The sequence below is a fragment of the Garra rufa genome, chromosome 7 (assembly GCF_049309525.1).
Source record: "Garra rufa chromosome 7, GarRuf1.0, whole genome shotgun sequence".
Lineage (NCBI taxonomy): Eukaryota > Metazoa > Chordata > Actinopteri > Cypriniformes > Cyprinidae > Garra > Garra rufa.
Genome location: NC_133367.1, coordinates 40,964,896 through 41,036,984, shown reverse-complemented (window position 1 = coordinate 41,036,984; position 72,089 = coordinate 40,964,896). Strand labels below are relative to the sequence as shown.

The window sequence follows — 72,089 nt, the reverse complement described above, 5'->3', positions numbered from 1 at the left end:
TTTTAATAATTTTACCCAGAGGATTATTTTTTTGGGATGGACACACACAAAACCAACCTTGAAAATGGAGTCTAAGTTCTTCTTTGCTGTTTGTGATTCTGGTCCTTTATGTTTTTGACTGAAGTTAAACAAATATTGAACATTTTTGTAAATATACTAATGTATTTCATGCACATCAGTAAATGAATGAATATCATATATTTCTTATACTGTAAACTAAACAACACCTCAGATCAGCAGATGATTCTCCCAAACTGAAATCAATTGGCTGAACCATTGACGCGTCACTCTTCATGGACACACAGCTGGGTTCAGGAGATTGATTCTGCCACAGACTGAAATATAACAGCAATACAAACTGTTTCTGAAAATCTCACACTGCTCTGACAGAAACACATTTACTGTTTCAAACTCCCATTAATGTTGATATTTCACTTGAGTAGTCTGTTGTGACTTGAGAGTTAAAAGATTAAAGTATTATTTTCATATAAATAAAATGAATCTGCCCCATGTGCTTTTTTCATTCATGCATTATAGACATTTTTGAAAGATCCATCAGTTGTTTTTTCCTCACAGACACATCGATGTGTTCAAGTTAATCTGATTCACCTCCTGAATCTGACTGTACAAGTATACATTTATTGTTTCTAAGCATTAAAAATGCAAAACATTTCAAACATTTTCTCACCTCTTGACTGTCTTTTTCTTTGTTTCATGTTCATCAGAGAGATTCATTCTGGAGGCCATGGTTTCATCTAAAAGCAGATGTTGATCCACAGAGTGAGTTATGAATCATCTCAGCAATTAACTTCCTCAAATCCAGCTCTGTCTCATCAGTCAGTTCACAGTAATGACCTGCACACAATTTCCTCCTGACATTATTTACACAGAATCAAATTATTCATAAACAGCACAACAAATTCAGACAAGCACTGTGTTAAAATGAAAGTAAAGGTGCAATCTGACGATTTACAGAAGTTTTCTCTTCTAATGCTATTTAACTACTTTCAAAATATCTAAAACTGCTTAATGTTGTACTTTATGCTTAATGTTTCACTTTAAACCAGTCTCAGGATTGATTTTGTCTATCAAAGATGATTGTGAAATTGTGTTACTCACTGTGTTTTTCTCTCTTAACGTAGTTTACTTCCTCATATGACAAAACAGATCCTGCTGTAATAGTTTCACTTTCATGTGTCACCTGACAAGGAGGAGTTTGAGTGTCCTGATATGAATTTGAATTTCATTCTTTATTATTCAAAGTCCTGAATACACTTTTCTCACAGGCAGGCACGTGCACACATAGACATCAAAGGGGGCTTGAGCACCTGCCCTTTTTATTCCTGGAGAGAAAGTGCCCTTTTTTCTGGGGTGCTTTTTTTTTTATTTATTTTTTTTTATAATATATATTCCTGTTTGCGCACTGCTTCCCTGTCAAACAAATATATTTATTGAAGAATAGTATATCTAAATATCAGGTCAGGAGTTCTGAAGCGAAAAAGATTAAAAGATTAAACTACCAGTGCCTCGAATAAGGCTCGAATTTACTGCTGATTAGCCAAAGACAAATATATAGTTAACCTGTGTTTTGCTAGCATGCATGCCTCATGAGCTACTAGACTAGCTAATGTGTAAGGGATAATCGCTATACATTATCCCGCTTATTACATGGCTACCTACCAAATAAATAATTATTCTGACACAAAATATTAAAAGGGGGTTTATTGATTTAAGCCCGATTGTATTGCTTCCGCTAAAGAAAATAGTTCACTCCGTCTCTACGGTTAGAATCCTGTGAGTCCATAGCAACGCTCTGTTTTTCATGGCAATGGTCTGTTATACTCCGCACAGCGTTTTTTTATCAAGAAATAACAGACCGCATTCTACATTGGATTTCAACCAAGCCATCATGTAATAGGTAAAGGATAATGTACAGGCAGCCGGTAGAAATAAACCCTGACAGTGTGATCAGGATCTTGTATCCTTAAAATTAAAAAATAATAATTATAATAATTACAATCATTAGTATTATTTATGGTGAGCATTGCTGTCACACACATAAGAGCCCTGCACTATTGTTTCAGCTATTAAAATAGTCCAGTTTTGTATGTAACGCAAAGTGATTATATTTTGTTTCGTTTTTATTAAGTTAATTTAGAAAAAAAAAACGTTTGGAGCATTTTTTTGTTTGTTAAATACTATAAGTTTTGATTTTTAAAGTAACGACCAAGTGGCCAGCGGCAGAGAATGAGTTGATCATATTGTGTTTGATCAATTTTGCCTTCTCAGATAATCACGACTTGCTTAAAATAAATATAGATCTAGGCCTAAAAGAGATAAAGTATAAAACAATGTTCATTTCAACGTTAAAATAATATAAATGTGCGGTATTAGGCACAAATGCAATCGTTTGTACGGAGAGCCGCTTTGCAGGACATGGAGGAGCCAGCACAATCACTTGCATTTTTGCAGTAGAAACAATTTCAAATATTCTGTCATTTTTGCTCATAAAGGTACGAGTAATACATTATTCGGAAATGTAAAAAATCTACTTTTATTTGTGTGCACTCACAATATCAACAAAATGTTGCAAACGGTGCTTGAAACGTTGAAAGCAAACATGATTCCCTCATGTCATCTCAACAGGAGTTCTTCACAGCAAAACTCAGCAAATACAAAACTCACTGTCACACCCCTGGACAGTTTAGTTGGTTTCTCCCATCTCCCCCGCTGCTCTGTGTATTTTGGATGCTGCCTAATTTCCCACACCTGTGTCTCCCAATCATTGTGTCTTTATAAGTTTGTCTCTTTGCTTTGGTTCTATGTCTAGTACAAGATTGCAGCAAATCCTCCAGTCTATTTTTGCAATCTCTCTTTACTTTCGACCTGTGATCATTTAAATCTAAAGGTCATTGTACACTGAGTCCGATTTTCGTACAGTATGCGTTTTTTTTTTTTGTTTGTTTGTTTTCTCATATTCGCCGTACTTATCAAAATGCTTATTACGGACGCGAAAATGCAGAAAATCAAACACGATCTGATTTTTTTTTTTTTTTTTTTTTTAATGATGGACAAAAGTTTCAGAGGCAGTGTGTAAACTCAACATAACCTGTATTTTTTTTAACGTGCAAAAATCTGGGACGAAAATTTCGTACTCATGTGTGCAATGACATTAACTCCAGCAGCTGGTGTTGGATGCAGGGTTGCCAAGTCCGCGTTTTTGCCCACAGAATTGGTCTACTTTTAAACTGTTGCCATGGGTTGATTTCCCCCAGTTATTTGAAGGTTTTAAATATTGCAGAAATTTAATTTCAATTAAAAAAAAAAGGTTTTGTTGTACACTGGTTTTGTTGTACACCTAAAGAAAGATCTTTAGGTTTTTTGCTAAACAAATATGTTAAGAATGCATATTCTCCCATGTCTCTTTTTTTGATAAGGATACCTACCATTTACTTATTTTATAATAGAAATATTAACTTTATTCACATACTAAAGGGACAGGACAGGCTACTCCTCTCAAAATGTACCAAAAAAAGTAATACCGTGATATTATACCATCACTGTTCAAAAGATGAAAAATACTGTGATATTAATTTTAGGTCATATCGCCCACCCCTACACTGCCTGTAGAAACGTATCTGTGGACGAATTTATTTAAACTAGTCTAATGTGATTGTTTAAGTCTCGTTAACTTGTGATCAAACCACAACTTTGTGTAAATAAACTAACATGGACTAACAAGTCTATGAGCCGAACAACACCAACATGTCTGTTCTTTATCACTTGTTTCATTGTTGTGCTGGATGAAAAGCATTTCAATAAAGCAAATGACTATGTAAAGGTGCTGCAGTAGTTTGTCTAGGAAAAGTTTTGAAATAGAAAGTAAAAATTTAGATTTTTGGTACATCTGCTTTAAAAGAGAAAAATAAAATCACAGCCTTTTATGAAAGTAATTTAATAACAAGTGTAGTGATGACAATTTTATTTACAGTAGAATCTTGGACAAAAAAAAAAATATATATATATATATATATATATACAGTCATGAACAAATTTGTTGGCTCCCTTGGTAAATTTGGGCAAAGAAGGCTGTAAAAATCTGCGTTGTTTCTCCTGTTGATCTTTAGTCAAAAAATCTGCAAAATTCAAACATTTCATTAAAAATAAAAAAAATAGAATTTATTGAGGGGAATATAATATTATGAAATGGTTTTCTCTAATACACCCTGGCCATAATTATTGGCACCCTTGTATTCAAAACTTTCTGCAACTTCCATTTGCATGAAAAACAGCTCTGATTTTCCCCCCTTCATGCCTGATGAGGTTTGAGAATAAATGGCAAGTGATTTTAGACTATTCCTCCATACAGAATTTCTCCAGATCCTTCAAATGTTGGTGCTCACTCTTCTTCAGTTTATCACTCATTTTCCATAGGATTCAGGTCAGGGAATTGGGATGGTTATGGCAGAATCTTGATTTTGTGTTCAGTGACCAGTTTTTGAGTTGATTTTGATGTTTGTTTTGAATCAGTGTGGTGATGGAAGATCTAACCATGACCCATTATAATATTTCTAACTGAGCAAGTCAGTTTTACCCTTTTTTTTAATCTGTTTGTATTTGATATAAAACATGATGGCATGTATCTAAACAAGATGTCTAGGACCTTTGGGGGAAAAATAGGTCCAAAAAAAAGAACATCTGGTGATATATTTAAATGAGGACATGAGGCACTTTTTTATCCCTGTGTGCACCAAACCTTTAATGTGTTCTAGCTTCAAAAAAGAAAATTCTCATTTCATATGGCAATAAAAGCCAGTCCTGGCTGAAGTTCCAGTGTGGTAAATTAATATGGTGGAGTTTGTTTTTGCATGAGAGCAGATGAATTGTTTCTTGAACAGTGTCTGAAATGACTTGTGGTGATGGAGGTGCAGTTTTCCTTTATTTTATATTTTTTTTTCTGACACTAAAATTCAACGGTTTTCTGCAATTTTCCATCTGTGATCTTTGAAGGGTATTTGGCCACTTAAATTGTTCTCTTTGCTGCACATTAAGACAATATTGACACACATCATGTTTCAAGCAGATTTTTAACATCTCCAGTCCATTAAAACTTCTTAATTGTTTCCCTGATGTTGGAAATGAGAATATTTAATGTTTTAAGTATTTTCTTAAAGCCACTTTGTATTGTGTAAAGATCAACAATCTTTTGCTGTACATCAGAAGTATATTCTTTGGTTTTACCCATTGTGATGAATGATTAGGTTGGTTTGGGCTTTGTGTTACTAATATTTATTCATCTGTGCACCAAGACGTCAAGACTGGACAACATCATGTGTCCAGTCACCTTGGTTTGCTAAGATATTAGAAATTTCAATGGAAATATATTTAGGAGATAATTTACTCATAAGAATTTCTAAGGGTGCCAATAATTGTGGCCAGGGTGTATTTGAGATAAACATTTTTTCATAAAGTTATATTCCACCTCACTTTAAATTGTTTCACTTTAATAAAATGTTTGAATTTTGCAGAATTTTTGACTAAAAGAGCTACAGGAGAAACAATGCTGATTTATTTTTTACAGCCGCCTTTGCCCATATTTACAAAGGGTGCCAAAAATTTTGTCCATGACTGTATATAGGGGAAAACAGAAAAAAGACATGCACATTATACACTATAAAGGTCCTTAGCACTTCCTCTTTACTGGGCCTAATCATGCAGTCCCAGTGTTACCAACCCCTGCAGCTGTCGCATTCAATCTGAGAGAGATTAAGATCATAGATTAATAAACACTTAAATAGCAGTTTCATATAGAGCAATGAAATCATGCCCCCAGTTAAACATACCCAAGTGTCCACTTTGTTATCTGTATAAGGATATTTATTGCCGCAGGCCATGCATAAGTCACTCAGGTATTCTGTGGGAGGGAGAGGCAAAATATTAATTAAAAAAATAATAATAATAATAAAAAATAAATTGTCTCTTGATGTTGATTAGTAGGCTCATACACAAGTAGAAGTGTACACATGAGATTGCACTAACCCACACGCCTGGCCAATCAAACCTTCTGTTCACTGAATCCAAGGTTTTATGAATGCCACAGTGAGCCTCTATTGAACTACTGTGCAATTGCATAAAAATGTCTTTACTAAGATGTTTTCACTTCTGACATTGGTTTATTAGATAACTGTCCACCCCAGTTTTTGGCTTCTAATGATGAGTATTTGCATATTATAGTGGAGTAAGAAAATGTTTATAGAGCTTTATGTGATCATTTTGACACACTTCACATTCTTATAATTTGACAATAGCTAATTGATTAACAAGTGTGTGTGTAAATCTGTCATCTGATGATGTTGGTGTTCCTAGTCCTTTTGCTTGCTTTATTGTGCTCCAGACACACTGTGGGAGCAAACGGGAATCTTTTGTTTGTATGTTACACAGGACCCTCATTCTAAGTTAAACCCATGAGTATAAAGACATTACCCACTAAATAAACATTTGGTTGGTTTACTCTTTAATCCAAAAAAAAAAAAATCCTCTGGAATATCACATTTCCAAATTATTACAGATACACAGAATAGGTTACAAAAACTTTATTAAAGCTGCGAGCAGCGATGAACGGGCCCTCGCACCCGGGCTCACCGCCGACCGGTGGCTTCAGGAAAACAGCAAACGGTGGGCAGTATGCTTTTAATACAGTAAATGTAGGAGAAATATGTCAAAGTCACTTAAATGTGCCAAACTTGCCGCTGCCAGCTGGTGGCGCTATGCCTATAACTGATTATTGGCATGTAGATGTGTTCAGGCCAGCACTATTATCAAACATATGAAGTTTGGTGCAGATTGACCTTGGTATGTTTGAGTTAGTGAAATATATGATATATCCTGCTGCCAACAGGTGGCGCTATGATAATATCTGAATATTGGTCTTTAGGTGTCTTCAGGCCAGGACTCTTACCAAACCTGTGAATTTTGTGGCAGATCAGACATTTTCAGGCTAAGTTATAACCACTTCTATGTCCATGGCGAAACATCAAACTTTGTCAGGCCACCACGGACATGCCCTTTAATGAAAACTCAAGATCTTCACAATTTAACATCTCTAAGGCCTCAAGATCAGACTGACCAAATATAATGTTTATTTAACTAAATGCAATCAATGCAAGGACTTCAGATAAATGCCAACTGTGAACCAGTATGCTACAAATTCCCTATTTTCTGATGAAGATGATAAGAACATGATTCATGATGATAGCAAAATGTTATTATTGCTTGCTTTACGTCCACCACTTCTGCTTAAATGTCATTGTTACCTATCTGTACAATTTTTGTGTGGATATTGCTTTGCTGGTGACTCCTGTTATAAGACATCACTCTTAAGTGCTACATAACTAAGAATCAATAAGGAAGACGGTGCCCAGTTGGCACATGCATTCACAGTAACCCTCTGCTAGTTTGGATTTTAAGTTTACAGAATTGAAAGGGTTACACTTTAAAATCAACACACAGACACATACACACAAAATATAAAATGTTGCCATCCAGTTTCATTTGTTAAAATTAACTATATTAGTTAACATGACCAATAAATAAATAGCATTTATTAATGTTAATTAATATTAAGCTAAAAAAAGTATTCATATAAAGTTTATGTACTGTGAATTAACATGAACATGAACACAGTTCATGTGGGTGTACAGCAATACACAATAAAGTGCTCTATAAACGCCTCATTCTTTCAAAATATCTTTAAAAATCAAGTTGAGTATTTTAACGGGGTGATACATATATATAACTGATCTTAAAATTATGGTTTTCAGATGTTTTGAAGAGATAACAGTAACGTTTGTTTTGTTGTCAAAGTTTGTCTTAATTTTTTATTATTATGATTTTATATTCAATAAATAACACTATGTAAATATTGTCTATCAATGAAGATAAATTGATCATGCTAAAAAGTTGTATTTTTTTAAATCTTTTGCTATGTGACTGAATAGGACAAGTTCATGGTACAGTTAAGTAAAAAATAAATAAAAAACAACAACTGCAAAATACGAACAATGAAAGACTTAGTGACCCTTTATATTTTCTCAAAATACCAGACTCTCAAAGATCAGACATATTTATGTAATTACACTACATACAGTATGTGCATTTTGTTCAAAGATGGTCTGTAGAATGGCTCTCTACTCTGTCACCCTCTCTGCCTCTCACCCCTCCCCCCTGCAATAATGAGCTTCTCTGTGCCTGACTGAACGCACACACATACTGTAGAGACATTCACCAGAGTGACAGCAGGTTTCTGAGTTCTTTTTTAAATTTTCTTTAATTCATAGAAGCTTGTATACATTTTTTATTTGCAGCACTTGCTCAGAATGATTAGATCTCTGTGTGAAAAAAGTTTTAAAGAGTTTGGATGCTGCACTTTAAAGATATAAAAATATTTTTTACTATATCTTTAAAAAATCACCACGTCCACACCGTTCAAGATATCCAAAATCCGCTCGCAATTTAACATCTTCAGAATATTCTCTTCATGTTAAAAAAGTTTGGTGTGAACAGCTGGTTGTTCTTAGAAGTAGTGTGCATTTGTTTACAGCCTGATTTTTCCAAAAATCCACATTCAAATCAAAATAGCCGGCTTCCTGTTGGTCTCAGCTAATGAGTTTGATTTAGAAAGTTGTCCAAAATGATGAGATTAATATATGTACAGAGTTTGGTGACTGTTGGAAAAACTAACCCCCCAACTTTTGTCAAAAGATGGCGCTATAGAGTGCCTGCTCCACGCCCATTTATGACCTTTTGCCAGTGTCTAACTATCATAAATATTGATGTGTGTGTTGAGTTTCATGAAATTCTAAGCATGTTAACTGCCTCGAAAAGACAGGAATCTAATTTTAAAGTTTGACATGTTGCCATGGCAACAGCATTCGATTTATCATCGACCCCTTTACATATTCTTATCGGCCGTGTTTTGACATGATTTTGATGAAGTTTAAAGAAAATCGAGTAAAATTAAGAGGCTGATTTCAAAGCATTTTGAAAATGACACACTTCCTGCTGCCAGTTGGTGGCGCTATAACTTTGACTCATAATAGTCACATTTATGGAATCGGCATCATACAACGAACAAACTGGTGAAGTTTGATCAGAATCAGGCAATGTGGTCAACAGTTATTAGACACTTCCTGTTTCTCATTTCTCGCCATAACTTTGTCGCCTTGCCACGGCCAAACCGTTCGAGATATCAAAAATCTCCTCGCAATTTAGCGTCCCCAATGTCTTGAGATCATGCTGACCGAGTTTGGTGACAATCCCATGGAATTCCTGGGAGGAGTACGTTAAATTCCAGAGCATGCGCTTTTTAAACAGCCCTAAATATCTCACTTCCTGTCAGGTGGAGCCTATGACATAGAGTACAAAAGTTGTTTGGCTCAGTGAGATCTATATGTGTACCGAGTTTCATATCAATACGTGCAAGTATGTGTGCGCAGTACATCAAGTTTTCAAACTGTGTTCCAGGGGGCGCTGTAGAGGCCCTGAACCACGCCCGGGTCCCAGCCTCTGTGGCGTCCTGATGGCCGCAGATTCTGACGTGTGTGCAAATTTTCAAGAGTTTTTGAGTATGTTAAGGCCCCCAAAAGTGCCCGGAAGGTTGAAAAAAAGAAAAAAAAAAAAAAAAAAAAAAAAAAAATAATAACCCTTAGAAGAACAATAGGGCCTTCGCCCTTTTGGGCTCGGGCCCTAATTAGGCCACTCATGGGTTAGAGGACATTATAGTAGTCTTTGCCAGAGGGACCCATTTTAAACCTTCATATCATTCAGGTGATCTGGAACTGTTGGTTTCACTTATATTTTATTTTATCTGGTAACGTGACAAAAAAAAAATGCAGTGTATGACAATCACAACAAGAGATGGTGAATGTTGGACAAAGTTGAATCACAATCTGCATAACTTTTGGATCTTCCTACTGTTGACTCTATGAAGCCATGTAAACACCTTTAACTCCATAAAGATATGACGTATACATGTTTTCATCCAGCACAGCAGTGAAACACGTGATAAAAGAACAGACATTTTCAATCTTGATTTAGACTAATAGGCTTAATAGTTCAAGTTAGTTCATTTCCACAAAGTGGTTTGATCACATGTTAACACGACTTAAACAATCGTATTAGGTTAGTTTATAAACAAACGTATTCGTCTGCAGATATGTTTCTAGACGTTTAAGATGTTACAGGCAGTGATGTATTTAACAAGGAATAACATCAATAAAGTCCCAGTTTAAGCATCGCAATGTAGAAATCTACCGCTACGAACTGAAATCAATACTGGATGCAGATGAGGTTTGCGTATAAAGTTACATGAAGTCAAAGCCTGTGATTCTCATTTAGTCGTGGATGACCTCACGCAGAAGAAGAACTAATAACACTCAGTTATACTGTGGTGTAAGGTCCAAAATTTATTTGTGAAAATATCCAATGTTCAAGACCTTGTTCACTCTTATTGGAAAACGTATTCTTTGGCTTTACTGACTATCCTGACAAAGAGGAACAGTACTTTTATTTCATTAACTTACTCATTCTAATGACCAAATTTCACATTCATAAGTGTAAATCTACTAATAAAAAACCCAATTTTATGGTTTTGTTAACTGAAATATGTATTTATATTGATAGTATTCTAGACTCTATATCTTGTATTTTGTTTTTGAAGTGCAACACTTTCCTCCCCATGGCAAATATTTTTTGTTATTTGTCTTTCTTTTTTCTTTTCTTCTTCTTTGATTTTTGATAACATGTTATGTTACTGTTCTTTGAATTAAAAAAAAATAAATAAAAAATACTGACGACGTTACCTAAAACATGGCGGCGACTATCCATAATTCAATGTGCAGTGACGTAGTTTGCCAAGCTCTATAAGGTTGAAGACTACAAGTACAGTAGGTTAACATAATCTTTAATATAAAAACAATGTTAAAAAAAAATGTGTGCATATATACTTTTATTCTGAAAGTCATCTTAAAATGTCACAGGTGTACAATTTATTTATTATGGCAATATTGCCGATATGTGTACATTTTACGTTTGTTTAAATTTTGGCTGTTAATGCACATCTAAATATGCTGGCCTAAATGTGTCATTTTTTTTACTTATTATAAATATTACTAATTGTTATTTTAAATATTATATAGATAAAAAAAATATATGTATATATATATATATATATATATATATATATATTTTACTTGTGTAGGTATCGTTGACTGTAAATCTGTCAGTCCAGAAGTGAGGGAAGAATACAGAGTGGAGTTTGAGCTCAAGGTGCTCTTGCTGTGGATACATCTACAAAAACACCTTTGGATACAGTGACAATGGAAAGAAGGGGGTCTTCACAGCATTCTATTCAGACAAAGAGATGCTGGCTTCTGTTCAATGGACTGCTGCTACAAAATGAATAAATGTTTTTGTTTACTTGAATTTAAAACAAAACTTTTTTTGTCTTGTGAATAAAGCTGTGTTTGTTTGCTAAATGAATTGTCATTAAGCAGAAAGTAACACTTGACTAATTTTTTAATTCTGTGGTGTTTTATTAACTAGTTTTCTGGATCGAGCAAAACATTGTTTTCAGGGTAATATATTACAACAGGTTTTTGTTTGTTTAAATTAGTGTATTAACTAATGTTAACTATGATATGATATAGTAGACACAATTTTCTATGAAATACATAGACCTACACTTTATTGGCTGAATAATATTTACCTTTTGAATGTTGAGCGTTATTAACTGATGAATAAATGCTGAAGTCGGACAAAATGCCAGATTTCCAACACGTTGAACTGAGCAATGCCACTGTACCATTTTAATAGGCTACTTTTAACCGCGTATAGCTCAGTAATTTCAGTTTTATGTATTTTCTGAGAGGGGGAGGGATTTTTGTTTGGAAAGTCGGAGGAGAGACGCACACTTCGATTTGAAACACATGCAGCATCTTAATTGTTAAGAAAATGGTATTCCTAATAAATGTCTCAAATATTTCATGTTCAATGCTTCTCTTTCTTTTTGAAATTATTAGACATTTCTTTCAAATGCCTAGGTCTGTTTAATTTCCTTAATTAAAAACATTCTTGCACTATTTTTAAACGTTTATTCAAGCAATAATATATAAATGATCTCATGTAAATGCTTGTTTAAAACCAGGGATTAAAAACTAATTCCAAGTAAAAACTGTATTTTTCTTTACATTTCCAGAGAGCGAAACGAACTAAATTAAACATTACTTAATAAATTCAAGGCACTATAATTTCCTTATTCATTTGATACAACTATTATAGCTATACAATTAATAGGGGCTATATATAAAATAATTACACTGTAGATCAAATAATTCTCATATAAAGGAAAGACAAAATAAAACAAGAACTGTATTCAATCTTTTCTTGTAATCAAGAACATTTCTTTTGACAAAATTACCTGATTAATGCCGAATGATGTTTGACAGTGAACACATCTCCACCGCAGCCGCGTCAGTCCAAATATTAAACATGCGGGTCAGGAAGCGGATCGGGTACAATATTTTCTCTCTTTTTCTGCGGTCCGAGTTGCGGGCGGGTTAGTTGAAAACGTCGGTCAGGTTCGGGTTGTTTATACATTGACCCGTGGATCACTAATAGTCATTAAAGAAGGAACTCTTACCCTCAAAATATCATTAAATGCATTTTTTTTTTTTTTTTGACATCTGACAAGATTTGTACTGGTATTTCAAGTATTTTACATATTGTATTGTAACTTTAGGATTAAAATGACATAGAGACATATTTTTAAAATGCTTCCAAAAAGATATTATGCTTTTAATCCATTAAATTTGTTAAAATGCTCTAAAGTTATGCAATTTGAAACTTTAACTTTTAACACTGCTCAGTGTCTATATGTGTCCACACAGAGAGTTAAATTAACACTGGGGATTTTGCTGTGTACGTATTGGATCTGATCCATCTTCGTCATCGCGCTGCAGTCTACAGGACCTCTTGATCTTTTCCTGAAACAGTCAGAAGTAAACCTCAGTGCTTCATGAGGCTTCATTTCCCTATCCATATAAAGCATATTACATCTACATACATACCCGAGAACTGCTTATATGTATATATTTGTATGTCTGACCTGTTTTCTGTTGTTTGTGTAATTGTGTAATTGTTGAGTCAGAGGAGGAGGTGAAGTTGAGCGCTACTGTGGGCGACTCTTATTGTGAAGTTTGTCTCTCAGTAGACCAGACAAGTGAGTGTGCAGCAGTAGTGCCATGAACGAGTCAAAACCTTTTATCAAACGTGTATATTGTGGATACCTGTATATTTTGTTTGTTTATTTTCGTAGTCTTTTTTTTTTTGCACTTTGTAAATAAACATCATCTTGCACCAGAGTGCACTTTACAGTCAAGACATCCTCTAAATTTCTGAGTGCAGTTAGATATAATAGAAGTCCCACTGTGAAAGTAATGCAATTATTAGCTTGAAATATATATACACATATATATGTAGTTTTACACAAAAAATGTTATGATACAGTTAGTATGTCCAATATACTTGTTTATAAAAAAAAAGTTCATGTGAGACTGAAAAAAAAAAAATCTAAGCTGAATGAAAATTAAAAACAAAACTCCTTCACATATGAAACTGCTGGATCAGTGTCTGCATTTGTCCAGGTGACAGTCTTGTTCAGGACGTGTTGTTTTGATTCACTTGTTCGGAGCTTGTAGAGTTTCCACTGTCAAATACTGTACAATAAAGAGAAAGATTAAATACACTAAGATCTGCTTTAATAGAAGATAATTAATGAAAGCATTGACTCAATAACTTACAGTAGTTTCTCCAGTTTACAGTGTGGGTCCTTCTGTAGAGCAGAGCGCAGTTTCTGTCCTGTCTCTTTTGGTATATTATAGCTCAGATCCAGTTCTCTCAGGTGTGAGGAGTTTGATCTCAGAGCTGAAATCAGAGCAGCACAGCCTTCCTCTCCAATACTGCAGTTCCTCAGCCTGTAGAGAGTGAAGAACATGAATGATCTCTGAGATTGTGTTTAATCTTTAGGGTGAGAGTGTGTTTGTATGAGCACTACTTTTTCTATACACCAGGATCAGCGTTAGAGAGGTTTTTTGACTAGCCATCAGCTAAAACATCAATTTAAATGCACTCTACCCACATGATTCCTGATTGTGATGCTCAACTTGTTGATACTATATAGGTATAAACAATATAGGTGTTCTCCTACAACTGTCTGTCATGTGCTTTGATTTAGGACTAGAGCAGCTTGCTTTCACAGTGTTTGTGATGAATATAACATGCTGCACTTTGGTAGTTTACAAAAAAAAATATCATCTAGTTAATAAATATCTCTAGTTTTAATAATTTAAACAGGCATTTTAAATTTGGCCAATAACTCGCCGCAGTGATGTGTTTTCATGTAGTTGATTCTGTGCAAACTCATATTTGATTTTTTTTTTTATGTTGTAGATTTAAGAAGCAAATGAGAATCACTAAAATTATTGAATATATTTTGAGACAAAGGTCGTCTTAATGATTCCCATTTTGGTTTAAGATAATTAAAGCAACAGTTTTTCAATAACGAAAGAATATGTAAAAGTATGGTGTTTGGGGTAAAAATCGCCCTGCTGTTGGGGCTAAAGGCACAATAATTTACAAAATAATGAATAGATGACTGACTTTTCCATTTGTTGACACGACTCAGATGGTAAATATCATATATTATGTTGAATGTGTATCTTAGAGATCATCTCCATGTTTATAATGAAACAATCATATTTAAAACATATTAAACATATAAAACATATCATTTGTTGTTACTACTGTAAATCTGTATTAAATTATTATGGGATCTACTTCAATGCTTTCAGAATCTTCACTTTTTAAAATGATTTTGTCTCTGTTTTAAATGTTTTATTTAACATATTTTAATGACAGTAGCCTATATTTATTCATTGGTTATTTTATTTAACAAAATAAGCAGAAAATAGTATAACTTAGCTAAAGTGATAGTTTTGAACAAGTATTAAAGTATTAAATAATAATAATAAAAAAAACATTAGCTAAAGTATTTATGTGCATTTGCCCCATGCTGGTTAGCCTTATAGCATGTGATTGTGACACACGCTGAGGGGAACACAAACCCGGAAGTTTGACTGACACATACAATCTTCAGAAACTGTGTGGACCACCAATCTTTTTTGTCTGCCCGAATTAACGATACAAAATGTGGAGCATTATTTAACACTTAACATGTATTTAATCGACAGACACTTCTTTGTCTGATAACAAAGTGCTTTACGAGATAAAACACTTATTAAATATATTAAAATCTTCACACACCCAAATGTTATATGATTATTATAATAATAATAATAGTACATTTTATTTTTTAAAGTGCCTTTCATGACACCCAAGGTTGCTAATAATCATACTTTCCATGTCGTTACAAGCCAGTAGAAACTGAGGTAATTTAGCGTCCATTCATACCTTCAATGTCGTGGATAAAACCTTCGATCCAGTTACTATTTCCCTTAATTAATACTGGCCCACTGCTCCACATTTTCTATCGTTAATTCGGGCAGACAGGAAAGATTGGTGGTCCACACTGTAGTTTCCATTGCAGCTGAATCTCTGAAGATTGTATGTGTCAGTCAAACTTCCCGGTTTGTGTACCCCTCAACGGCGTTCCAGTTTCAAAATGGCCACCAGGTGAGTAAGGCGAATAAGCATTAAACATATTTAATAATAATTAGTAATTTCCTTTTAGGCAAGAGAAGATGGCGGTGGTAAGATCAGTGTTGGGTAAGTTACTTTAAAAAAGTAATTAATTACTAATTACTAATTACTTCATCAATGTTGTATTTAAAATACTTATCTAATTACTGTGTCTAAAAAGTAGCTTAAATACTCAATAAGTAATTTAACTAAATACTTCTTAAAATCCCTATAAACCTTGAGTGGACAAAAAATAGAAATTAAAAAATGAACAGTAATCAGTTACTCTACTTTTTCAGTGGAAAAGTATTTTAATTACAGTAACGTGTTACTTAGTAACGCGTTACACCCAACACTGGGTAAGATATGGAGTAACTTATATATGTTTACCTATGATTTATATAACATAATTATGTATATTACAATAGATTATTCTAAAGCAAATTACTTTGTTTTATACCTTGCAGCATTTAGTAATCAGTTTAACGTTACTGTTGTTGACAGACACATGTTACAGTGAGAAAAACTGGCTGGGCAGTATATATTTACCTATTTTATTAACTAAACAAGGTTTTTAAAAATAAATAAAAAGTTTATTGCATTAATTCAGAATTTTTATTTATTTATTTATTTACTTGTGTAGGTATCGTTGACTGTAAATCTGTCAGTCCAGAAGTGAAGAAAGAATACAGAGGAGTTTGAGCTCAAGGTGCTCTTGCTGTGGATACATCTACAAAAACACATTTTTTTGTGAATAAAGCTGTGTCTGTTTGTTAAATTGTTTGTCATTTAGCAGAAAGTTACTAAACACTTGTCTAATTTTTCAATTCTGTGGTGTTTTATTAACTAGTTTTCTCTATCAAGCAAAACTTTGTTTTCAGGGTAACATACTACAATCGGTTTTGTTTGTTAAAATTAATGTATGAACTAACATTAACTATGAGCAATACATTTGTTACAGTATTTTTTAAAGCTTTGTTAGTATTAGTTAATAAAAATACAGCTGTTCATCGTTGTTTGTTCACTTCACAGTGCTTTAATGTTAACAAATACAACTTTTAATTTACTTTAACCTAAGAACAGCTAGTGACTGTGTTAAGAGGCTTTTGTATCCTAAAAATAGTTGTAGTTTGTTTTTGATTACTATATTTACTGTATATTATAGGTTTTGTAAACTTTTTTTATTATTGTAAAAGACTACAATAGGTAAAATGAAAACATACAATAAAATGTTGAAACAAAATAATAGTAATAAGAGACAGAAAAAAAGAGAAAGGAAAAAAATATATATACATATATAGTAGTTGTAGTATGTATTTCTATAAGAGACTGTCGATTTTTTACTATTAGACCTATATGTTTTTTTTAATTATTAAATATGTATGTCATCTTTAATGTTCAATTGTAATGTAAAATTCAGTTATTTTAGATAAATATGACACTATAGGCGGTTAATAAATCAGCATCAAACAAAGTCATCTTTGCACAGGTGTATTTATGGGTTAATGTTGATCAGAAGGCAGTAAATGCATTTACACACCACAGTTGTAGAACATAATGTGATTAATGTTTTAAACATAACATTTTGACTAGAGAAATTTGAAATGAATTACAGAATGAAATGATACTTGGAATATAAAAGGATTATCGCTAGAAGGTGGCAGTAAATCATTGAGTTTATGAAGGAGACATCCAACAGATTCGTTCAAAACTCTGATTCATTCTGGTAGTGTTGTCAAAAATATCGATATTTCGATAAATATCGATACTGAAATATCTGAAGGATACCAATGCTAATTTCCCGAAGTATCGATACTAGCAGAGATGTCACTTTCACTTCTACACCACACGTGACCGCAGTATCTGTCTCGTCTCATTCAAGAGAAGCGAACAGAAAGGCGAGTGCGGCACCCTGCGACCGACTTTGTTTGATAAAGAACACAGCAGGAGTGCTATCTGGAAATATTTCAGACATGAAACAAATGAACATGGAAAGCCGAAGCCAATATGCAAGAGTTGTTACAGAGCAGTGCTATCAAAAGGCGCTAACACCACTAATTTCGCAAAAAAAATTTATTTTTTCAATCCCACTATTCCACATTCTGAATGCTATGAAAACACAGTGCTTAACAATTTACAACAATTCACCTGTCGTAATAAAGAGAAAAGACAAATATCTGAAGAAAAACACACTAACAAGCATAAAATCCACTGTTTCTGCTATTTATTCTGCCGTGGAGGTGTTTAGTGTCCCGCCAACAGCAGCAGCAGCATCAGCGAGCGCAAGTCTCTTCAGCAGAGGTCCACGTTCAGATGCACGCAGTAAAGGCTAAACTGGTGAGCAAAGCCACAGCTAAAGTAATTACCATGAATGTGGCAGGGAAAAAGTAAGGAGATATTAAAATGATTTATTAATAAACTAGTATTTTCTGAGTCAGTGTGGCAAAGATGAAGTTGACGATCCTAACTCACCATCTGCTCACTGGACGCGCTTTTAAAGCCTAAATGTATCTTTATGGATTAGGCCTATAGCTAATAAAAGAGTTTTGTTTTCGATTTGAATTATTTCGTTTTACAGTAGTGAAGTAATAATTTAAAGTAAATTTATTACTCTTACATTTATGAGCAAAAATGAAGTTTCAGATGGCGCTTGCTAGGGGTGCAACGGATCGCAGATGATCACTCCACGGTTCGGTACGCATGTGGTTCGCGGATTAACTGTTGAGTTGAACCATCATAGAGTAAAAGTGTATAATTTGCACATGTTTTGTCTTGCCAATTTACCCATTCAAACTAGTTAAACTGCTGCAGCAAAAGATAACACGCGCGCTGTTTCTTTTTTTTCTTTTTTTTTTTTTTTTACCGCTGCAGCTCATAGGCCACCTGAATTGAGTACGCACACAGAGAGAGAGAGACAGAGAGAGACGCGCGGTTCAGACTGCGTGATTCACAGATTGATTCCTCTTTAAAACTTATCTTAACATGCATACAAAGTTATGTTTAATACCCTTTTTGGTATTCTGGTAAACACAGTCGGTTATGTCTTCAGTGAACCGAAACAGCTGAGAAAGATGCGTGCCAGTATTAGAGACGTGCATTAGGCCTTAAAGAGACAGCGTCCTATAAATACCTGCAGTGAGAAGCACTAGTTATTTTACAATTAAATATTACATTTCTGCACCTGAATACTAGTGTTATTGATTTAATTAGTAACTTTATGTTGTATTCATCTACACTTGTCATTTTTGTTATTGACTTTATTAGTTCAGCTAGTAGTTTTTGCTGTGGATTAGAAGTACTTACAGTTAGCATTCAGTAATAATAAAAAAAACGAACTTTTTTTGTTTTGTTTGTTTTTTGCTGATCCGAAAAATTATCCGATCCGTGACTCCAAATCCGTGATATCTTCCGAACCGTGAGTTTTGTGATCCGTTGCACCACTAGCGCTTGCACCTCCGCACAAACGATTGGATATGTGCCTATTTGTACACATTTATCTAAGTTAAACGATTAAACTAATATTGTGATATGCTTTCAGTTTTTTTTTTTTTATATCTAAGGATTTAAATTTAAATTGTGATGATTTGAGAAGTCAAAATTGATCTGTCTGCCGCTGGCCGCTTCTTCATTATTTAAAAAAACAAAAACTTGAATTTCAAAAATAAAACGTGTTCCAAATATATTTCTAAATTAACTTTATAAACTAAAGAAATGAAAATAAATGTAATTACTTTGCTATTAAAAACAGCAGCTGCGCAATGGGGAAGTAAGGGCCAGTAATTCTGATCAGCTGTTGAGGTTGTTTTTTGTAACAAATGTTTGTTTAATAGCCCATTTAACTCTTATTTAGGCTTCTTTTTTATTTAAATGTATTATTTTGTTGATTTATTTTAGCGTTATGTAGGCTGCTTGTTCACCGACGGAATTGTTAACCACGCACGTTGGTGAATAATGTTTGAGCCTAATTTTTTTTAATATATAAACACCGCACCACCGCTGTAGTAAAAATCTGCCACCGTCACAGCCATACAGTTCCTACCCTTCATAAATACGTGCACTACATGTTGTATTTAAATCTAAATTTAACAATCAAAGACTGACATGAATGTTTTTGCGCTGACTGAGTATTTATTGTCTACCTGTATGTGTTCTTGTCTGACGCTCATTCAGTAAAGATTTTAACTGAACACAGACCGCCAGAATGGACTTCTAGGCATAAATGGAAATGCTCGTGTGAATTTGTGACATTTACAGATAAGGATATGACCGTAAACTTTCATACTGAGGATGCAAACGTATCTGTCAAAGCACCTCACAGGGCAAGTCATTACGCTATCAGCTTCAAAATAGAGATAGTTAAAAATAAGTAATCCTCATGTTTTGGGCAGCTTGGATCAGTAACTCTCCTGCAGCATCTCAGTCTGTTTCATCCACTATTCTCAGATGCATTGTGTCTATAAATAAATCATTCAGTGCTGTAATTTGAAGTTGTAAATGCACTGTGGGCGGACCCGATTAATCCATAATGAGAATTGTTGTCGACGGATTTCATTATCGATAATAATCGATTTTATCGATTGGTTGTTGCAGCCCTAGTTTAAATGAACTTTAACTACTAACTTTAACTAAGATTAATAAATATTTTGGAAGTATTTTTCATTGTTTATTCATGTTAACTAATGTTAACAAATATCTTTTACCATTAACTTAAGTTCTAAGATTAGTTAGATAGTTAAGTTTTTTTTTTTTAAAGTGTGGTTTAAAAAAAAAATAAAAAAATTTACGACCTACAATACCAGTTGTATTTAAACAGCAAATAAAGTATGAAGCTAAAACACAAATTAAGTTAAGAAGCTGAACAGAGCTGTAGCAGTGTACATATGCATATACCTCATTTTCATGTTCTAGACTGTATTTATTTAAAAAAAAAAAAAAAAAAAATCCTCAATATTGTGGTAGTTTTTATCTCTGTGGTATCGAAAATAGTATCGAATATCGATATTTTTCAAGGTATCGTATTGAAGTTAGAAATTCCAGTATCGTGACAACACTACATTCTGGAATAAAAATCAAAAGGCTTTCTCTACTATTGGGTCATTATAAATCACTCACTCAACAGATGCATTCAAAGAGTCATATTCATTCAGGAACGAAGCACCATTCTGTGCGTTATGCTGGAGTCAGTTGCAAAGCGGTTCTGTGTCTTTACTTAAAATGTTTATTTGGCAGAAAAATAAAACACCATTTTGTGAGACATCAGTTAATACTGAATATTAATGAAATAAAATCATTATATTGTTTAAAACAAAAGCTAAGACTGTTGCTTATTTACACCTAATGGATAGTGGTCTGCAAAATGCAGTGTCCAGTGTGTCGCATGCACTGATCTATAGAGTTCTCCATGGTCACATACTTTGATATGTCAGCTCAATAAAACAGGCAATGTGCCAAAGATGGGGGTAGCTGTGAGTGAATAAATTTATACTTAGGCTATGAGAAAATAATTAATTGTATTTCTCACACAGGTTGTCGAATTTATGCCTACAGAAGTAAGGCCTGTCTATAGGCTCTGCCCAGTACTGGCTATTATTTGTTATTCTGGTAAACGTCTAAAAAATAAATATCTATTTTTATTTTCCACAGAAGAAAGTCATACTGTTTTGAAATGACTTAAAGAGAAGTAAAGTGACAACAGAATTTTCATTTTTTGGGTCATCTATCCCTTTAACATGAATTTTTTGGCAGTATTTTCACCATGGGCGTCGGAACCATTGAACGTGGGTGGGACAGGACCCACCCACTTTTGAAGACCAATGATATTGGACCCACCCACTTTTACCGTCTCTAATTCAGCGAGTATGTCTTTGCACTTTTCGTCAGACTCAGTCAAATCCATTGTATGAGGTATGCCTTAATAAATTAAACTGCATTTAGATAAAGCCTTAAATTACATGCTGTGGTTTCCTCAAATTTATTCCACTTGGCTTATTCAGAGTCCATATCAATTAAACTCATTCCGGGTTTTCACTAGTTGGTCGTGCCTGCTGCACTCCCGAGACACAGCAAAGTAAAACAGCGTAACTTCTGCTCAGATACACGGTACCTAACCCTAGTTGATACTTTATTTCAACTTTTCAATTATTTCATTAATTTACAAATAAACAAATGCCTTTCCGATGTGATATAAGTGAAAAGGGAGACAATTTCGAAAATGATTTCAACAAAAGGCGGACGCGAACTCGGGTCTCCCGCGTCAAAAACGATATGTTACTCGTGTTATCAATTGCGCCACTGAAGATGTTGTTTCAATCGCCGTATTTTGTAATATTTGTAAATATGGCATTGTATAAAAATGCATTAAATAAAAGGCACCAGTCTACAGAAAATGGCATATACTACAGTATTTTTTTTTTCTGGGGGAGGACCCACCCACATTTATTTTGCTTCCGACGCCCATGATTTTCACACAGTTTTTGTGTTCAATAATATAATAACACTCACCAGAGTGTCTCCAGTTTACAGTGTGGATCCTCCAGTAGAGCAGACAACAGCTTCGCTCCTGAGTCTCCTGGTTTATTATCGCTCAGATCCAGTTCTCTCAGGTGTGAGGGGTTTGATCTCAGAGCTGAAATCAGAGCAGCACAGCCTTCCTCTCCAATACTGCAGTTATACAGCCTGCAGAGAGTGAAGAACATGAATGATCTCTGAGATTGTGTTTAATCTTTAGGGTGAGAGTGTGTTTGTTTGTGTGTTTGTATGAGCACTACTTTTTCTATACACCAGGATTGGCACTATGGAGATTTCAACTTGCCAGAACAAGCACAAGCTAAGAAACTAATTGAAATGCACTTTACCCACATGACTCCTGATACTAGTTCATAATTTTTGTTCTTCAAACCATTTGAAGCAGGGCTTGACATTAAGCTTTGACATGTGCTTGTAAATTAGACATTCACTTGTCCGAATGAAAAATGTACTTGTCCGGGGCAAAAAAAAAAAAAAAAAAAGGCTTTTTTTGCAGTAAATTAATCCATTCTAAAGCAATAGTCTCATCACTACTCTATAGGCTTTCTTTAATCTGAATATTTGTGATATTTACTTTAAACTGATTTCTAGGACACTTTTTAAATTTATTTTCGTAACCTTACTGACTGTATGTGTCACCATTCACATCAAATTCTTAAATTTTATCAGTACATCAAATTAGAATAATTAGACTCTGTATGGTTACACAAATTAAATCAGTATCAACAAACTCCATCTTTCCATAGCACAGGAAAGACGAGCATGCAATGAAATAGACATTTAACTGTATTTACTTAGACTGTTTCATGAAGATAAGAGGTTCCAAAAAAATGCATTTACACAGTAAAAGTGCAAATACATAAATAATGTAATAAGATTAATGTTATACTTTTTTTAAAACATAAATCTAAAATATTGGAAAAATGCAATACCTTTAAATATAAAACCGAACCACCAATAGGTGGCAGTAGTCACTGTCTTAATGAGCGAGTCACGGATTCAACCATAGATGGATTCAACCAGTTCGTTCACTGACTCACTCGATGAGTAGTATGAAACTGCAGACTCGGAGCCTGCTGCATCTACAGTCCCGCACCCAGAGTCCCGCATTCTCAGACCCCTCGTTATTCGAGACAGCACCACCTTTCAAATTGGATCGGATAAACACATGGATAAACACGTGAAGAACCGAAACACGGTGAGTATCGTCAATTTTATTCAATGATTTCTTTTTTAATCAAACTACTTTATAGCTCATCGATACACCAACATATGAACAGTCTATTTAATATTTGTAATGATAGTTTGTAACAAAATTTGAGCCGTTAATGTATGTTTTTTTGCCTTTTTTCCCCGAAAATATTTTGATAGCTAACGTTAGCCTTTAACCTTGGACTTTTTGTAGACAAGCCATTGTAAAAAAATTGATTAAATTTAATTGACATTAAAGTAGACCAATTAAATACATTAAGTGTGTTAATATCAAAGAATGTCATCATTAATTATTTTTTTACCTTTTTTTAATTATCGGAACTTTTCTCCTAAAACTATAAATTGAATTAATTAATGCCAGAGTAATTATTTTACTTTATATAATTTATATAGACTACTTAAATTAGTTCTTAAAACGTAAGTATTAAAATGGATCAATATTAATTTTACTGTTTTCTTTTTCCTGAGGTAGGCCCGCACATGTTTGTCAATTGGATTGTTTCTATTATTGCCATATATGAAATGTTTTATACATTAATTAATTAATTAATGTATTTATTTATATGGACAGGCCATCATTCATGGCCTATGTGAGCTGCAGGCATTATCCTGGCAGGAGGCTGAGGAGGTGTTCCTTCGTGGCCCTACTTATCACCCTAGGTATGCTTGTAATTTGCATTTGCAAAAAAAAAATTATTATTACACAATATTTTTGACAATGGCATTCATCTTTTCTTTTAGTGAAGTTGAGGAATTTGACCGGGTGATTGCAAAAAGAATGAGAAAAGAAGCAACATTTGCCTCCCAGAAAGTAATTATTTTACCTTATGCATTTACATTACATTTTACATTTATTCATTTAGCAGACGTTTTTATCCAAAGCAACTTATAAATGAGGAGTTTTTTTTAATGCAATTGAAGACGAAAATAAAGTCACTAACACGATTCTTTCTTCCTTTTTTCTTTGCTTTGTCCTGTTTACAGCAAGATGACAGTGATTAAGGTGATCGTTAAATAAAATACAGAATTGTTCATTATTGGTGTTTTGTCTATTATTTGATTTTTGGTTCACATTCAAAATATCTTTTGTAATGTTAGCATGGTATAATGTTAATTAGACCATTATATGTTGAGCTGAAAGAAAAAAAAATGGAATTTGAAACATTGTACAAAAACAAAATAAAACATTGTAGCAATATAATGTCACATAATATTTTTCAGATGATAGTTCAATTTGTATTTGTATCGGTTGCATCAGTAATTTCCTTTCAATTACACCCACGCTCAAAAAATAAATACTGGGTAATTAGTTAGTTTGAGAACACAATGATTTTTTTTTTTTTTTGGCACATGCATTAAGCAGGGAACGCAAATATATATTTGGATAACTTTAAATAAAAAGAGACCGTAATATTGCATTCTAATGTTTTCAATGGCATTTGGATAAGGGTGTTATACGATCTTCCGAACAGCAGGAGGCGCTGTCTCGAAAAACGAGGGGTCTGAGAATGCGGGACTCTGGGTGCGGGACTGTCGATGCAGCAGGCTCCGAGTCTGCAGCTTGATAATGTTGCACTCGATTCATTAAATGCTAAATCATTCAGTTCTGAAACACCGCTGTGTTGCTCGGAGAGTCATGGAGGTTCTGCTGTTACTTTGCTTAGAACTATTTTCGTTAGCAAAAACAGTTAATGATGTGTCTAAAATGTAAGTCAGTTAATATTAACTACTAGTTTATTGAACCACTGTTGTATAAAATCAATGTCACGTTTGCAATCGCAATGGTGCTTTTCTACCGCAGTAGGTTTGTTCATGCTTGTTTCTTTGTGTATGCTGTTGCGCCTATTAGTTTTGATTTTCCGTGAGTCCCATGTTTTTTTGCAGCAAACACAGAGTTGTAAATGTAAAAAGTTAAGGTGCCTTCTAAAAATCTAAACAAGTACAGTAATATTTATGTTACAAATAAATATAATAAATGATATACTCAATTTATCCCTTTTAATGTTATAAAGGATGAAATGCCATAGTGTAACATATTTTGTTTTTGTGTGAAACTGTATCTGAATGATAAATCATGCCATTTTATGGCTTAATATTCTACTTTACATTGTCCAATCCAATAAATGTTTATTTTACTTTTGCAGATCTTAAAAATGGTTATGAATTGCTTTAAATTAATATTTAAAAATTCTGCAGATACACTAAATGAAATAAAAATAATGAAATAAAATTACTTTTTTTTATTTGGGCTAGTTAAATTAATTTTCGGGCTACCAAAATCTGAAGAGCACCTGCCCAAAGGGCTACCAGAAATTTTGCGAGCCCTGTGTATGTATGTATGTATGTATGTATGTATATATATATATATATATATGTATATATATATATATATATATATATATATATATATATAATGTTTTCAAGGAGAGGTGTGCGGAAGCTTTCCAAACAGTTTGAAATTCAGGGTCTTCACTTCATATCAAGAAGTAACTAGTAACTAGCTACTTGAGTACTTTTTTCATTGGATAATTTTTTAATCTTACTCAAGGAACTATTAAGATTGTTACTTTTACTCTTACTTGAGTAAATATTTCCATAAGTACTTGTACTTTTACTTGAGTACAGATTTTGGGTACTCTACCCACCTCTGCAGGGGAGTAATTTCCACTGGGGACACGCTTTTCAAAATCCCGTTGGTGTCCACCCACCTTCAGATGGCTTTGTTAAAGTAATTTCTTGCATTGCAGAATGCACGCTCTGCGCCGCCGAGATTTTCGCGCGATCGTTAAAACAACCCAAAAGTAGGCTAAAACACTGACGCACATTCAAAAGCAATTTTAATGCCCTGCGTTTACAGAGCGACTCCCCAATGCGCGCAAATTAGGCTACATAAAATATCTAGGCTGTTATTAGTATGTGGCCTATAATAAGTTGTGTATTAGCTCTGTGTCATGCTGCAAAGATTCGGTCTCTATTTGCACTTTGAATATTGAAAGAGTAGTACTTTGATCATGCCAGATTTATGAACTAGCAGAGCAATGGAACAATATATGAGCATGACGATCAATTAACCTCTTAACTGTTACTCCCATTTTTGAACAGAGACGTGAAAATGAAGAATTGAAACTTAAATCTTTATAATTCATGGGCAAAAACATTTTGTAATATGATTTATGTACATTGTCCATGTTAGTGCAATGTCTGATTTTAAAATGGTTTCAAAGGATGAATTTTGAAATTAAGTTTTATTCATCTGATATATCATTTCTTATTATTTATAAAGTGTAATAGGGAAAAAGGCAATGAGGAAGTCTGTTTGTTTAAAAGGAACTCCTGTTATGAAGTAGATTTTTGAGGTGCACTCTAGTCATAAAATAATCTATGACACTCTTGTCATAAATAATTTTTCCGACATAATTTGTAGCACAACAAAAAGTCAAATATCTATTTAGGAGCCTTAGACCTTTCCAACATTATATGGTTTGTTATGATTAGATTAGAGTTTATTTGTAAAATGGTGAAGAAAACTTGGGCATCCCACAGAGTGGACGATGAAAGCCATAAAATGTTGATAGGCAAGTGTTTCTAGCTAAGAATCTTTAAATCTCTTTACTCTGACATAAGACCTTTGTATGTTTGTTTTTTTATGTTTAATGGTGATTTTTCCCCCTTACATTATTACATTATTTTTCATTAAATGTCTTTAAATTTAAAGCAAAGTTTATTATGTCTTATTTTACTGCTGTTTGATAACCTAATGTTCAGGGGTAAACATTTAAAATAAAAAAGTTCTCCAGAATCGTGAGAGAATCGTGATCTTTATTTTAAGCAAAAAAATCGTGATTCTCATTTTATTCAGAATCGTGCAGCTCTACTGTATATTGTCATCAAGCTGTCAGTTTTGCTTGTTAACTTTTACATTAATAACAATTTTTTTATTTACTGCAGGGAAGAAGACTCCAGCCCAGCAAGATGATGCCAGCTCATGTCCATCTCAGGAAAGAAAAAAAAAGGATTCATGCTGAACGTCACACGCAGAAACCAGAATTAATGCATCCCGTTTAGGTCTTCTGTATGCACTCGATACATATAGAGCTGTTTTACATAAAATTCTTTGAAGAAAAGACACCAAAAGATAAGATAAATTGATGTTTGTAATATATGAAGATTGATATATATATATTGGTGGCCAAAATTACTTGAACATTAGTATTTTTACCGGCTAAACCGGCTGGTTTAAGGTCAGTTATTTCTATCTTTTGCTGTAGTGTGTAAGTAGGAAATATCAGTTTTCATTTCCTAACATTCATTTTGCCATTAATTGAAATAATCCAGTGAGATTTCTGTGAGATTTCAGCTGGTGAAAATACTAGTGTTCGAATCATTTTGGCCACCACTGTATAAATGTTCATTATTTTTATTCTCACTGATATTAAAAATGATATTGAAAACACTTTTCTAAGTTAGCTTTTAACTCAAAATAAAATCAATAGATATCACTGTTATTTTATAATGCTGTTAACACTTTCTCTGACAAGCAGCATTCATGAAAACTGGTTTGTCATGTAATGTTTGACATATACCCTGTACTGGAACTAAAGATTTTATAGTTAAAATCTATACATGTTTAGGTTTATGCAAAATAAAAATAACAGACTGAAAAATACAAAATTGAAATGTATTGTATGATATTTTTAAATGTATTTTCACATTTTAAAGTCAATAAATGTTATTTTTGTGAAAAAAAAAACAAAACAAAAAACAGTGGCTTCATTTTAGACTACACACAATTTTTGAAATTGGGGTGAATTTCCCTTTTACGTGACTCTTGTGGGAGGGAGGATTTTTTTTATTATTTAAGCGGTTGAGGGGGGCTTTTTTTCAATATGTTATTAAATGTTTGATCATGCTGTGTACTTTAGTTTTTACAATAGGGCAATTATTGAGTGAGCATGAGCACACCGTCTCTGGAGAGCGCAGAAGTGCTGAATGGTTTAAATACTGGCCAAACTTGAAAAGAAATGCAAATTATAAACTTTAGTGACGATGTAAACTGTGACAATTCCTGTTTCAACCGTGCAGTGTGCAGCTCGCTTATAGTGCAGACGCGATGTGGTCATTTAAAGACAGAGAGCTTGCGGAGATTCACTCGTGCTGTTTGTAAAATAACTCCTCACAGAAAGTTTTCTAATTATTTTGTAAGTTATTTAATAAAGAAATATGAATTGTACCTCAACGCAATTGAACACCCTACTGCAGTGGCGGCTCCTGACAAATATCTCTGGGGGGGCAACTGTTCCGATGATGGTAAAGATAACCGCTTTAATGGGTAAAATTATGATAATATTCAGATAGCCAACTTTACAGCATTACATTGCATTGTTTGATTTGGTTTCCCTGTTCCTAGATGGCAACATCAGGCATGAATTGTACAAACTTTACAGTATTTTGAATAGCTATATTAAATTTATCGCAATGGTCTCAAATACACTGAAACACTTCCACCATGGCCATCAAGAGACACATTGTCATCAACTAGTTTGCCCTCTAATAGTAAAAAAAAAAAAAAAAGCCATTCTGCTTTACAATTAAAGACTTTTTATTTCTCATATTAAAACTGTAATTAATCAAATCTTTCCAGAACATATTCAGTATAAATTTGGCTGCCAATATGCAATCAATACAACTATTTAAAATTCAACATTTGGAGAATACAACATAAAACATACAAAACTTTATAAACGTCCCAAAGTGTCACACTAAATTGGACAAACGAGTCAAAAAACACGTATAATAGGTGGATCTGGCAACAAACGGAGGCTGCTGCACCCGCGCTCTCACTCAACGCGTTCTCAAGCCCCTTTCACTGTGCTAGCTTCTCGCAGCAAACACTCATGTGATATGAGGTGGTTTAAACGGCTAAATAATCATTCAAAGAGCTTGACATTTTATTTTTGAATATAAAAAATGACCGAGGTCCGGACCTCGGTGACCTCATAGCTGGCTACGGCCGTGATAACATAAACAATTCACCATTTAATAACACACATCACTTGTATTGAAATTTTGCTCGCCTCTCTTTTAAGCAGGCAAAGTGATCAATTACCCTCTCATTAAAATCAGGTATGTTCCTGACAAGTTCCCTCTCCATTGAAAGCATGGCCAATGCATTCAGACGTCTCGCTACACGCGTGCGTGCTGTACATCTTCGAGCACGCATCAGTGCGTATTACGAAATCACGTTGGGGCGAGCCCTCCCGGTGCCCATTGAAATGCATTGTAAGGTTCAAAATTTGAAAAAAAAAATCTCACAATATAACTCTATGAGACCGGCTGGGGCGATTTTCAATCTGACTGAGATCGCCCCCAAGGGGGCGGGGTTTTACAGTGTAGGTTGGAAAGTGACATTCAGTGCTGTTGATTGTACAGTAATATGCAGACTAGGACCAGCAAAATAAGAGTCTTTTTCTCCTCTCTTTTTTCGTATGGCTCAAGGAGGGCGATGCACTATCGCCCACCATGGGCCAGCCGCCCCTGCCCTACTGTGAATATCAGTATTTAAGGATAAAAGACTCGAGTTGCTTTTAACATATTCACAAGTCCTTCTCCTGGAGTCGGGTCAAAAGTAATCGTCAAGTCAAGTCTGAAGACTATAAAAATGCAACTCAAGTGCGACTGAGGCCAGAGTTAATTTATCTCTCCCGGGAGTTTATTTGAGTTTACTCTCAAGAGTGTAAATTAACACTGAAGCAGAGTTTATGACATTAAAGTTAATGAGATAATTAGTGATTAATTAAGTGATGATTGATCATTATTGAAGACACCTGATGTTAACAAGCAGAATCACCAAAGGAGAAAATCACATTTTGTAAGCAACCTTTAAAGTGGTCAATGTTTGCATTAGTTGATCTCTTGACCCTTACATTTTTAACTATTTAATTTGACATATTACTCTTCTGTTTTTAAGATTGTGAAGTGGTTTAGAGGGCAGGGAAATGAAAAAAATGAACATCACTGTATTTTTTTTCTCACACTGAATTAGAGAAAGTAGTATTTATGAATGATGTTCTCTCTTATATAAATACTCTTCAAACTGATTAAAATATTCAAGTCTTGGTGCCACTGAGTACTTGCAAATCTGTTATTCATGAACAGGAAAAAGATTTGTCAATTTGTATTTTTGTAATTATTTACCTGTATTGGCTGTATTTTATTGTCAATGAACAGACTGCGTTGTCCAGTTAGTAGCCTAATGCTGAACTGCCAGAGGCGCCGACACCATCACTTGATTTATTCCTCCCTTATAAATGTGGAAACAACTTTACTCAACAATAGGCTACTCCTTCTGTGGTATTTTAAGAGTAAGACATTTTTCGAAACTATTCTAAATATTTATTATATTTGTGTAGGCTATATTCACAATAAAAACAACACTTTTTTTTTTTAAACAAACAGCAGCACCAGCTTCACGCATTACTAACCGCTTTGACTTCATTTCTGTCATATGTCTAACAAAAAAGTTATTATTGAGAACAGAGGTTTAGATGTTGAATGGTTTGTTTAAAGTCACCATTAATGTGGTCAGAGTTTCCTTCAATTGGCCTCAAAAAAGCCAAAAGAAAACATGATCAGGTGATGTTGGCTGATTATTAACAATGACATAATTATCGTGTAATGGCCTGATACACTGATCTCATCCAGAGTCTAAATGTGTGATTGGTAAATTAATTTTTTATTGTTGTTTTAAGTTATGTTTTAATCTGGTAATATGATGCTTCCCAAAACACTTTGCACATATGACCTGTTCACACACATTCATTAAGAATCAGCAAATGAACCTCAATAATGGTGACAGTAAACAAAATAAGCAAAATGCTTTATGCTGCAGTGCATTCTGGGAGAACCAATCAAAAGTCATCCATGCCTCCCAAAATGCACTGCAATATGAATAAATGAATTGTCTTAGTATTTTCTTTTATACTAACTATTTGCTTTAGTGTTTGCTATTTGTGTTGTGATTTTTTAGTAGCTTGTTTCGTGATGTTCAAAGATCTGTATATCTGAATTTTTCTTTATGATAATGTGCTTTAAAAAACAATGTTATAAAGACAATGACCTAGTGACCAACTAAAGCAAACACTATTCAAAAAATGGTAACCTTCAAATGAAATTCACTAAAACTATGAAAATAAACCTCTGTTAATTCTCAGTGTGAACTTCTGTGTGACAAATAAAGTCAAACTGGGGTGCGTTTCCCAAAAGCATCATTAGCCAACTATGGTCACAACTTCTGTTGAACTCTGTTGGTAACGACTGAACTTGTGACCAAAGTTGGTTTTGGGAAACGCAGCCCTGGTTAGTAATGTGTGAAGCTGGTAATGCTGTGTGTGGAGCTGTTTAATCCTCTGCTTTTATTTCAGTTGATTTCATCTGAGGCTGTGACTGGAAGTCAGTTGTAGTAATTATAAATCATAGGGGTGTGACGAGACACTTATCTCACGAGACGAGACGAGACGAGATTTTGGGCTCACGAGAACGAGACGAGACGAGACGAGATTTAACTTTTTTAAATAAATCCTCAATGATGAAATATATAGGGGACAATAGTATTTTATTCAACAAAAAAACACAATGCAAAAAAAATAAATAAATAAATGTAGGTGCATTTTGATATGAACTTGTACTTTATGAAATTAAACTTATATTTTAATGAATTATATGCAGTAATAAAAATGCTGCATGATTCTGGGTAAACTGAAAAACAATTTTCTTTTATAAACTGGAGATCACGATTCTGAAGAAAAAAAGGATTAGAAAATTAAACAAAATGACATAATTTACTATTGGTTCTGAAATAATGTTCATTGCTTAAGTCTGAAAAAAAACCTAAAAAAAAAATGAAGGAGCCCGTGTCTCAATTAATAAAGACTTTCACTATTGGAATCTCTTGAATGTTTAATTCAATGACAAATATTTTTTTAAACGTGCAGTTGTCGCCCTCTCCTGGTGAAGAGAATAAACGTTACTCTACATACGTGTTATACTTTCGTTTTTGATCGTTACAGTAGACAATAAGTGTGTATATCCAAACTATAAGCTTTTATCCCAGTACTTATGTTATTTAAATGTCTGTAACAAAGACATGATGATGATTATGTGGTTAAAAATACTGTTTGTGTTGCTTTCTGAAACCACAGCAGTAAGAATGCAGATTCAAATGTCTTAAAATGGTTTGAACTGAGGGCGAGAGGCCAGCGAACAAAACCACTTCAACAGAAAACTGTTTTTTTTTTTTACTTTTACTTTTTACTCCAAATCTTGTAGTTACTGATATGTGATGAGACTCACCCTAGTGTCTCCAGTTTACAGTGTGGATCCTCCAGTTGAGCAGACAACAGCTTCACTCCTGAGTCTCCTGGTTTATTATCGCTCAGATCCAGTTCTCTCAGGTGTGAGGGGTTTGATCTCAGAGCTGAAATCAGAGCAGCACAGCCTTCCTCTCCAATACTGCAGTTAATCAGCCTGCAGAGAGTGAAGAACATGAATGATCTCTGAGATTGTGTTTAATCTTTAGGGTGAGAGTGTGTTTGTTTGTGTGTTTGTATGAGCACTACTTTTTCTAAACACCAGGATTGGCACTATGGAGATTTCAATTTGACAGAACAAGCACAAGCTAAGAAACTAATTGAAATGCACTATAACACTTGATTCCTGATACTGAACTAGTTCATTATTTTCGTTCATCAAACCATTTGTAGTACTATATAGACAATAATATTAAAATATGAATAGTAACATTATAGTATAACATATTACTCTGGTGTTTTTTGAGATTGTGAGGTGGTTGAGAGGGCAGGGAAATTTGGAAAATAGACATCACTCTATTAAAGTAGCATTTATGAATGCTGTTTCCTCTTAAATAAGTACTCTTCAAACAGATTAAAATATTCAAGTCTTGGTGCCACTGAGTATTTGTAGATCTGTTATTCATGAAATTGATAAATATTTGTCAATTTGTATTTTTGTAATTATTTATCTATATGTTTTATTTTGGATTGTGTTATATCATATTATATTTGGACTCGTGTGGTAGTTTACAATGGGGCTAAAGATGCACAGACACATTTAAAATTATTACAGACTTATGTAGCAAATGAGAATCATTAAAAATACAGGCTTATATTTTGAAACAAAGGTCTTGTTTATGTTTTCAGCTTTAACTGGAGCATTTAAAAAAGATGGTATTTGGTGTTAAAAAAATACATAATCACCATATTTTTAATGCAACATCATATTTAGTAATATGACATCACTCACAAGATATAAACAATCTTTTAATTAAGATAGTATAAAGCCATTTTAAGTTATGGGATCTTCAAGCAGTGTAAGAATCTATCACAATCTTTTTTTTTTTCTTTAGATGAAATAATTCCTGTTTTTTTGTTTGTTCGTTTGTTTTTTAACCTCTTCAGCTCTGTATCCCCCCTCATCAGAGTTATTGAACAGAATTAATAAATTGCGAAGAAGTGAACTAGACATATATGCAATTTGAAAGCTTATAAACTCAACTTTCTTGTCCATCCCATCACTTTTCCATTTATTTTACATAACATAACATAACATAACATAACATAACATAACATAACATAACATAACATAACATAAAAGGTTTGAATTTGCCCCATAAACAATGCCCCCTTCATGACGATGATGAAGTAATATTTATATTCATATTCATATCGCTCAAACTGACCAAACATAGATGAGTTATTTATCAAATGAAGCTTGCCTTAACACATTTATGTTGACTGGTGATTACATCATCACGTATTGTGTCACATGTCTGAAAAGCTCCCAATCAGATCTGTCCAAAGAGACACAGATCAAACTCCTAGACCAATCCGATCTCGATTTATGTCTTTCCAAACACGAGGGAGGAGGACGCACTGCTCATGAACTGGACACCGGCCCCTAGCGCTCACCGCGATCTTGATCAGAGTTAGGACACTATGGTTTATCAACAAATACAATAATAACTATGAATTATTCCACCCATGTGTTAAAATTTAAGGTGTTTTGTGTAAAATGAGACCATTTTTATCCATTTAGTCCAATGTATGTGGGAATAGGACACTTTTTTAATTCAGGGATGCCTTATCTTGCAGAATAGAGACCCCTAGAGGACAAACTGCCTCCCTTCAATTAAATCTCAGTAAAATAAAAATAATAAAAATAATAATAATAATAATAATTATTATTATTATTATTATTATTATAATAATCATTTAATCTCAGTTAAATAATAATAAAATTTGATCTTTTATTTGTGTTTATCAAAATATGAAAAAATGCAATCAAAAAATAGTAATTATTGCACCCATGTGTTTAAAGAATATGTTAAAAAATTACTATGAAATGAGACCATTTTTATCAATTTACTCCAATGTATGTGAGTCGGTGCTCTTTTGAAATCAGGGAGGACAAAATCAGTAAAAAATACAAAATATGCAGCAGAGCTGAAGGAGTTAATAAATCCATTTTACAGTGTACTCAGTTAATAAAAGTGAATTATTTGATCAAAGCAGAATATGGTACAATCATTGCTGAAGGGGTTGTTTTAGACAATAATTAACTTAGATATAATGTAAAACATATTACTTTAGTTGAAATATTTATATCAATATTGTAGAACTATTGCCCCATACTGGTGTGTCTTTTACCTCGAGTCTGACATAAAAAGCTGTTCTTTCCACCTCATATATTTCTATATTTTCCCTTTGGAAGTTGCATTCAATATTCATTTGTCTGATAACTCTGAGGAGACACGTGTCTTTGGCCCGATTGTACTCTAATACTGGTGTGCAGTAATGAAAGAAGCACTTCTAGATTCTAGCAGTCACTGTAGCTGTGATATTAAAGACAAACACTAAAGGCTTCATCAAAATATTGCAATTAATAAGATGCCAATTTAATTATTTTTATTTATTAATTATTTATACATTTAATTAAAAAGGGTTTGAACTGAGGGTGAAAGGGCAGCAAACAAAACCACTGCTTCAGAAAACACATCTGAGTTTTTACTTTTTACTCCAAACCTTACAGTTACTGAGATGTGATGAGACTCACCGTAGTTTCTCCAGTTTACAGTGTGGATCCTCCAGTTGAGCAGAAATCAGAGCAGCACCTTTCTGTGTAATAGGACAGCAGGAAAGACTGCAGAGAATAAACAGAAAAACTAAAGATGAGTTATTAATAATAATAATAATGCATTTTATTTAAGGCGCCTTTCAAGCCACTCAAGGTCACCGTACAGAAAAGCAGAAATATAAAAGATTTAAGATAATAAAAACCACAAAAAAAAAAAAAAAAACACTGCAATTACAGAGTGACAGCAGTAAAAAGAATGTAATTAAGAACAGCAATTATGTAAGATAAGCTAATCTAAATAAATAGGTTTTCAGCTGAGCCTTAAATTGGGATAAAGAGTCTATGTCACGTAAGTTGGCAGGGAGGGAATTCCAAAGACGAGGAGCAGCACGGCTAAAGGCTCTGTGACCCATAGTGGTTAAACGAGCATTGGGTGTTTGAAGAAGACCCAGTGAAGAAGAACGAAGAGAGCGAGAAGGAGTGTAGGGTTGAATGAGTTCTGAGAGATAACGTGGAGCCAGATTGTGGAGAGTTTTGTATGTAATCAAAAGAATCTTAAATTCAATGCGAGACTTAATGGGAAGCCAGTGAAGCTGTTGAAGAGTTGGAGTAATATGTTGCATAGATGGTGTCCGAGTTATGATACGAGCAGCAGAATTCTGAATCAGCTGAAGTTTGTGGAGAAATTTGTGTGATAGACCAAATAATAAAGAATTACAATAATCAATGCGAGAAGTGACAAGTGAGTGAACAAGAATAGCAGTACTATGTGGAGTGAGAAATGAACGAAGACGAGCAATATTACGAAGATGAAAGTGACAAGACCGAGTTATACTATTAATGTGTGCTTCAAATGAGAGGGTGCTGTCAAAGATGACCCCTAAGTTCCTTACCTGGGAGGAAGGTGAAACAGAGGAGCCATCAATTGATAAAGAAAATGTATGGGACTTTGAAAGACTGGAGTTAGATCCAATAAGGAGAACTTCAGTCTTGCTACTATTAAGTTGAAGAAAATTAGCAGAGAACCAGGTTTTAAGTTTATGGAGACAATTAGTAAGAGAGTCGGGTGGAAGAGTGGAGTCAGGCTTAGTGGATACATAAAGCTGTGTGTCATCAGCATAACAATGAAATTTAATACCAAAGTCAGAAAGTATTTTACCAAGTGGGAGAAGATAGATAAGAAACAATACAGGGCCAAGGACCGAGCCTTGAGGGACACCACAATTAACAGAGAAAGGCTTAGAGTTAAATTTTTTAAGTTGTACAAACTGTGTACGGTTGGACAGATAAGAGGCAAACCAGGCAAGAGGGATACCAGAGATGCCAATAGCAGATAACCGGTTGAGCAAAATAGTGTGAGAGACAGTATCAAAAGCTGCTGTCAGATCGAGTAAAACAAGAATTGATAAAAACCCACCATCAGCAGCCATTAAAAGATCATTGGTTACTCTGACCAAAGCAGTTTCTGTGCTATGCTTAGAGCGAAATCCTGACTGAAAACATTCATAAAGATTATTGTTGGTAAGATGTTCCTGAACCTGTACTGCAACTGCTTTTTCAAGGACTTTAGAAATAAAAGGGAGATTTGAAATTGGTCGAAAATTATTTAAATTATTAGGGTCTGCACCAGGTTTCTTAAGAATTGGGGTTATAGCAGCTATTTTGAGAGATGACGGAACAATAACTGAGCTGAGAGAGGAATGAACAATGCGAGTAATAAAAGAGGAAAGAGAAGGCAGACAGGCTTTGACAAGATGAGTTGGTAAGGGATCAAGTATACATGTCGAGGAATTAGATTTGTAAATCAGTTTGGAAATTTCTTGTTCTGATGGCAAGAAAAAAGCAGATAAAAAACCTAAGTTACAATGTAGATTAGCCGAAGAGGCCAAATGCTGGTAAATAGCACTTATCTTGTCATTGAAAAATGCCATAAACTTATCACACTGAGCAGTGCAGTACAGGTATGCAGGAAGACTATCAGGTGGTTTCAGAAGGCGATTTACCGTGGAGAACAAAGCTTTGTTATTACTGTCTCCAGAGTCAATTAAATGTGCATAGTAATCACTTTTGGCAGTAGAAAGAGCATTCTTATAAAGAAGAATGTGCTCGCTGTACAGTTCTCTGTGTACAGTAAGACCAGTCCGTCCATAAAGGCATTCCAAACGCCTGCCTTTAGATTTTAACTGACGAAGATCAGAAGTATACCAAGGTGCAGAGTGAGTAAAAGATACTGTGCGGGATTTAAGAGGTGCAAAATTTTCCAAGAGAAACTGCAGCTCAGAATTATAAAAGGAAACCAAATCATCAGTGGAAAAAAGATGATTACCATGAGAAAGATCAGTGATAGCAGCTGCAAAATCTGAAACATTAATCTTTTTTATATTACGGAACATCATGGAACGTTGTTGTTTGGATCTAGAGAGCGTAATATTGACATTAAAAGAGAGCAGTTTATGATCTGATATGGGTAGAACAGTGGCTGCACAATCCATTGGTGTAACACCAGAGCAGCAGACAAGGTCCAGTGTGTGTCCTTTAGAATGGGTTGGGAAGTTCACATATTGCTTAAGACCAAAGCTGTCTAGGCAGGAAATAAATTCCTTAGCAACTGAGTTACCAGCATTGTCCACGTGTATATTAAAATCACCCAACAAAATAATATTAGGTGACAGAGTACACAGTGAAGTTAAGAATGAACAGAGATCAGTTAAAAATGTGTTACAGTATTTAGGTGGCCTATAAACAACAGCTAAAATAGTGGGCGTAGGACCGCTAATGGATAAAACAACTGATTCAAAAGAAGCATATGTCGACATAGTTAATGGTGAAACTTTGTAAGACCGTTTATGTAGAATCGCAAGACCTCCTCCACGTCCACAGGCACGAGGTTTCGATATGTAAACAAACCCAGGAGGGCATGCATTATTGAGTTCTAAAAAGTCATTTTCTTGCTGCCAGGTCTCAACGAGACAGAAGAAATCAAACGCGCTGTCCTCCACGATGTCATTTAAAAGAATGCCTTTGTTTGAAAGTGAACGAACATTAAAAAGTCAAATTTTGAGCCCAGTGTCCCCCAGTAAGGGTTTAGCCAATCTGTCAATGCTGGCTAACACGCTTTGGTCAACAGACCGCTGAGATTTCCGTGCGACTCGAGGGCCGAGGGTCCAAAACGACCTTATAGTTTTCGACTCGTCATACCTGAAGCCCCGTCGCGAATCTCGATGGATGTATTTCGGGCGAGGTCGATAGATGATGTCCGGTTGAGTGTAAAACAGATGCGGGGGCTGATCAGAGAAACACCGCAGCCGGTAAAGTTCAGTCGCTGTATATACAAACAGCGAGGTTGCCGAATGGAACAATGATGAGAAGATAATCCACACAATGATGCAGAAATGGTAAGTCCACATTTTGTCAGACAAAAAGTAAAATTCGACGAAATCAAGTAAAGTTCAAGTAAAGTTCGGCGAGCAGCGGCAGCCAGTTGCGCCAGCGTTCACTCAGCCTGTCAAAAGCCTTATATTAGTGCTGGACTCATGTGTCTAATGTAATTGCTGATAAACACAGATGTAATACATATCATAGATATCAATTATTAAACCAGGAACTGAGAGTGACTCAGAGTTAAGTCCCATTTTAATAGACTTCAGACTCAAAATTAAATAAATTCACATTTGACTCAAAAAATAGGACCCAAATATTCCCATAAATATTCCCCAAAATGACTTGAGTCTTAACCCTGAACTATATTTTAATTTGTATCCAGCCCGTTTATTGTGCAGCAGTACATTTACATTTAGTCATTTAGCAGACGTTTTCATCCAAAGCGACTTACAAATGAGGAAAATGAAAGCAATCAGAATCAACAAAAGAGCAATGATATGCAAGTAATATTACAAATCTCACTAATTCCAAAACGTCAGTTTAGAACTAGTAACGAAGGAAAGTTGAGTTGCTTCATTAAAAGCCTATGATTACTGTATTAAAACCTCACTGTATCATGTTTGAGTATTATGAGAGAGAGAGATGGACTGAGCAAGTGATTAACGGACCTGCATCTGATTCATTATTCATATTCACGATGATATGACATTAATTTAAAAGTTTACTGAAGAAAATATTAACATCCATTCTTCTGTTAAAGGTGATTTTGCTGCTCAGTCCATTTATTCGCTGTGGCAAACTGTTGTTGAAGCTAAACATAACTTCCGCTTAAATTTTCAGTTTAAAAGTCCCAAAGTCACTTTTAACTGTTCACTCATAAAACAGTCTCTTGTCGCCATCTAAAGGCGGAACAATGTAACGTTAACTAAAATCACCATCACGAACACAGGCTTCTTAATACTAAACACTTATTATTAAATACATCATTTAAAATATAGTTTACATTTTTTTTGTTGAGTACTAATATTTAATAAACAACAACAACAAAAACAGCTATCAAAAAGTTGCTAGAAAAGAGTAAAAGGCAGCTTTCTGATATACAGCATTGATCGACAGTAATATTGGAAAACAATTCTGTAAAGTAAATAAAAATGAGTATTTCACCAGTATGTTATTTTCTCTTATTCTACAGTAGGGGAATTACAATACTTTTCTTGTAATTTCTACACTTACAAGCAGGGCCTAAAACTTTTTGCCATATCTGCCATTTTATTCATGATACAAACAACATTTTTTGGTGATTTGAGAGAATTTACCAGCCATAAATATTTTTTTTTCTGGCAATGAAACCGTTTTTGCAGTTAAAAAAATAATAATAAATTGAAAATTAGAACTAAATACTGCATTTTAAATCATGATACAAAAAAGGTGCTACACACATGTTCACATGAGCAGTTTTTTTTTATTTTTTATAAAAATTTGGTCTGACTTCAGCATTGTGAAATTATTTGTTATTTTTTGTTATATATTTATAAAAATGTCATACTTTATTTTTATCATAAAATGATGTAAAATAACTGCTGCAGTGCTGCAAAACTATTTACTTTCCTTGTTGTGGTAAAAAGTTATGTGAAGTAAAAGAATTCCTAGATTTAGTCATTATAAATAATTGCAACTGCATTTAAATTTTTTTTTATTTTGACACGAAAATTCAAATATTTTTCTGTAGTCTGCTGTTCTGAGAAATTATATTTTTCTCATATTCGAAAAATAATCCTTCATTCATGAGGGATTTATCACTCCCGAAATTCTGCTTCTTGTACCGGGTACGAAAAACAAAACTTTTATTCAAATTCTAAACGGATTAAACGTAGCCTTGGAGTGTGCAATAGCCCTTCCTTGATAATCACTAAAACGTGTCGCTTCAGTTAATCGCAAAAGTCCTTTTATTATCAATGAACCGTTTATTTACAGTGAGAGCCAAGTGCAATCTGCCGTTTAGAGGTGAGTGAATTCAGAACACAATGGCCAATCACAGGCGTTCTAGACATAGATATATATACGTAGATGCCTCATTAGCGACTGTAACCGTCATACGTGAGCCGTCCTCCATTTCACTGCGGTCTACTTGACGTCATTCACCCATAGGTCTATGTAACTGACCATAGTAATCAGTGAATATTCGAAATGCCACAATCCTGCACAGCCGTTGGTCTGCGAACCTACAGTATGGTGAATGAAGTCAAGTGGACCGTTACAAAATGGCGGACGCATCTACGTGCTTGGAGCAGTCCAATGGGGTATCTACGTATATATATATCTATGGTTCTAGATCAATATAAATGTCTGTGATTGGCTACATTGCTCAGCGCTACGAAAACACGTTGTCTTTTGGCGATTTCCAGAGCACAAACACAAATACGCACTGAAGCTTTTGCCAAATCTGTTTAGCCAGTATCTTATTATTACAGTTTTAACTGAGGGTGCTTTTGACTGCGTGAGAAAATGGATGTGTGGCGTGAGAGCGTGTGAAAAGTGTCGATTGCGTGAGTCTCACACTGAATACGTGAGAGGTGGCAGCCCTGTGTAACCATAGACATAATATGAATTACATGTCATGTGTAACCACTACAGAGACATCGGTAAATTCCAGAAAATCTGGCCATGGTGAGAGCGCTCTCGAGCGGATTGATGAGTGCAGAACGCCCCCTGACCATATGGCTCTCACACGTCCGAAAACGATAAAGCACATTTTCAAACATGAAAACTGAACTGCATACCAAACAGTAACCATATTTTTCTGGAGAAAAAAAAAAGTAAAATGTCACTTGACTACATGCTTGCATCTATTGTCCCTTGAGTGGCATTGACTAAAAATCTTTCACTTTTTCCCCAGTTTCACCAAAAAACATTTTGTCTAATAACCAGAGATGGAAAGTAACGAATTACATTTACTCGTGTTACTGTAATTGAGTAGGTTTTTTGTGTACTTCTACTTTTTAAAGTAACTTTTAAATTTTGTAATTTTACTTTTACTTAAGTATGTTTTCATTTAAATATTCTTATTAACTACATTTTAAATATCATCCGTTACTAAATAAAAATAAATAAATAAAAAATAATAAAAAAAAATTAATAAAAAAAAAATGTGCGTGGAGGGAAGGAGGGGATCGCGCACCGGAAACTACTGATTGCTGGGTGAGCGGGAGAACAAACGCAGCGCGCTAACTCAAGAAAGATGGAGACGGACAGTTTTGCAGAGTTACATCTCTCGGCTGCATGTATGAAGCAAACCGTCGCGCTAATGTCAAGGTAATAACAAACTTGCGCGTGCCTAATGTATAACACTCGTGTATATCAGAGTCGTACATTCTGCACGCATAAGTCCGCTATTGATTCTCAAACTATGCGCGTTCTCTGGGCTCTGATCCCTATCGTATTTTTGCGTCAAAACATTTGCCTAGTTGTCCAAATTATTGTCCTGTGAGTGTTTTATAATGAATGCTCACCCATAGAAGAGAGTGTGATGTTTAAAGTTTTATGGGATTATTTGCCTAAATGTTTTATATGGTTATTTTTTTATTGTATCTTATTTATTTGTTTTTATTGCACTTTAATTTGTAAAGTTGTTTCCTCAAGTATATCCCCTTGTTTGTTTTTTTGAATAACACTAGAATCCCCCACCCAGCACTGCTGTTCAAAAAAATAAATAAAAAAATTACTTACTAAATTTTACTTAGAGTAAAGTTTTAAATGAGTTACTTTTTACTTTTACTTGAGTAGATTATTTGACCAGTACTTTTACTTGTACTTAAGTAAAATTTCATTGAAGTAACAGTACTTTTACTTGAATAGCATATTTTATTACTCTTTCCACCTCTGCTAATAACTTATGAATTATTAGATTGAATTTATTTATTTATTAATTTTTTTCAGAAAATCTGAATGTAACCTTTAAGTGATTGGTAATGATCCCAATTCCAATATTTATAATATCAGAGAGTCACAACCCTGTTCCTAAAGGCATATTGACTTTGCACAGATTAGACAAATCTCTCTAATCAAACACTTGATTCAACTCATCAGGTCATTAGTAGAGCGCTTTATGATGATAGCTGAGTGTCAAATATGAAAGACCTTAAAATATACAGTAACACAGAGAAACACAAACCTATACCGTATAAAACAATGTCAATAAAACAAAGACAATGTAAAATACTCACTCAGCTTTTCTAGATGCTTTGATCACTGGCAGCAGCCTCAGGAGACATTCTTCTGATGGATCATATTTACTCAGTTTAAACTCATCCAGCTTTTCTTCTGAGTTCAACAACACAAACACCAGAGCCGACCACTGAGCAGCAGACAGAGACACTCCAGAGAGACAAAGGACATCTCTTCTGCTCAGGTATGTCTGGACTTCCTGCTCTAGTGAGCGATCATTCAGTTCATTCAGACAGTGGAACAGATTGATGGATTTCTCTGGAGAGGGATTCTCTCTGATCTTCTGTTTAATGTATTCAGCTGTTTCCTGATTGATATCAGAGCTGCTTACTGTCTTTCTCAGGAGGCCTTGTAAGAGAGTCTGATTAGACTCTAGTGAGAGACCTAGAAGGAACCGGAGGAAAAGGTCCCAGTGTCCGTTCTCACTCTGTAAGGCCTTGTCCACTTCTCTCTTCAGTAAACTGGTCATTGGTGACCTGAACTCATTCCTCAGTCCTGTGTTTTGTTCAGAAAAGGACAGCAGCTTGAATAAAGCAGCAAGAAACTCCTGAATACTCAGATGAACAAAGCTGTACACCTTCCCCAGCTGCAGTCCAAACTCCTCTCTGAAGATCTGGGTACAAACTCCTGAGTACACTGACACTTCTCTGACATCAATGCCGCTCTCTTTCAGGTCCTTTTCATAGAAGATCAGGTTTCCTTTTTCCAGCTGTTCAAAAGCCAGTTTTCCTAGAGACAGAATAGTCTTTCTAGCCTGATCAGGATTGATTTCATATTTCCCATCATACTTCTGTGTCTTCAGTTTGGTCTGAAAGATCAGGAAGTGTGTGAACATTTGTGTGAGAGTCTTGGGAATCTCTGCTCTCTCTGCTTTACCCATCATCCTCTCTAGAACAGCGGCTGAAATCCAGCAGAAGACTGGTATGTGACACATGATGAACAGACTTCTTGATGATCGGATGTGTGTGACGACTCTATCAGCCAGACTCTGATCATTTATTCTCTTCCTGAAATATTCCTCCTTCTGAGGGTCGTTGAATCCTCGTACCTCTGTGACCTGGTGGACACACTCAGGAGGGATCTGATTGGCTGCTGCTGGTCGAGAGGTGATCCAGAGGAGAGCAGAAGGAAGTAGATTCCCCTTGATGAGGTTGGTCAGCAGCACATCCACTGAGGCTGATTCTGTTACATCAGACAAGCTCCGATTGTTTTGGAAATCTAGACGTAGACGACACTCATCCAGACCATCAAATATGAACATGACTTTGTAGTCTTCATAATCTGACGACTTAAATTCTTTGGTTTCTGTGTGAAGGTGGTTTAGAAGATCCACAAGACTGAGATTTTTCTGTATCAGATTCAGCTCCCTGAAAGGAAGTGGAAATATGAAATGAAGATCCTGATTGGTTTTTCCTTCAGCCCAGTCCAGAATGAACTTCTGCACAGAGACTGTTTTTCCAATTCCAGCGACTCCTTTAGTCAGCACAGTCCTGATGGGTTTGTCTTGTCCAGGTGAGGGTTTAAAGATGTCATTGCAGTTGATTGGTGTTTCCTGTGTCTCTGGTCTCCTGGACACTGTCTCAATCTGTCTCACCTCATGTTCATTATTGACCTCTCCACTGCCTCCCTCTGTGATGTAGAGCTCTGTGTAGATCTCATTCAGACGTGTTGAGTCTCCATGATTGGACATTCCTTCACTGATTCTCTGATATTTGTCCTGGAGTCTGGATTTGAGTTTTTGTTGATACACAGGCATCAGTTCTGAGCAAAGGAAATAACTGTTGTTATCGGCAGAGCAATAATTTAGAAATGTATTTTTAGGTTTGATATGTTAGATGTGTCGTGACATTCAGGAACATTAGTGACTGAAGACAGAAGGTTGATCATAAAAATACAGGCTATAATCTGCTGATCCAGAGCTCTTACTGGTCTGTAGTGTGTTAGCGAGGTCTGTCTGCTTCATCTTCCTCAGGATGAGCAGTGTGATCTTCAGAAGCCCCTCTCTGACTCTGTTATGACCCTCATCATCATAATGGTCTCTTTCAGAGCATTCTGGGTAATCTGGACTCAATAGTCTCTTAAAACTTTTTAACTCAGAGACGATTCTGTGCTCAATCTCCTGAAATCATAGTAAATATTCAAACAATAAACCTCCATTCAGTCACAGAGAATGTGAATCAAAAAATCAATACACAAGAGTCAAGAGTGATTTTTTTTTTGTAGTTTAGTCAAAGGCATAAATACTCATAAACATCACTGAATTATATCACACCTGATAATAACTTCCACTTTATGCTCAAACATCAGCGTCTACAGATACTGAGGTTAAAAGAGGGAGTTTGACTGGATTGTCTGTTTGCTAGATTGATGTTCATCTTTGTGCAGCAGTCAGGTTACATATGGATTCATCTTCTCTACTTTAGTGGTCATTGATCTGCTTTATAGTGGCTTACAAATTATCTTAAATGTGAAGAAAAGTAATTGTGACTATTGAAGAGAGAATTTCACAGATTTCTTTTAGGGTTATTATGTTTCGGTGGACAAACACACAAAACCAACCTTGAAAATGGAGTCTAAGTTCTTCTTTGCTGTTTGTGATTCTGGTCCTTTATGTTTTTGACTGTAGTTAAACAAATATTTATAATTTTTGTAAATATGTGTTATATTTAATGCAAATCAGCAAATAAATTAATTTCATATGTGTTTTATACTGTAAACTAAGCAACACCTGAGATCAGCAGATGATTCTCCCGAACTGAAATTAACTGGATGATTCATTGACCAGTCACTCTTCATGGACACACAGCTGGGTTCAGGAGATTCATTCTGACAGAGACTAAAATAACAGCAAAACAAAATTATTTCTCAAAGTTTCTGAAAATATCATCATGCTCTGACAGAAACACCTTTATTTTCTAAAACTTCCTCAAAAAGTTAATCTTTCACTTGAGGGGTCTGTTGTTGTGATTTGAGAGTTAAAAGGTTAATATATTTCCTTAAAAGGAATGTGTCATTTTCATTCATGTAGTATTGTATTTATTATTTATACTGACCATTAAAATGTGAAATGTCAAGTTTTCTCACCTCTTGACGGTCTTTATCTGTGTGTCATGTTCTTTAGAGAGATTCATTCTGGAGGCCATGGTTTCATCTAAAAGCAGATACAGATGTTGGTCCACAGATTATATTTAAATTAACTTTCTCAAATCCTCCTCTGTCTCATCAGTCAGTTCACAGTAATGGCCTGCACTCATTTAATATCCTGACATTATTTACACAGAATCAAATTATTCACAAACTGCAAAACAAATCCAGAGCATTGTGCGCTGTGTAAAAATGAAAGTAAAGGTGCAATCTGACGATTTACAGACTCTGTTTTCTCTCCCAATGTCATTCAAACTACTTTTTAAATATTTGATACTGCTTACTGTTGTAGGATTGAGTTTAGCTATTCAAGATGATTGTGAAATTGAGATACTCACTGTGTTTTTCTCTCTTAACGTAGTTTACTTCCTCATTCACCAAACAGATCCCGCTGTAATAGTTTCACTTTCATGTGTCACCTGACAGGGAGGAGTTTGAGATTATTAATATTTAATTTTATTCTTTATTATTTAAAGTTATAACCCCTAAATGTATTTCTCTCACAGATGTACTCTGAGTGTTATTTAACTGAATATATAAAGGCAGTTCTCTCTCATATAAAACTTCTGGTTCTCTGTCGACTTCCTCACCACTTGCTCCTCCTACAGGATATGAGTGGAATATTTGAACAGTGTCCAGAATAACAATCAAGACAATTTCAGCCTATTTTTGGTTCATTTTAAATATTTAAAATCTATTTAACACTAAAATAGTTGCCTATAGTCTTTTGCAAAAATTTAAATAGACTTTTGCTCTTTGAAAGCATATAATGTCTTACAACTAAAATAACTTGAACCATATGAAACAAAGTCTTAAGTAACATTATGAAACACTACAGCAGGAAATTGATTACTTTGAGGTAGACTTTTATTTGAGATACAGTGGGTTAATATGACTTATTTGTTCAGTGTTACAATTGCCCTCAAAACTCTGACTTCTTGCATTTAGTTTAATATTAGTCTTATCCTTATTAGTGAAAATATATCAGTTGTATTATTAATTAGTGGTCATATAGTTCTTTCTTGTCAAAAGATGATTGGTGTATTTCAAGTAGTTTGTGAGTTATTAAGGAAAATATAATATATATTTTACAATTGCCCCTGGTCTACCTTACTTCAGTATTTAGGAGGTTCAAACTAATCACAATCGTAGGCTATGTAAAAAAAAAAAAAAAAATAATAATAATAATAATAATAAAAATAATAAAAAATACCAAAATAAAAGTAATCTCCACTAATGCATTTCAATTGTGATTTAACACATGCTTTTGTTATTTTATTCTGGGGTAAAAAAAAAATAAATAAATCATGAATTAATCCACAAATGCTGCTCATACAGACTAGTGGTTTACAAGCAGAGAAAATCAAGATGAATTCAAATAATTTCCATCATTTACTATTATTATTATTAAGAAGCAGATATTTACAATTCATGCAACGCCTGCCAAACATTATTGAATCACCACACTTTTTTCACAACAAATAAACAAATCACTGATATGACACAAAACCATTTTTGTAATATCTGACCACTCTTGTTTTGTGCAACATACCTGAAACACATTACATTAAAATGTTTCAATTAATATTTTTTTTTTTCCATTTTAGGTAGAAGAAAAAAAAGGGCAAACATTCAGTAGCCTATTGATAAGAAAAATGTAATCAGCTTGTAATTTGCATTTATGAAACAAATACTGGCACATATCTAACATGCTAATTCATCAGCAATTAATTTCCTTTAGGCGAGAGAAGATTGCGGTGGTAAGAGTAATTCATCATTTGTTTATCTATTCTTTATATAACGTAGTTATGTATATTACGATAGTTTGTTCTAATGCGAATTACTTTGTGTTATATCTCAAAGCTTTTAGTAATTAGTTTAACGTTACTGTTTTTTTTATTTTATTTTTATTAATGCAGGAAAAAATACAGGAAAGAGTTGACAGATCGTTTGCACATAATATACAAAGAAACAAATATATGCATTATGTCAACTGAAATGACAGTGTTAAGAATACAAGATAAAGTATGGAAGAACCAAAAGAAGAAAAAAAAAAAAAAGGACAAAAATATAAAAACTTGAGGGTAAGACACCTAAACGTTAATTACATTAAACAAATCTAAGTCATTACAAAATGAAATAGTTCTTCTAGCTTTCTTATTCTGTGACAACGAAATAGTATTTAGATAAATTCTAAATTCTTTCAAAAAATCAAGAAAATGTGGTTTGTTTTTAGTAAACTTACATTTATGAATATAAAATTTACAAAGAAAATAAATTAAGTTTATAACAAAACAAGCATTCCTTTTAGTTGAGTCAGAGTCATAATGTCCTAAAATGATTTCTTTAAAAGTAATAAGTACATCTCGCTGGATATTATTCTTAATAAATAAACCAATATTTTCCCAGAGTTGTACAGTATACTGACACGTCCAAAATAAATGAAAAACAGTTTCAGTATGAAATTGACAAAATGAACATTTTGTATCAATATTAACCTTATTCTTCATATAAAGTTTAACAGAGTAAAATTTGTTAATTAGTTTTAAAGATACTTCTTTAACTTTATTAGTAAGAAAAAAACTGTTGTAAAGACCATATTTTTTTCCAATTCAAATTTCGAAATAAACTATTCCAGTAAGGAATGACAGGCAACAACAAAGAAGAAACTTTTTCAATGAAAAGAGACCTAATTTTGTAATTTCTATCTTTTTTAACAGAAAAAACATATTTTAACTATGGTTGTCTCTAATGGGTCAGAAAAATAGCATTTTTAATAGGGGAGAAATTGCTATTTTTGAAGATCATAATAATTCCTGAAGTTATTGCTCCCATAACAATGGCATAATCCTGGACGAACCGGTATCTTATATTCTGAAATAAATTCTCTATAAGTCATTAATAAACCTCTATTGTTAAATAACTGACTCACCAAAATCAAACCATTATTAAACCACTGACTAAGAAATAAAGATCTATTTTTATATCAAATATTTTGATTATTCCAAATAAAAAATCTATGGGGGGTAAAATTGTGTTTATATATTAAAGCCCAGGCCAAAAGTACCTGTTGATGGAAATTTGAAAGCTTAACCGGAATTTTGGATTTGTTATAATTGCACATCAACAAAAATTTAATACCTCCAACAAATGAAAATGCTTGCTGTGGAAAGATATACCAGATTGAATTTTGATTTTTCAAATACTGATTAAGCCAATTTATTTTAAAAGCTTAATTGAAAGAATTGAAATCTATCAAATTTAGGCCACCTTTGTTATATGGATTTAGTATAACAGACTTTTTCATATAATGGCATTTGTTTTTCCAGACAAAGTCTGTTAAAGTTCTATCAATCAATTTACATGTAGGCTTATCTACATATAGAGATTGTGCAGCATACGAGAGACGTGAGCCCCTCAGCTTTAGTGAGCAAAACTCTTCCTTTAAGAGATAAATCTCTCTGTAGCCAGCCATTAAATTTTTCCTTTGTTTTTGTGATGATTGGATTAAAATTTACATCACATCTGTTTTTATTCTTAGTTATATTTATGCCAAGGTATGTTACTGTGTTTTTAACCGCTATACCACAGACTGAAGAAAGACAACAGTTTTTAATGGGCAGTAATTCACATTTATCTGTATTAAGTTTTAGACCAGAAGCTTTGGAAAATGCTTGAAGAGTATTTAAAGCTACTGAAACTTGGGATGAATCTTTTAAAAACAATGCTGTGTCATCAGCTAGTTGAGTGATAATTAATTCTACATTTCCAATTGTAATTCCATTTAGATTACTCTTTTTAATATACAAATTGAGATATTGCACTGCAATTAAAAACAAATAAGGAGATACAGGGCATCCCTGCCTAACCCCACAGTTTAAAAAAAAAACCTTGGAGAGGTACCACAGCTTTATTTAAATGAGCTCTTTGCATTTTTATACAGCATTTTAACCATATTACAAAATATATCACCAAAACCAATTTCTTTAAGGGCCTGAAATAAAAAACCATGTTCTAAAGTGTCAAAGGCTTTATAATAATCCAAGAAAAAGATGAAACTGTCTTCATTAATTATGTCAGAATAATCCAAAATGTCTAATATTAATCTTATATTATTCGATATGTGTCTATTTTGCATAAAGCCAGATTGCGTTTCATCAATGACAGAATGTAATATACCTTTTAACCTTTTAGCTAATACTATAGCAATTATTTTGTAATCATTGTTTAACAACGTTATAGGACGGTAATTATCTAATAAATTAGGATTTTTATTTGGCTCGGGAATTAAAGTAATCAAACCTTGGCATAAAGTGGGTGGAAGAAAAGATTTATTTACACTTTCCTTGTAAACATTTAACAAGAAGGGAGCTATTTTTTTATTAAACATATGATAAAATTCTGATGTGAGGCCATCTGTGCCGGGCGATTTGTTTAATTTTAATGATTTAATTGCTTCCTCCACTTCTTTTAAAGTAATTGGAGCCTCACAAAAGGCTTGATCCGCATTACTCCATTTATTTATGTCTGATAAAGATTCAAAAAAATCGAGAGCATGTTGTTTGTGAAAATTAGATGTATACAAATCATTATAAAATTTGGCACAAAAATTAGCGATAACTTTCTGGTCTTCACAGAGTGTTTCATCAATTATAAGCTTTTCAATCTAATTTTTTTTTAATTTGTTGCTTTTCCAATCTAAAAAAATAAGAAGAATTTTGTTCACCTTCTTCCAACCGTTTTTTCCGTGATTTAACAAAAGCTCCCTCAGCTTTTTGTTTATAATACTCATCTAACATATTTCATAATGGGTAAGTTCAACCTTTTCAGCATCAGATAAAACAGACTTAGACAAAAGATCTGAAATTTTATAAATTATAGAATTTTCATCATTTCTTTTCTTTTTCGCCAATTTACTACTAAATGTTCGTAAAAATTTACCAATTTCGTATTTTGCTAACTCCCAATTACTACCAAAATTATTTTCTTTATTTGCTTTTTCCCAATAACTGCAAATTATAACATCGATTTTTTCCTTTACTTCTTTATAACTAAGCAATGTAACATTTAATTTCCAATAGGAAGTAGTTCTATGCAAATTAGCAGTATTTGAAAAGGGAATAAATAAAGAGATGCAATTGTGATCAGAAAGTGGTGATGGAATAATGTCAGATCTAGTATTATTTAAATCTCTAGAGATAAGCCACAAATCGATTCGAGACTGTTTTGAAAGAGAATTATTGCACCATGTAAAACATTTTTGAGAAGGATGAGTCTCTCTCCAACTGTCAACTAAAGAAAATCGTTCCATGAACGTCTTTAAATAAAGATTTGAATTATCTGCTGCTTTTGGAGGACATCTGTCTAAGATACCATCCAAAGCAACATTAAAGTCGCCTCCAAAAATTAAAAATGAATTTGGGTATTTGGTTAGTAAATTCAAAACGTGTTCTTCCACTTGATCAATAAGTTTTTCGTTGTCTTTGTGTTGATTAAACCCATAAATATTAACAATAATACACATTACATTTGAAGTTTCTATTACAAGGCAAATATAACGGCCATTTGGGTCACAATTAGAATGTATAATCTTTCCATTAAACTGATTCTTAAGGATACAAACCCCAGCTGAATTACTTGTTCCATGAGCCATCGATAAATCTAAACCCCATTGAGATCTCCAAAAATTACAATCCTCTTTGGTGGAATGACATTCTTGCAAAAAACAAAAGTCAGTTTTAAATTGTTTAAGATATAAAAATATTGCTTCCCTTTTTGTAAGGTTTCTTAACCCTCTTGTATTAAAATAAATTAAAGATAGTGACATGAAAGAGAAATCTCTAATATAAAGGCAGATAAAACAGATATTTGCAATAGGTTTTGCAAAAATATACTCAGAATGATGAGAACAGCAAACTTTAAACCAACAAAAATGAAGTAGTGCAAATCAAAGTGCACATCTCTACATTACAGAACAGCAATTCCTCAGAACACAATCAACTTTTCTATAATGCAAGTTCAATTAACAAAGTAATAGCATTATCCAACTGACCTTCGATCCTCCATAGTCAACAATATTACCAAAGAAACAACTTTTTTTTCCTTAAAGCAACAGGCATTACAAAAATAAAATGTTTCAAGTATCAAAATGTCAAAAAAAGGTCTAAATAAAAATATGGTGGCATTCATTTGTATTTAGTTTACCTCATAATACCCGTTAAATTCCTTAAGATTAAATTTAGAAACAGAATGAAACTTACAAAAAATAATTTAATTCAAATTTCAATATCCCAAAACGCCACCGACCTCTTAATTAAACAGACTCTTGTTAACCTCCTGTCTCAGTACAAAAAAACTCTAATTGCTTATCTGGAGTATAATGTTTCATGCTGGAGGGAATATTTCGATTCCTTCAACAAAGGCCCTACCTCCAATAAAGTAGGCACGTTTGTTATCTTTTCTTGCTTTTTCCACTGCTGGCCATAGTTTATTTCTTCTTTCTTTATCCGCAAGAGACAAGTCCTCTGACATTTTCATGTTATTTTCCAGCAGAAATGTAGACTCCTTTGCTGCACGCCACACAGCATCACGGTAGAAACGGGAAACAAACTGCAGAATAATTCCTCTGGTCTTATTCGGCTGTTCGCGACCTAGCCGGTGTACTGTGTCAATGGCATTGAAAAGTTTGTCCTTGTCTTCTGGTAAGAGATGTTGACAAACCTCAATTACCTTTCCACGCACATCCTCTCTTTCTCTTTCTGGAGTAGCATACAGTCGTAGATTCCACCGTCGTGAGTAACTTTCCAGCTGTGACAGCCTTCTGTCTTGCTCCATGGTATTCTGCTCCATTTTGCCCAGCGTAGATTCCACCACTCCGTACTTGGCCTTCAGACTGGTAACTTCAGCACTCATGAATTCGACAGCTTCCTTCACATTTGTAATTTGTCTGGTATTTTCAGTGATTATCTTCTTCATGGAAGTAATCGCTCTTATATTTTCACCGATCATATTTTCCAAAGTATCTGACCGAGTGTTTATTAGTTGCGAAAGAGCTCCGATTTGAGAGAGAATGTCAGCAACATCCGAACGTTGCGTTTTACGCTGTTTGGGTGCAGGAGACTTGCATGGAGTGTCAGGAAGTGCAGGGAATTCCTCCTCACATAACATAAATTCGTCAGAGTCCATGTCTATTTTGGCATAATCATGTAAATTTTCAGTCACTAAACTTGAAGACTCAGAAACTTGCGGCATTGCAGTATTTGCTTCACTAGCCGGATTAGCTTTCACCTGAGACGCACTCCTGTTCTTCCTTTTTTCGGATTTGCCCATTGTGTCACGTTCACTTCAAGGGCAGTTATTGTCTAAATACTCTTCTAGGTTAAACAAAGTAAAAAAGCCGGTTTCAAAATGCACCACAAGCTATTTTTAACTATTCGAGTTTGCGGAGCTCACCCATTCACTTGTTGCTAGAGCGCCATCTTGAATCCCCTCAACGTTACTGTTGTTGATCATTATAGAGTCTGGGAACGTGACGTCAGCAACGCAATGCATGTTGGGAATTTAGGTAACGGAGCTGCGGTAGACACTATTTGTTAATTGCCACAATCGCACTCACGACCGGCATGTACGCCGACTGTCAAATGTTCGATTTTTCAGCTTTCTAGCTTGGACAAATCAACTTGGATCCCAAGTGTCCACAAAACGGCGTTGCATGGCGTGGGTAGCAGCAGTTAGACGGAAAAGCATTAGTTGATTAATATGTGCCCCAGCGTTGTTATGAAACCATAAAGTAAGAAATTAATGCTGTAAAATCAGATGCTCTCAAGGAATGTCATCCAACGTAAACTTTTCTGTGTAAATATGTTCATGTATTGTGTGTATTTATATGTATATATTATGTATGTAAACATAATGTAAAACATAAAATCATGTCTTAGGACAACTTTTACTTTTTTGATCCACTTTAAATGTTTACTACTAATATATATATATACACACTGTAGATATATATATATTAGGGCTGTCAATCGATTAAAAATTTTAATCGCGATTAATCGCATGGTTGTCTTGAGTTAACTCGCGATTAATCGCACATTTTTATCTGTTCTAAATGTACCTTAAATTAACACCTTTTAACGTTTTTAATACTCTAATCAACATTGGCATGGACAAATATGGTTGCTTTAAGCAAATATGTGTTTATTATCAGTGAAACCATACTTGACTAGACTAACTTGTTTCAAATGTCATAGATGTTTTTCAAATAACTTGTTCATGTCTATTAGACACATGAAAAAAAAAAAGAACATAGACATACCAGGTTCCCATTACTGCTCTTTCTTTGCACTGAGCAATTTACTCACACAAGCCTGTTTACATTATTTGCAGGACAGGGCAGCTCACTTCTTCTGAACATGCAAAATCTACATTTATTATTACATTTGTTTGCCTCTAGGTGCCCACATACTGTCATTTGATGCAGCCAAGTTCTCAACAAAACTGTTTCCATTGTTTTGATTTAATATGTCTGTCATCAGACAACCAAAGTAATATGAAATAATAACTGAAAAAAATCCTGAATTATGATCATGATTCAATCACTGAAAAGAATCATTTACCGTCATCTGGACATAAGTCACTATTCCCTGCATTATTATCGTTGTTTTTAACTTCCTGTTTGAATGCCTTCAGGATCCTTTGACTTTTTAGGAGTTTAGCCATTTAAAGTTATTTGATCCCAAAAACCTGCTTCTTTTATGTTTTAATGTATTGTTTTGGTTATAATGTACTGATTGGAGAGCCTGGTCTCATGCAAATGCAAATGCGCACTAGCACGACTTTCTGTTTCTATTTGGCGTGCTATTAACAAGCTGAAATTAACTTTGGCGTACATATGATATGCAATTATGCATGTGTTTGACGTGCATTTAATACGCCGTTTTCGCGTGCATACTCGTATGTGGCTTTACGCATCAACCCCACAGCAACAATCCTAACGTAGCCCGACTCCGCTTGCATTCATTTAAATATGCCAGAAGTGCCGGTACGCAAAAGGATAAAATACAGAAGTACCTGCGTACCGGCCCACTTCAAGCACTGGAATGAACATAACATCTGTTTTAACTGAAAGCGCTGCTCCACTGCCGCTCGCTGAACAGAGCAGACGCAGATATGAAGAGAGGGAGGTGCGCGCGCATTGGGAGACCTCACGCACGTTCAGCAAAACCGAAGAGCCTCAGAAACTATATTAGGTTTGTCCAATTATGTGTTTATGTATTGTTGCTAGACACTTTTCGCTAGGTTGGCAAAACTGTGCATCCATTTCTTTAACTAGGGCTAGGTAGTGGGTCAAACAGAAAATGCGCGCTGCGTTAATCGCGCGTTAATAAAATTAGTGCCGTTAAAATGAATTTGCGTTAACGCGCTATTAACGCGTTAATTTTGACAGCCCTAATATATATATATATAACGTGTGTAAAATATACACATGTATATACACATATAGGCGGAGTTTGGGGGGGGCAGGGAGGGGCACTGCCCCCCCAGACCAGAGCCAATTGATTTTGCCAAAGCCATTATTAAAAATATATTTTCACATTTTCTCAATTTTATTTATATTATCTAATTATTTTAGTGTGTAGAATTAGTAAGTTATATATATTATGAACAATTAAAATGTATGAAATTATGGTGGACTGTGGTATAAAAAAATCTGAGCTTGCGTTCTGCCGGTAGGTGCCCCTCCAGGCAAAAATGTGAAACTCCGCCTATGACATATACTCAATGTTTTACAGCCTTCAGTTATGCCGTGTTCCAGGCAACCCGTTACTCGTGTTTTTCAACCTTCTACCCGTGAAAGTGCACTGGAGCGACAGTCAAACCGTGACTTCTCATCTGTGAACTTGTACTAGATCGACGTAAGTTACTCCCAGTTCCGAGCTCTGATATCACATGCGGTGCGGTGTTTATGCAAGTGGTACACGGTGGAAAAATAGACTTTAGGACAATATAACGTTGCATTCAATTTAATAATAATATAATAATAATAATAATAATAAATGCGCTCAGACAGTTTGGTACGACTTGCCTGGAACGCCTGACTCCTGGTTTGATGTCTGATTTACGGGCAGGGCGCCGCTAAGGGGAGGGTAAGTTAGGATAATTCTAAGGGCCCACGCCTTTTAGGGCCCCCCAGAGATCTGCTTTTGTGTGGTAGGTGGGGCCCAACCTCATATTTTGTCATAGGGCCCAAAATTGCGAGCGGCGCCCGTTTACGGGCATTAAAATCTGCCTGGAACGCAGCATTAAACATGCATTATCTGTTTTGCATATTGCATACCACGTTGCAGCAATAAACTGAAAAAACACGAACATTTCTGTATCCCTTTATTTGTGTATAACACACTGAGGTATATGTGTACAGTTCACAGTCACATAAGAATCGACAAAATTTAAAAGTTCAGTTCCACTACTACTCTATAGTGCAAACACAACTGGTGTAAGATTTAACAGTAAACTTCAAGTATCAAGAACAGAGGTAACAATGCAGCAGGTAAAAAGGCAAATAACACCACAAACAAGGAAGGAAAACACCATCTTGGAATGTTAAGTGCAGGAGCTCATTTTGATCGTCCACCACTCTTTATGCTTGTACGGATCGAGCCGTTGATTATTTTTAGTTTTTCTAATACCTCAGCTTTGACATTTCATTAAGCTTTTGTCGGTGTGGAAGATTTTGCTTTTCCTTGGATCGGTGCATTGTTTTTTCTTTTTAATATTACTATCTTGTAATACTGACGGCTGACGACGTTACCTAAAACATGGCGGCGACTACCCATAATTCAATGCACAGTGACGTAGTTTGCCAAGCTCTATAAGGTTGAAGACTACAACCAAAGAACTTATACAAGCACAGTAGGTTAACATAATCTATAATATAAAACAATTTAAAAAAAAATGTGTGCATATATATTTTTATTCTGAAAGTCATCTTAAAATGTCACAGGTGTAAAATTTATTTATTATGGCAATATTGCCGATATGTGTACATTTTATATATATATACATTTTTTTTTTTTACTTGTGTAGGTATTGTTAACTGTAAATCTGTCAGTCCAGAAGTGAGGGAAGAATACAGAGTGGAGTTTGAGCTCAAGGTGCTCTTGCTGTGGATACATCTACAAAAACACCTTTGGATACAGTGACAATGGAAAGAAGGGGATCTTCACAGCATTCTATTCAGACAAAGAGATGCTGGCTTCTGTTCAATGGACTGCTGCTACAAAATGAATAAATGTTTTTGTTTACTTGAATTTAAAACAAAACAATTTTGTGTGTGTGTGTGTGTGTGTGTTAATTCTGTGGTGTTTTATTAACTAGTTTTCTGGATCGAGCAAAACATTGTTTTCAGGGTAATATATTACAACAGGTTTTTGTTTGTTTAAATTAGTGTATTAACTAATGTTAACTATGATATGATATAGTAGACACAATTTTCTATGAAATACATAGACCTACACTTTATTGGCTGAATAATATTTACCTTTTGAATGTTGAGCGTTATTAACTTTTGAATAAATGCTGAAGTCGGACAAATTGCCCGATTTCCAACATGTTGAACTGAGCAATGCCACTGTACCATTTTAATAGGCTACTTTTAAACGCGTATAGCTCAGTAATGTCAGTTTTATGTATTTTCTGAGAGGGGGAGGGATTTTTGTTTGGAAAGTCGGAGGAGAGACGCACACTTCGATTAGAAACACATGCAGCATCTTAATTGTTAAGAAAATGGTATTCCTAATAAATGTCTCGAATATTTTATGTTCAATGCTTCTCTTTCTTTTTGAAATTATTAGTCACATTTCTTTCAAATGCCTAGGTCTGTTTAATTTCCTTAAATTATCTCATGTAAATGCTTGTTTAAAACCAGGGATTAAAAACGAATTCCAAGTAAAAACTGTATTTTTCTTTACATTTCCAGAGAGCGAAATGACCGAAATTTAACATTACTTAATAAATTCAAGGCATTATAATTTCCTGACATTTGTTAACCTTGCCTATTAAGTTGATTTGATATTCTTGATCATTTTTAGAAGAAGTTAAAAGTTAAGAAAAAAGGAGTTAGCCTGTATCTATATATATGTAGTGCTACAGGCTAATCTTTGTCTTAACTTTTATTACACTGTAGATCGAAATAAAATAATTCTTGATCATATAAAGGAAAGACAAAATAAAACAAGAACTGTATTCAATCTTTTCTTGTAATCAAGAACATTTATTTTGACAAAATTACCTGATTAATGCCGAATGATGTTTGACAGTGAACACATCTCCACCGCAGCCGCGTCAGTCCAAATATTAAACATGCGGGTCAGGAAGCGGATCGGGTACAATATTTTCTCTTTTTTTTTGCGGTCCGAGTTGCGGGCGGGTTAGTTGAAAACGTCGGTCAGGTTCGGGTTGTTTATACATTGACCCGTGCATCACTAATAGTCATTAAAGAAGGAACTCTTACCCTCAAAATATCATTAAATGCATTCTTTTTTTCTTTTTTTTTTATTATTATTTATTGGTGCTGTTATTATTTTTCCATTTTCCCTTGAATGTGTACTGGTATTTCAAGTATTTTACATATTGTATTGTAACTTTAGGATTAAAATGACATAGAGACATATTTTTAAAATGACACATAAAATGACATTTTTGCTTCCACTTAGCAATAAACATGACCTGAATAAAATGGCTTCATTTTAATATGTTGTATATACACTCACTGAAAATAATACTTGACAAAGATATTATGCTTTTAATCCATTAAATTTGTTAAAACGCAATTTAAAACTTTAACTTTTAACACTGCTCAGTGTCTATATGTGTCCACTCAGAGTGTTAAATTAACACTGGGGATTTTTCTGTGTACATATTGGACCTGATCCTTCTTCGTCATCGCGCTGCAGTCTGCAGGACCTCTTGATCTTTTCCTGAAACAGTCAGAAGAAAACCTCAGTGCTTCATGAGGCTTCATTTCCCTATCCATATAAAGCATATTACATCTACATACATACCCGAGAACTGCTTATATGTATATATTTGTATGTCTGACCTGTTTTGTGTTGTTTGTGTAATTGTGTAATTGTTGAGTCAGAGGAGGAGGTGAAGTTGAGCGCTACTGTGGGCGACTCTTATTGTGAAGTTTGTCTCTCAGTAGACCAGACAAGTGAGCGTGCAGCAGTAGTGCCATGAACGAGTCAAAACCCTTTATCAAATGTGTATATTGTGGATACCTGTATATTTTGGGACATTTTGATTGTTTATTTTCGTACAGTCTTTTTTTTGCACTTTGTAAATACTACACACCTGTGGATCACCTGAACCTCACTGTAAATAAACATCATCTTGCACCAGAGTGCACTTTACAGTCAAGACATCCTCTAAATTTCTGTGAGTGCAGTTAGATATAATAGAAGTCCCACTGTGAAATCACTGTGTAAGTAATGCAATTATTAGCTTGAAATATACTGTAGTTTTACACAAAAAATTTATGGTACAGTTAGTATGTCCAATATACTTATTTATATATATGTTCCCATGAGACTGAAAAAAAAAAATCTAGGCTGAATGAAAATTAAGAACAAAACTCCTTCACATATGAAACTGCTGGATCAGTGTCTGCATTTGTCCAGGTGACAGTCTTGTTCAGGACGTGTTGTTTTGATTCACTTGTTCGGAGCTTGTAGAGTTTCCACTGTCAAATACTGTACAATAAAGAGAAAGATTAAATACACTAAGATCTGCTTTAATAGAAGATAATTAATGAAAGCATTGACTCAATAACTTACTATAGTTTCTTCAGTTTACAGTGTGGGTCCTTTAGTAGAGCAGAGCGTAACTTCAGTCCTGAGTCTCCTGGTTTATTACCGCTCAGACTCAGTTCTCTCAGGTGTGAGGAGTTTGATCTCAGAGCTGAAATCAGAGCAGCACAGCCTTCCTCTCCAATACTGCAGTTATTCAGCCTGTAGAGAGTGAAGAACATGAATGATCTCTGAGATTGTGTTTAATCTTTAGGGTGAGAGTGTGTTTGTATGAGCACTACTTTTTCTATACACCAGCGCTATAGAGATTTTTTGACTTGTCATCAGCTAAAACATTAATTTAAATGCACTCTACCCACATGATTCCTGATTGTGATGCTGAACTTGTTGATACTATATAGGTATAAACAATATAGGTGTTCTCCGACAACTGTCTGTCATGTGCTTTGATTTAGGATTAGAGCAGCTTGGTTTCACAGTGTTTGTGATGAATATAACATGCTGCACATTGGTAGTTTACAAGATAAAAAAAAAATTATCTAGTTAATAAATATCTCTAGTTTTTGAAAATGCGGGCAAGATGGCGGATCGGGTGCACTGCACGTTGTGAGATCTGAAGGACTGTCCCAGATTTTCATATGTTACGCTATCCAATCGATATAATATGTTAATTTTTTTGAAGTAGCATATATCAAGAAAATAATAACTAAATGAAAGAAGGTGCACCATGACTAGGAAGAAGAATCTTGCGTTGTCCCGCAGTAATGAGCCAGTTGACGGCCATGAGTATGCTATAAGGATGGAAGTTTCCACCGAGAATACTAAAAGAAAAGATCCTTTCTCGCCGGCAAAGAACGCACCAACAGTTAAAAGGAAGGACACTGGGTCAGAGGGTAAAGAAGGAACGAATGCAGTCTTAGAAGCAATAAAGCAGCTAACGGATAAGGTGGATACACTTAGGTACTCAGCTACAACAAAATTACATCATGTTATCCAGCATAGCCAAGGCAGTCGAGTTTAACGCGGCCGAAATCAAGGACTGCAAAACTCAGTTACAGTCTACGGTCCAAGAAGTAGCGGCTTTAAAAAAAGATAACGCGGAATTGATGGAGCGTGTTTTGGAGATGGAGCGATACAAACGCCGGTGGAATCTGAGGATTCGTGGTCTAAAGGAAAAGGAAGGCGAAGACGTACGTGAGGCAATTGTTCAGTTGCTTGTGAAAATCTCCCCATCATGGTCCTCGATCATTTACCACATCGTGGACTCGGTTCATCGAATTGGTAGACGTGAAGAAAACAAAACAAGGCATGTCATCATTCAGTTTACTCAGAGAATACACCGAGATGAACTGTGGAGAATGACCAAGGATCACGCGATCTGCAAAGAGCTCCGAATCAGCTTCATCGAAGACCTCTGCAAAGCCGATAGGGAGGCCCGAGCTCTACTGTGGCCCAGGATAAAAGAAGCTAGGGATGCGGGGAAGCGGGCATACTTCAGAGGAGGTGCTGGATATATAAACGGACAAAGAATCACTTAGGAGCACACAAGGTATATGAACAAAGGCAGTATTTAAAGACTGAAAATGTCTTTTGACTTGTAGGTTTAGATTGGATGGTTTTGTTTGCATTGAATGCAGTCGGAAGGGACAGTGCCTGTTTTGGGCGTTATTTTCTCAAATTTTTTTTCTTCAAAAGTTAACTTGTTGGACATACTAATATTTTTGGCTGTTGCCAATTTTATGAATAATTTAGTTTTTTCCTGTATTTCACTTAATGCTAGGGGCTTAAGAGAGAACACTAAGAGAAAGTCATTATTTCTGTTTTGCAAGGGCGAAAAAGCACACTTTATTTTGTTGCAGGAAACTCACTCCAAACCAGAGGATGAAAAATTTTGGGTTAATCAGTGGGGAGACAAAATTCTTTTTGATCATGGGTCCACTAGATCAGCCGGTGTAGCTGTTTTGTTTTGTAACTCACCTGGTAAATTAGTGATTCAGTAATAATGGTCACTGGTTAATCTGTGTCTTGCATATGGATGACCAATATTTTATTATGGTCAATGTTTATGGTTTTAATAATGTAATTCAAAATAGACAGTTGATTTCAGATGTTTCCAATGTCATTGTAAATCTTAAACTCATTTATCCAACAGCTTGTATAATTATGGGTGGTGATTTTAACATGGTTAGTGATGAGTGCCTTGATAGATATCCCTCCAGATGTAGCCAAAACTCTTCTTACAACCCTGTTTTAACAGATTTTTGTCGTACTCACAATTTATTGGATCCTTGGCGATTTAAATATCCGAACACAGAACAATATTCCTGTTTTAAACCAAATAGTGTAGTAAAGTGAAGAATAGATTTTTGGTTAATTTCAGTTTCTATTTTGAATCTTGTTAGTGACTGTGGTATGTCAGCAGCCCCTCTCACTGACCATTCTGTTATTAAATTGATTTTTAAACCTCCTGGCGTTAGCCGACAAAATAAAGGGTATTGGAAATTCAATTCATGTTTATTAAAATGCCAGTCCTTTAATGAGGGTATTAGGGCCATGGTCTCTAATGTGATGTCTGATAATTCAATAATATCATTCATCTCCAAATGGGAATTCCTTAAATTTAAAATGAGGGAATATTCAATTTGTTTTGGAAAAACACTGAATAGAAGTAATAGATTATCTGAAATTAATATTATTAAAGAAATAAATGTCTATTATAACAAAAAATCTCCTACATATAATGAAAAACAGAAATTACAAGGTTTTTTTAAACAAACTTGATGTAATTTATCTTAATAAGGCAGAAGGGGCTTTCATCAGGTCTAGGGCTAAATGGATTGAGGAGGGGGAAAGGAGTACATCATATTTCTGTCGTTAGAAAAAAGAAGACAAGAGAGGCTTTCAGTTAAATCCTTATTAATTCAGGGTCAGGTAATTACTGATCAAGCTTCAATTACTAAGGAAGTTGTTTCTTTTTATAATAACCTATATTCATCATCCTTTTCTATGGATGATACAACGTTCTTTTTTGATCATATTAAAAACTTTATTCCCCTTATAGATAATGATTTTGTAGCACTATGTGATGCAGATATAACCTCTGATGAATTGGATAAAGCAGTAGGCAGTTTATCTTTAGACAAATCTCCAGGATGTGACGGCCTTACTGCAAATTTTTATAAACACTTTTGGAGCTAAAAGAACCTTTTATGCTTATGTTAAGAGAAGCAACAGAAAAGATGTAATTTCCATCCACCATGAAACAAGGAATAATAACTTTAATTCCTAAGCCTGATAAGGACCCCAAAATATTGGATAACTTTAGACCAATTACATTATTAAACACAGATCATAAAATTATATTCGTTTAGTATTTGATCTTCTGGATTACAGACATCTAATAGAAGATGATGGTTTTATTCTCTTCATTGACTTTTATAAGGCATTTGATTCAATTGAACATCCCTTTATTTTTGATTGTTTAAGATTGTTTGGTTTTGGAGATAAGTTTCGAAACATCATAAAGTCGTTGTATGAAGATTCTAATAGTTCAGTTTCCTTATCAGGAGGTACTTCACCCAGATTTCCCATTAATCGTGGTATAAAGCAGGGTTGTCCTATGTCCCCATTTCTTTTTATTATAAGCACAGAGATGCTTTCCATCTTTATTAAAAACTCAACTATAGCCCCATTAGAGGTACTTGGCCAGACAGTAATCATTAGTCAATTTGCAGATGATACTGCTTTTTTTTGGAAGCAATTATCAGAGGTTCCTAAAATACTACAATCTATTCACATTTATTCTAATGCCTCTGGTTTAAAAATTAATATGAACAAATGTGAATTAATGCCAATCCATCAATGTCTCTTAACTGATGCTTATAACATCCCTATAAAATCAACAGTTAAATATTTAGGAATGCTTATCTCATCTGAAAATGAACTTAGGAATGTGTGGAAAACAATAGATACATGTCAAATTAAACTCAACTCTTGGCTGTTGAGAGATATAAGTTTGTTAGGTAGAATATTTTTGACAAAGATGGAAAGTATTTCAAGATTAATATATCCTGCATACACAATTGCTATTTCAAATAGGGCTATCAAAAAAAATAATCAGATTAACTTTGGTTACATCTGGAAAAAGAACCCATTACATGAAAAAAGTACATATGATAAAACAATATAAAGATGGAGGTTTACAAGCTATTGATTTTGATTCTATAAATGGGACCCTTAAAATTAATTATCTGAAATCTCTTTTAAATCAAAACAATTTTTGGTTTCATATTCCCAGAGAGTTATTCAAGAAATTAGGAGGAATAGAGTTTCTATTAAGATGTGATTTTACTGCTCAACGTCTCCCAGTTAAATTATCACAGTTTCACCAGCAAGTCTTGCTATATTGGAAGATTTTATACAACCATAATTTCACACCACACAATATACACCACTATGGAATAATAGATACATTACAGTTAAAAACAAATCACTGTATGATAAGGATTGGATGGAGAAAGGTATTTGGTCAGTGTCCCATTTAATGGAAAAGAGTGGTATTATATCTTATGAGAGTTTCTGTATTAAATATTTAATTTGTAATCGGGCTAAATTTGAATCGGTTGTTAAAGCTATCCCTAATTCTATTATTAGTCTAATTAAAGAAACTCTCTTTTACTCTAATACCATGACCTTATGTTTACCTCCACTGGTAATTGAAGGCTGTGATTTCAGAGAAGGTAAACTATCAAACAAAAATATTAGAAATATGTTTAATAATATTTCCTATCCTAACATAGTTAACAGAAATTCAATTTCTTATTATTTCCAAAAAGATATTCATTCTCTTAGAACTAAATACGTCAAATTTCCTTTATCACCCAAAATTAAAGAAATTCATTTTAAAATGAGTACTTAAGACTTAGATTTGGATTTGATACTAACAAATGTATATTCTGTGATGATACTGAAACCACAGATCACTTGTTTTTTCATTGTATGTATGTGGATGCATTATGGTTGGATATCCATGACCGGCTTTACCCAAAGGTACGTAACCTTGATAGCTTCACCCTAAAGGACATTAGCTATGGACTTGTAATGAGTAAAGATGATCTTTTGGTAAATAACATCCTCATGTTGGGTAAATTCTTTATACATAAGTCAAAATACTTGAAAGTAAAACCAACCTTTTGTGCATTTCATAATGAGGTTAGTCGGTAATGAAAGGTAAAAATGCAGTAAATTTGTTTTCAATTATTATAGAATATGATTTACAAGAAAAACCCTAGCCCCTCTGCATGGTTTTTTTTAGGTTATTTTTCTTTTTCTTTCTTTCTCTCTCCGTTCTCTTTCTATTTTATTGTATGCACCTGTTCTGTATATTGTAATATAATGATGTTTTGATATTGCCAAGTTGTTTGTTAATGAATGATTGTTCAATAAAAAAAAAAAAAAGATGCTTCGACGGTGAAGGGCATTGTGGGATATGTAGTTTTTGGACTCTTACACGGGAGATATGCGTCTCAGAGGAATATAGCTGTCTCCATTATCCAAAATAGACGCTAAATGATTAAATAACGGGCCGTTTCCATGGAGAGCAGAGGATCCGCGGCTCATAAGCGCGTCTATAAGTATAAAGTATAACAGTGCTTCTATTCAGGTTTGTTTTATTCTTATAATTACTTTGAAACGTAAAAGACACCAAAACAATCTGCTAAGCTATGTATTGAGTGTATATTGAATATTGACAGTAAAGTACAGTAGGTGTTTCAGTAAATACACAGGCAAACATAAAAATGAAACATAATTTCAATCAATTATCATGAAAAGTGCTATGGTACATAGTAAAATAGTATTCTAAGGGGTAATGTGCTTTATAAAACCAGTTTTTGCAAAGAAACAGAAGGACACTTTTAGGGGGAAAAAAGGGGAAAAGGGGCAATGCGACTCCCTTCGGTTATAATTCAATAACTTTCAATTAGAAACTGTTATATGAAAAAAAACTTTTTTCTGGTATATCCTGAGACCTAGTGGAATCAAACAAAACAATTTGCAAAGAACTGAGACACCTAAATCCTGAGTTACAGACTTTTGAAAAAAAACTTTTGAAAAAAAAAAAAGCGCCTGTTTTTTTTTTGTTTTTATTGTAATATTTGAAATCTATATAATGTTATTTATAAAGAATTACACTGATATTATGTAGTTTAAAAGGTTTTCTATACAATGAAACCATTTTTTTTATATCGTCCATTGTATGTGTATAGGGGAACCATTTGAATTTAGGTAGGCCAAATGCAGGCGGAAATCCCCCAAATAGCTGCAGAGCTTAAGGGGTTAATTCTGTGGTGTTTTATTAACTAGTTTTTTTAATCGAGCAAAACATTGTTTTCAGGGTAATATATTACAACAGGTTTTTGTTTGTTTAAATTATTGTATTAACAAATGTTAACTATGATATGATATAGTAGACACAATTTTCTATGAAATACATAGACCTACACTTTATTGGCTGAATAATATTTACCTTTTGAATGTTGAGCGTTATTAACTGTTGAATAAATGCTGAAGTCGGACAAAATGCCAGATTTCCAACACGTTGAACTGAGCAATGCCACTGTACCATTTTAATAGGCTACTTTTCAACGTGTATAGCTCAGTAATTTCAGTTTTATGTATTTTCTGAGAGGGGGAGGGATTTTTGTTGGGAAAGTCGGAGGAGAGACGCACACTTTGATTAGAAACACATGCAGCATCTTAATTGTTCAGAAAGTGGTATTCCTAATAAATGTCTCGAATATTTTATGTTCAATGCTTCTCTTTCTTTTTGAAATTATTAGACACATTTCTTTCAAATGCCTAGGTCTGTTTAATTTCCTTAAATTATCTTATGTAAATGCTTGTTTAAAACCAGGGATTAAAAACGAATTCCAAGTAAAAACTGTATTTTTCTTTACATTTCCAGAGAGCGAAATGACCGAAATTAAACATTACTTAATAAATTCAAGGAATTATAATTTCCTTATTCATTTGATACAACTATTATAGCTAAACAATTAATAGGGGCTATATATAAAATAATATTATTTTGTCATATTCGTGATTCCTGAATTTATATATGAAAACTTCGTTTTGAAGTGCATTTGTTATTTTTGTATAAGAAAATGTGTTAACCTTGCCTATTAAGTTGATTTGATATTCTTGATCATTTTTAGAAGTTAAAAGTTAAGAAAAAAGGAGTTAGCCTGTAGTCTATATATATGTAGGGCTATAGGCTAATCTTTGTCTTAACTTTTATTACACTGTAGATCGAAATAAAATAATTCTTCATCATATAAAGGAATATACAAAATAAAACAAGAACTGTATTCAATCTGTATTTTTCTTGTAATCAAGAACATCTCTTTTGACAAAATTACCTGATTAATGCCGAATGATGTTTGACAGTGAACACATCTCCACCGCAGCCGCGTCAGTCCAAATATTAAACATGCGGGTCAGGAAGCGGGTCGGGTACAATATCTTCTCTCTTTTTTACGGTCCGAGTTGCGGGCGGGTTAGTTGAAAACGTCGAATAGGTTCGGGTTGTTTATACATTGACCCGTGCATCACTAATAGTCATTAAAGAAGGAACTCTACCCCTCAAAATATCATTAAATGCATTCTTTTTTTTTTTTTTTTTTTGACATCTGACAAATTGTTTTTTATTTTTTATTATTTATTGGTGCTGTTATTATTTTTCCATTTTCCCTTGAATGTGTACTGGTGTTTCAAGTATTTTACATATTGTATAGTAACTTTAGGATTAAAATGACATAGAGACATATTTTTAAAATGACACATAAAATGACATTTTTGCTTCCACTTAGTAATAAACATGACCTGAATAAAATGGTTTCATTTTAATATGTTGATCTTTTCCTGAAACAGTCAGAAGTAAACCTCAGTGCTTCATGAGGCTTCATTTCCCTATCCATATAAAGCATATTACATCTACACTGTAAAAAATTTGCTGTAGTTCTGCAGCTGGTTGCCAGTAACTTACTGTAGATTTTTAATTTATGTTATTTACTGGCAACAGTTTGTTCAAAGTTAAATGAACATTAAACATTAACAAGTCTTTGTCTTTACAGAATAAAACTATAAAATAACAACCTACTGCAAAGCATTCTGGGAACCAGAAACCTTCATCAACCTTTTTCTGTTTTTTTCCTTCAGATTTTGGTTCCCAGAATGCTTTGCATGAGGCTGTTATTTTAGTTTTATTCTGTAAAGATAAAGACTTGTTAATGTTTAATGTTCAATTAACTTTGAACAAACTGTTGCCAGTAAATAGCATAAATTAAAATCTACAGTAAGTTACTGGCAACCAGCTGCCAGTAATACTGTAATTTCTACAGATTTTGTTTACAGTGTACATACATACCCGAGAACTGCTTATATGTATATATTTGTATGTCTGACCTGTTTTCTGTTGTTTGTGTAATTGTTGAGTCAGAGGAGGAGGTGAAGTTGAGCGCTACTGTGGGCGACTCTTATTGTGAAGTTTGTCTCTCAGTAGACCAGACAAGTGAGCGTGCAGCAGTAGTGCCATGAACGAGTCAAAACCCTTTATCAAACGTCTATATTGTGGATACCTGTATATTTTGGGACATTTTGTTTGTTTATTTTTGTACTGTCTTTCTTTTGCACTTTGTAAATACTGCACACCTGTGGATCACCTGAACCTCACTGTAAATAAACATCATCTTGCACCAGAGTGCACTTTACAGTCAAGACATCCTCTACATTTCTGTGAGTGCAGTTAGATATAATAGAAGTCCCACTGTGAAATCACTGTGTAAGTAATGCAATTATTAGCTTGAAATATACTGTAGTTTCACACTAAAAATGTTATGGTACAGTTAGTATGTCCAATATACTTATTTATATATATGTTCCCATGAGACTGGAGAAAAAAAATCTAGGCTGAATGAAAATTAAAAACAAAAATCCTTCAGATATGAAACTGCTGGATCAGTGTCTGCATTTGTCCAGGTGACAGTCTTGTTCAGGACGTGTTGTTTTGATTCACTTGTTCGGAGCTTGTAGAGTTTCCACTGTCAAATACTGTACAATAAAGAGAAAGATTAAATACACTAAGATCTGCTTTAATAGAAGATAATTAATGAAAGCATTGACTCAATAACTTACTATAGTGTCTTCAGTTTACAGTGTGGGTCGTTCTGTAGAGCAGTGAGTAACTTCAGTCCTGAGTCTCCTGGTTTATTCAATCTCAGACTCAGTTCTCTCAGGTGTGAGGAGTTTGATCTCAGAGCTGAAATCAGAGCAGCACAGCCTTCCTCTCCAATACTGCAGTTATACAGCCTGTAGAGAGTGAAGAACATGAATGATCTCTGAGATTGTGTTTAATCTTTAGGGTGAGAGTGTGTTTGTATGAGCACTACTTTTTCTTTACAGCAGGATCAGCGCTAGAGAGATTTTGATTCGTCAGCAGCTCAAAACTAAAACAATTTAAATGCACTCTACCCAAATGATTCCTGATTGTGATGCTCAACTTTTTTAGGTGAAAATGTTAAAAAAGTTAAAACAAGTGTGACATTATAGCAAAACTATCATTTTCTTTTGGTTTTGAAAAGTTCACTTAAAGGTCCCATATTGTCAAAACTGAAATTTCCTGGCTTTTTTCATGATAACTGAGGTCTAGGGGCTATATAACTACCATATAAGTTTCAAAACAGTCAGTCCACAGTAAAATGCACACAGCCTGCATAAAGTAGCTGTACCTTTTCACAAGCCACTGTGACTTCCGTAAAAATGTGACGTCCGATCTACTCAGTCACCACCCCAAACACGAACCATCGTCCCACCCTCCTTTTTACAAAACCCCCAGACAACATTGCGTCCATGCCATTGCTGAGCAACAACAACAAGGAAACAAATCTTGAAAACGCTGTTCAGTCTATGGATGTCAGGAAACTACATCATTACACAGGCTTCCGAACAACATTAATATAAGAGACCAGTGGCACGTCTGTAGACTTTAGCCTGTTTCACACAGCGATTTCATGTAAATACACGGATAATGTGTCCCATGATCAGAATTTCCATTAGACAAATTTTTACGTGGTAAAACTTAGGGTTGCAACGGTTCAACCTACTCACGGTTCGGTTCGTATCACGGTTTTAGAGTCACGGTTTCGGCACGTTTCAGTACATGTGCTATGTTTAGGGGGGAAAAAAATGTAAAGTAAAGAAATACGAATAATCTATCTAACTCCGAGAGCAGAAGCAGTGCAGAAGATGTGTGTATGCAGAGCGGCAGCAGCACGCGCTCATTGTGCTTTCACACTGGCAGCGTTTGTCGCGTGCAGCTGAACCGTGGCTTGTGTAGAATACGAATACGAATCATTCACTCGGTCACCCATTTCAGGTGTTCTCCGACAACTGTCTGTCATGTGCTTTGATTTAAGATATGGGCAGCATGCTGTGAAGAGGCTGTGTTCCCCACACGTGAATATAACATGATGCACATTGGTAGTTTACAAAAAAAAAAAAAAAAAAAAAAATCATCTAGTTAATAAATATCTCTAGTTTTAATAATTTTAAGTTTGGGCAATAACTCCCCGCAGTGATGTGTTTTTGTGTAGTTTTATGCTGAAGATTTAAGAAGCAAATGAGAATCACTAAAATTATTGAATATATTTTGAGACAAAGGTCGTCTTAATGATCCCCATTTTGGTTTAAGATAATTAAAGCCACAGTTTTTCAATAACGAAAAGAATATATAAAAGTATGGTATTTGGGTTATGTATATACTGCTGTTGGGGCTAAAGGCACAATAATTTACAAAATAATGAATAGATGACTGACTTTTCCATTTGTTGACATGACTCAGATGGTAAATATCATATATTATGTTGGATGTGTATCTTAGAGATCATCTCCATGTTTATAATGAAACAATCATATTTAAAAACATATTAAACATAAAACATATCATTTGTTGTTACTGTAAATCCATATTAAATTATTATGGGATCTACTTCAATGCTTTCAAAATCTTCTCTTTTTAAAATGATTTTGTCTCTGTTTTAAAAGTTTTATTTAACATATTTAAATGACAATAGCCTATATTTATTTATTGATTATTTAATTTAACTAAATAAGCAGAAAATAGTATAACTTAGCTAAAGTGATAGTTTTGAACAAGTATTAAAGTATTAAATAATAATAATAATAATAATAAAAAACATTAGCTAAAGTATTTATGTGCATTTGCCCCATGCTGGTTAGCCTTATAGCATGTGATTGTGAAACACGAAACTTACTTAAATAATTTTATCAGGTCAATTCTGATCAAGAACAATGCACTGTGGCTTTAATCCAGTGTAAGCATCGCAGAAAAAAAAATGAGACAGGGGTAGCTGCAGTCTGGAGCAATAGGAGCCGAAAGGTTTCTGATTGGTGAAAGGAGTTTTAATGTATTGGCCAATCAGCGTTAAACTTTTGTTCCACACTCCAGTCCAGCAGGTGGCGGTAAAACACTTATCAGTTGATGTGTAAACCGCCAAATAAACTTTAAGAAGAAGGACAATCAGCATTAAACATAAGTAATTTCCTTTTAGGCAAGAGAAGATGGTGGTGGTAAGATATGGTCAGAGGTGTAAAGAGTACCCGAAAACCATACTTGAGTAAAAGTACAGATACCTTACTGTAAAAATTACTCCATTACAAGTTACAAGTCACCAATTCCAATAAGACTTGAGTAAAAGTCTTAGAGTATCCGATTTTAAAAGAACTTAAGTATTTTACTCGTACTGAACGTAGGCTCAAAGAACACAAAGAAATGTGTATTTCACACATTACTGATAAAAGTATATAAAATATTGC

At 34.2% G+C, this 72,089-nt stretch overlaps 1 protein-coding gene and 1 pseudogene across 1 annotated transcript; both read right to left on the bottom strand.

Moving 5' to 3' along the window:
* LOC141338165 (NLR family CARD domain-containing protein 3-like) overlaps positions 1 to 747 on the bottom strand; it is a 26,478-nt pseudogene extending 25,731 nt beyond the window's left edge.
* A 21,503-nt stretch (positions 748 to 22,250) lies between these two features.
* Positions 22,251 to 46,385, bottom strand: LOC141338164 (NLR family CARD domain-containing protein 3-like). The gene is made up of 7 exons (XM_073843721.1): positions 46,327 to 46,385; positions 45,971 to 46,078; positions 45,802 to 45,862; positions 45,169 to 45,361; positions 43,242 to 45,003; positions 35,617 to 35,703; positions 22,251 to 22,428 (listed from the first exon to the last, which is right to left on the bottom strand). Exons 1-7 carry the CDS (start codon positions 46,383 to 46,385, stop codon positions 22,251 to 22,253), a joined length of 2,448 nt encoding a protein of 815 aa, XP_073699822.1.
* Positions 46,386 to 72,089: the final 25,704 nt, after the last annotated feature.

Excerpts from the sequence above, each read along its gene's own strand:
- LOC141338164 (XM_073843721.1), bottom strand. The coding sequence starts at position 46,385 with ATGGCCTCCAGAATGAATCTCTCTAAAGAACATGACACACAGATAAAG. Across the intron at positions 46,079-46,326 it reads CAGATAAAGACCGTCAAGAG|TCTCTGTCAGAATGAATCTC; the intron begins GTGAGAAAACTT and ends CTGTTATTTTAG. Across the intron at positions 22,429-35,616 it reads TGTAAACTGGAGAAACTACG|GCTGTATAACTGCAGTATTG; the intron begins GTGAGTCTCATC and ends CACTCTCTGCAG.